General features: G+C 32.7%; 7 protein-coding genes across 10 annotated transcripts; 3 read left to right on the forward strand and 4 right to left on the reverse strand.

Annotated features, from left to right (window-relative positions):
- Nucleotides 1–12,147: 12,147 nt before the first annotated feature.
- Nucleotides 12,148–16,896, reverse strand: LOC105171885 (high mobility group B protein 15). The gene is made up of 6 exons (XM_011093140.3): nt 16,161–16,896; nt 14,314–14,392; nt 14,020–14,182; nt 13,811–13,942; nt 12,967–13,355; nt 12,148–12,877 (listed from the first exon to the last, which is right to left on the reverse strand). The coding sequence occupies exons 1-6, from the start codon at nt 16,364–16,366 to the stop codon at nt 12,344–12,346; spliced, it is 1,503 nt and encodes a 500-aa protein (XP_011091442.2). The 5' UTR covers nt 16,367–16,896; the 3' UTR covers nt 12,148–12,343.
- A 4,149-nt stretch (nt 16,897–21,045) lies between these two features.
- On the reverse strand, nt 21,046–23,095 carry LOC105171884 (uncharacterized). Its single transcript, XM_011093139.3, has 3 exons — nt 23,011–23,095; nt 22,757–22,831; nt 21,046–21,559 (listed from the first exon to the last, which is right to left on the reverse strand). The coding sequence occupies exons 1-3, from the start codon at nt 23,065–23,067 to the stop codon at nt 21,197–21,199; spliced, it is 495 nt and encodes a 164-aa protein (XP_011091441.2). The 5' UTR covers nt 23,068–23,095; the 3' UTR covers nt 21,046–21,196.
- A 1,148-nt stretch (nt 23,096–24,243) lies between these two features.
- Nucleotides 24,244–29,786, forward strand: LOC105171883 (phosphoinositide binding protein). The gene is made up of 3 exons (XM_011093138.3): nt 24,244–24,628; nt 26,084–26,252; nt 26,487–29,786. Exons 1-3 carry the CDS (start codon nt 24,515–24,517, stop codon nt 29,369–29,371), a joined length of 3,168 nt encoding a protein of 1,055 aa, XP_011091440.2. The 5' UTR covers nt 24,244–24,514; the 3' UTR covers nt 29,372–29,786.
- A 1,542-nt stretch (nt 29,787–31,328) lies between these two features.
- On the reverse strand, nt 31,329–35,818 carry LOC105171882 (Pentatricopeptide repeat (PPR) superfamily protein). Of its 2 annotated transcripts, XM_088885569.1 has the most exons (3): nt 32,592–35,818; nt 31,942–32,045; nt 31,329–31,815 (listed from the first exon to the last, which is right to left on the reverse strand). In XM_088885569.1, the coding sequence occupies exon 1, from the start codon at nt 35,438–35,440 to the stop codon at nt 33,149–33,151; it is 2,292 nt and encodes a 763-aa protein (XP_088741695.1). In that variant the 5' UTR covers nt 35,441–35,818; the 3' UTR covers nt 31,329–31,815; nt 31,942–32,045; nt 32,592–33,148. The 2 variants fall into 2 exon arrangements, with proteins under 2 accessions (XP_088741695.1, XP_011091438.2); XM_011093136.3 differs by having other exon boundaries at nt 31,329–32,045.
- A 6,923-nt stretch (nt 35,819–42,741) lies between these two features.
- LOC105172057 (uncharacterized) lies at nt 42,742–48,168 on the forward strand. Of its 2 annotated transcripts, none has more exons than XM_088886037.1 (8): nt 42,742–43,417; nt 43,490–43,639; nt 44,065–44,226; nt 44,327–44,395; nt 44,819–44,944; nt 45,640–45,915; nt 46,605–46,945; nt 47,328–48,168. In XM_088886037.1, the coding sequence occupies exons 1-8, from the start codon at nt 42,820–42,822 to the stop codon at nt 47,937–47,939; spliced, it is 2,334 nt and encodes a 777-aa protein (XP_088742163.1). In that variant the 5' UTR covers nt 42,742–42,819; the 3' UTR covers nt 47,940–48,168. The 2 variants fall into 2 exon arrangements, with proteins under 2 accessions (XP_088742163.1, XP_088742164.1); XM_088886038.1 differs by having other exon boundaries at nt 44,831–44,944.
- A 300-nt stretch (nt 48,169–48,468) lies between these two features.
- LOC105171881 (zein-binding protein (Protein of unknown function, DUF593)) lies at nt 48,469–54,059 on the reverse strand. 2 transcript variants are annotated; one of them, XM_088886032.1, is made up of 4 exons: nt 52,906–54,059; nt 49,405–50,918; nt 48,855–48,915; nt 48,469–48,775 (listed from the first exon to the last, which is right to left on the reverse strand). In XM_088886032.1, the coding sequence occupies exons 1-4, from the start codon at nt 53,579–53,581 to the stop codon at nt 48,771–48,773; spliced, it is 2,256 nt and encodes a 751-aa protein (XP_088742158.1). In that variant the 5' UTR covers nt 53,582–54,059; the 3' UTR covers nt 48,469–48,770. The 2 variants fall into 2 exon arrangements, with proteins under 2 accessions (XP_088742158.1, XP_011091435.2); XM_011093133.3 differs by having other exon boundaries at nt 48,469–48,915.
- A 13,830-nt stretch (nt 54,060–67,889) lies between these two features.
- AP4.3A (protein kinase family protein) lies at nt 67,890–71,082 on the forward strand. Its single transcript, XM_011093131.3, has one exon. It carries the CDS (start codon nt 68,429–68,431, stop codon nt 70,898–70,900), a length of 2,472 nt encoding a protein of 823 aa, XP_011091433.2. The 5' UTR covers nt 67,890–68,428; the 3' UTR covers nt 70,901–71,082.
- The last annotated feature ends 627 nt before the right edge of the window (nt 71,083–71,709 follow it).

Genomic DNA, 71,709 nt, shown 5'->3' on the forward strand with positions numbered 1-71,709 from the left:
CAATGCTTCGAGAAATGGTGTGAAATTCATGTTAATTTATAACTACGACAAAAACTGAACCCTTTTTTGTGTCGTTGGTCTGTCATTTTTCTTCTTTTTTGCTTTGTCTGTTTTGTTTAACTTACTGAATTTGAGTATTTAAAAATTGGTACGATAGAAATTTTTATTTATCATAGGATAGATAACATCTCCAAAAATATAGAATACAAATACATATTCTTCTTGATACCTGACAATGTTTTGCACCAATTATTGTGCTGTAGAAGCGCTACCCTCCACGACCAATTGGTTTCGATTCTGCCAGAGGCCCCAACAAATTACCACAAATTACCACCGCAACGAACAAAAATAGATAAGGGGACAACGGATCTCCTTGATGGATCCTCTTTCCCAACAAAAATAACCAAATTGAGAACCACTTAGCATTTAGATGCACTGGGGAGTAGCAGAGTTAGGCCTTAACCGTAGTTTTAGTGTAGGATGGGGAAGCCCGTTTGTTGCGAGGCTAAGGATGCCATTAAGTTATTCATCGTTTATCTCCAAAAAAAAAAAAAAAAAGTATAGAATACAAAATCATATAGGTTAAATTATAATAAATTTTTCTGAAATTTGGTATAATTACATACCCTTTGGTGTTTGTAAAATTATGAATAACTCCCTAATCACAACAATTAAATAAAAATTAGTGACAAGAGTTTTGTTTTTGTCACAATAATGAATTTAAAAATTAAAAATATAATTAGTAAGAATTAGTGATAAATTAAATTGTCATTAGAAACAGTTAGTTTTATATTGACAATCTAGTGAAAATAAAGATCACTTATTGTCACTATATTTTTTTTTATCATTATAGATGTGTCACAAAATATATGTAGTGACAACATTAACTACAGTTCTTATAATTAATAATTATATAGTGACATGATCAAAATTATTGTCATTTAATATATACTTTTCGTGAAACTTTTAAAACTGTTACGCGATATCTGTCACTAATATTATATTAATCTGTTAGTTTTTGTTAGGTGCGAATCCATTTTTCATTATGAACTATAGCCAAATATTATTATAAATTATGAATTATAGTTTTATGTATTTAATTTTTTTTTAAAAAAAAGGACTAAGTGGACAGTTTGTTTTTTTTTTACAAACTTATAATTTTTTTTCATCCACCTTTTAGGTTTTTTTTTTTACAAATTTTATTTTTTTTAAAAAAAGCTACCGTATGAGCAAAGTTGATAATTACAAACCTCCATCTAAGGATTACATAATTAAAAATGTAATATGAGATTGAAAATGTTATTTTCTCTAAACCTCTTGAATATATATAAATAATAAGGGAAATATTATTTAGACAACTAAAAGAAGCATGTGAAATCTGAAAGATAAATGTAATAAAGATGACAAAAAATAGAGTTTGGGAGATGGATTTTATTCCCTAATTATTTATTGGGAATTCTTATTCTAAATAAAAACAATTGAAGTACAATGGCGATCAATTACATTAAAATCTTAATCCCATGATTTCACTTGATCCATATCAGATCCTGGTTTCTCTTCATAGCCAAGATAAAAACCCTCATCGTTTACTAAATAAGTATATGTGTGATGATATTCATCTGCATCCCAGACGGCCTTGTAGACAACAAAAGCCTTTGTTTTTTTACTCTTCCAAAAGCGACAAAAGTAAAGAGTAGTACCCATAAAATTGGTACGAAAATTCCAACTGAAATTTTGACCAGAAGAAAGAGTATGGTTTCCAAAATCATCATCGTCAGACGCGCAATGCGCAATTAGTCTTGTAGAATTTTTCGGAAAGCCATTATATATCTGAACCGTGTGTTTTCCCATGAGACGGGTGGAAGCCCCAATACCAAAGTTAAATGACAACAAAATTAAAATGAAAATACTAATAATGCTTGTAGAAGCCATCACCGAATTAGGCAATTGTTAATTCTACAAGTGATTAAACTTTGTTCTTCCCATTATATATATAATCATGCATATTTATATAAGAAACAATGCCATGCTAAACATGAAATATATTTAGGAAAGTCACAAAACATATTGCAAAATTACAAGATCTACATATCATATATGTAAGATTTCTAAATAAAATTTGATGATTACAAAGTACTTACGAAATGACAAATTAAACTAAGGATTTTGATTATATTATGTGACATATTATTTAAAAAAATAACATGAAAGTTGCAAATATTATGATTCTTCATCATATATTTATAATTGAGTTTAGAAATTTATATAATTTCCAATTCTGCATAGCAAGATTACGAAATCTAGATTTAGGAAGACACATTATTTAGTAATTTAAGGAATTTAGAAATATGTCATCATGATGTAATAAGGAACATTATAAATTTGGATTCTAGTTTATAATCTTTTCATTTTTTGTTTTACCAATAATAACTTTAAAAAATTCACTAGTTAGTTGCAAAACTACATCATCCAAATTTACAAATTTCATACATTGAGTTTCGGTTTAATGTAATTTACCTCCTGTAATATTATAAATGAGAAAATTACATATTTATTAAAAAAATAGCAATTTACTCCATGTGCTTTTTAAAATGAAGTAATTTTACCTCTGAGGTTTTAAAAAAAATACAGGAAGATAAATTGGTATTATTTTTTCATAGAAAAATAATTTATTCATTTATAATATTCCACGGGGGCTGCTTGTATTTTTTTTTTTTCAATAAATTTAGGACTCGAGTTGATAATATGAATCTGAGACACCTAATTGAATTTTTGAAATTGAAAGTATTGGTCTAGCCAATTTGGAAATAGCAATACATAAAAGGCATTAGCGTATATCTACTGTAATATTATGAAAATATCACTATTTTGTCTGGGTAATAATATATTGTATTTTCTCATAAAAAAATAAATAATTGCAACGATTCGAGAAATGGTGTGAAATTCCTATTAATTTATAACTACGAAATTAAACCCTTTTTGGTGTCATTGGTCTGTCATTTTTCTTTCTTTTTTCTTTATCGTTTTTGTTTCACCTACTAGCTTTTTATCTTCAAGTGGCAAAATTACATTTTTAAATAATTATCTATTTCAAAATTATTCAGTAAAAGAAATGTAACTATTTATATTTCTAAACATTTTGGCACACATATCGACTGTGCCACATACTTCTAATATACTCAATATCAAAAAATGCTAGAATTGGTTCCTATAAATTTAGTTTTCTGTATTTACATAATTTACGTTTTTTCTTTGTTCTTAAGGAAAATTTTTGAAATTGATATTTGAAAACTTCCCAAAACTTTATTGTATCCTAAAAGTAAATTTTCATATAATAAACCCGTTAGCAAATTCAAAATGGATACAATTCTCGCTTTAAGGAAAGTGACATCCATATCAATTTCTACTTCTAAAATTGCTCAAAGGAACACTTTTAATCGAAAGTTAGAAGTACCCCATGGTGCTTCCAGCTACTTTGACTTTTTTATAGGTAAATTCAATTTTATTTTGAATTAATTTATCCCATTATAATAATTTTAATTCAAATTCACCTTTTTAAATATTATTTTTAAAATTGCACATCTAAAGTTGATACAAGAGTTTTCAAATAATTCAGATACTTTTAACATTAATAAAATTTACATTTCACATATTCAATATTTTAAAATTATTATCTTTAATTGCTATATTATCTTATATTACTCTTATATATTATATTCAAAAATATAAATTAAATTTTAGTGCTTAACTAATAAATAATTTTTTTTTGGGGGGGAAGGTAAATTTCATAAATAAGAAAATGAGGTATAATACAACAGTGCTCGTATGATATGTTATCCCTTTACAGGCCAAAAGATACGCCATAATCTATAAAGTGCACTAGAGCTAACAAAGTTAGGAAGATTTTTGCTAAGAATCCGTAGTCTGACGTCCTCTATGATTAAGCTAGCTAACGTAGCCAGCGACCTCGAAGTGTGCTTGAACCGTCTCATGTTGCGTTCCCTCCAAATGTGGTAAACGCATGCCCCAAGTAGCGCACGGTATGCCATATTAATAATGTGTTTGCCCCTCCACTTCCTAGAAGCCCATTCAATATCCATCCACCACTGTCTGTTAGGCCGGAGAAATTGAATAGTTCGTCTGATAATAGTCAAACAACGTCTACTATACTGACAATAAAAGAACAAATGCATGTGTGTCTCCAAGTTGTCCTCATTACATAGGACGCATCCTCCTAAATATGATAACCATTGCTTGTTCGTCGTAGCAAGCTTTTCCTGAATAGCGAGCCAGAGAATTAACATGTGCCGAGAAATGTTTAGAGGTTCAGAAAGCAGTGAAGACCAACCTACTTTTGAACCCGGGGGATCAAATAAGCAATAGAGGGCTTGTGTGGTTACAATATTGCCTGAGAACCGCCACAAAATTCGGTCATTACCTCCGTGAATGACAGGTAGAACCTACAAGATCTCCAGATATTCAAAGTCAGTGATAGAAGGCCATTGCCACTGACCCTCGTGAATGACAGCCCACAACCTGCTGGGTTCCTGCAATCCCGTAACACTAGGTCCATGGGGAATTCTCTGAATGAGAGGGCCTAGATGGTGCCAAGGGTCCCTCCATAAATAAAAATTCCGCCCATCACCAATGCGGTAAACAACCTCCAATCGCAGCCATGCCCTTAACTGTATAAATAAATAAAATTGTCATGCAAGATTATGTATGTTGTATGAATGAACAATTATATTTCTTATTAGTATGAGCATTATTGAATTAAACATTCAATTTATGATCAATATTTAATATTGTAATAATTTTTTGAGACTAAATAATTATTATTGACAAAACATAAGTGCAAATATTTAGCAGATATAGCTTTTCAATTAACACGTGAGGACCAAATGGTCTTTAATCGTTAAATTTTTTTTAGAAGTTTTTTCCCCCAAACCATCCAATTTAGCTTTTATTGTGCCATAACTTTTAAGTTATTTTACAAAAATCACTTTAACTCCTATAAAGTCTCTTAAGCCCCAAATTCATATGCCACATACATTACTACACCCATCTTCACACATTTCAAATTAACCCAAAATTCCTTAGACGAACTTCTAAACATATATTAACTCAACTACAAAAATATTGTTACTAATTGTTGGTCAAAAAATCTTAACCATGTGAATATTAAATATTAATTGCATTCTCTTATTGGAAGCAACTCAACTTAAAAACGTTTTAGGATTTGCTCGTGAATTTTTTGAAATAAAATACATGCAAACTCGACATGTACTAATTAAGATAACCATAAGTGATTGATTTCGTCGGCGGTATATCGTGAAAGAAGACCCTGAATTATGTATTAATGGGAACAACTGAAATTAAGACATTTCACGGAAAAAATATAGTGAAGAGTAAAATCTCAGACTGTCACGGTTATATTATAAATAAATTTTTAGACAAGCCCTTTGTAATGTTGGAATACTTTGCAAAGTTTCGAAAGAAAGTTCCATAATTTGCTCTTGCATTTCTACCATATTAGATAGGTAAAGGACTTAACTTGGAAATTTCATCTTTTTAAGTTGAAAATGGATAAATAAGTACGTCTTAGAGTTCATACGATAGATTATATGAGAAAATAAACTCATTATTTCATTGAGCATTCTTATTTTTGATCAAATAACCCAAGTACAATGGTAAAGGTACATCAATCCTCGTCGTCCCATGTCGCTACTTCTATCAAGTCAGTTGTTGGGTTGTCGACATAGCCGAGATAGAATCCCTCATCATTCACTATATAACTATATGTGTGATGATAGTCATCTACATCCCAATCTGCCCTGAATACAATAAAAGCTCTTGTCTTTCTACCCCACCAAAAACGACAAAAGTACAGAGTAGTACTCATGAAATTGGTTCGAAAATTCCAACTAAAAGTTTGGCCAGAATAAAGAGTATGGTTCCCAAAATCATCATCTTTAGATGCACAATGCGCAACCAATCGTCTAGATTTTTTTGGGAGACGATTATATATGTGAACCGTATGTTTTGCCATGAAACGAGAAGAACCTTCAATCTGATGTAAAAAGTCTAATGATAGCAAAATTAAAAAGAAAATACTATAAACGCTTGTAGAAGCCATCACTGAACTAGGCAAATTTTAATTTTTTATGTGAATAAAATTCCCTCTTCCCATTATATAATAATGCATATGTATATGGAAGAAATAATGCATAAAAAATATTTAGGAAACCCTACAAACTAGATTGGAATATCACAAGATCTACATGTTATGAAAATTCCTAATAGCTTTGAAGATTACAAACTACTTAAAAATTACAACCTAATTACCTTCCTCTATATCATGAAATCAAAGTGCACTAAGAATTTTTGAGTTAATTATATGAATTAGATGTGTCGTTTAAAAATAATAATGTGAATTTCACGTATTTTTTATTTTTTTTATTCAAATTGACTATTTAAAAAACAAAACACACACACACAAGTTTGATAGTAAAACAACAAAATTTGAAATTTGGGAAATCACATTAAGTTTAGTAATTTTATTGATGATATGAATCTTAGCTACATATTTCAGAAATATGGCATGTGATGTTAATTAACAGTTAAGTCTCATAATTATTAGATGCATGCAATTAAGTTTCAAATGCTGATATTAGAAAAGTTGTAATTTTTCCAATAACTTATGGGTTAGCATTTTTGGTTCGGTGCGAATTAATTTTCATAATTTGCTTTTGTAACTTTAAAATTTCAGTAAGTTTAGTCAATTGCACAACAAATTACATATGACTTGCACATGACCCAATTCAATTGCAATTTAGTCCTATAAATCAATTCACACATGCGTGCAGGACTAAAAATGCCAACTCTCATATGTTATAGGACTAAAATTACAATTGAACTGGTCATGTGCAAGTCATGTGAAATTTTCGATCAAATTGGCCGAAAAATGACTAAAATTACCAAAATTTTAAAGTTATGATACTAAATTGTGAAAATCAATTCGTGCAAGACCAAAAATGCCTCCTGACTAAGTTACGTACCGGACTAAATTGCATTTTTTCCATAATATTATACTATTCACTTTGATATTTTAATCAATGTTTTTATTTAAAATTAACTCAGAAAACCAATAGTCGTAAAAACTACAAAATTCAAATTTATACATAAGTTCAGGACTTGAGTTGATATGATTTTGAGGTTACTTATTTGCGTAGAGCCTCCCATAAGGTTTCATACTTTGCAAATACCACCCCTGAAGTTTGACGCTTTGGCATAGGAGCCCTTTTGGTATGTAGTTACTGTTAGTAAACGGTTAAATTTATAATTTATTAAATATAAAATAGTTCTGTTCTAGCCAATATGAAAATAGCAATCCATAAAAGGCAATACTATCACTATTTTGTTCGTGTAATAATACATCGTATTTCTCATAAAAAAATTAAATAATTGCATTGCTTCGAGAAACGATATGAAATTCCTATTAATTTACAACTACGAAATTAAACCCTTTTTTGTGTCGTTGGTCTATCAATTTTTCTTCATTTTGTTTCTGCTTTTTATCTTTGTTTCCACTATCTTTAAGTGGCAAAACTACATTTTCAAATAATTATTTCTTTCATAATTATTCAGTAACAGAAATGTATTAATTATTTATCGTTTTAACATTTTGGCACACATATTGAGTGTCACATACTTTTAGTATATATACTCAACGTTAAAAATGCCGAATTAATTCCTGTAAATTTAGTTTTTTATATTCACGTAATTTAAATTCAACGGAACTGGTAGAAAAAGCATTTTTAAATCAAAAGTTAGAAGTACCACATAGTGCTTCAGTTGCTTCGACTTTTTTTATAAATAAATTCAACTTTATTTTGGATTACTTTATCTTCGTTATAGTAATTTTAATTCAAAATTATATTTTAAAATTATTTTCAAAATTGTACATCTAAAGTTGATATTAGAGTTTTCAAATAATTTGAATAATTTAACATTAATAAATTTACACTTTCACATGTTCAAAATATTTTAGAATTTTTTATATTTTAATTGCTATATTATCTTACATATAATATAAATAAAAATTCTATAGTTAATTAATAAATAAAAATATTGACAACCATGCAAGTTTATGTATTGTGTATAAATGAACAATTATATTACTTAGTCCGAGCATTCTTGAAATAAATATTCAATTTATCATTATTATTTAATATTTCAATACAAATGACAAATATTTATTAAAAATATAAATAGGAAACATACTAAATTGAAATAAAATTTATAATTTTTTTTAGAGTAAATAATCATTATTGACAAAATACAATTGCAAATATTAGATAGGTAAAGGACTTAATTTTGCAATTTCATCTAATTTAAGTTGAAAATGGATAATTAAGTACATTTTGGAGTTCAAATAATAGATAATATAAGAAAACAAGCCCATTATTCGTTGTCCATTCTTATTTTATATCAAATAACCAAAGTTCAACGGTAATGGTACATCAATCCTCTTCGTCCCATGTATCTACTTTTTTCAAGTCTGTTGTTGGGTTGTCGACATAGCCGAGATAGAATCCCTCACTTTTTACTAAATAACTATATGTGTGATGATACTCATCTGAATCCCAATCCGCCCTGAACACAACAAAAGCGTTGGTCTTTCTACCCCACCAAAAGCGACAAAAGTAAAGAGTAGTACTCATAATATTGGTACGAAAATTCCAACTAAAACTCCGACCAGAATAAAGAGTATGGTTCCCAAAATCATCATCTTTAGATGCACAATGCGCAATTACTTCTCTAGATTTCTGGGGGAGACGATTATATATGTGAACCGTATGTTTTGACAAGAAACTAGACGAACTTTCAACCTGATGGACAAAGTTCAATGATAGTAAAATTAAAAAGAAAATACTATAAATGCTCGTAGAAGCCATCACTCAACTCAACAATTTTTAAATTTGTATGTGAATAAAGTTCCCTCTTCCCATTATATAATAATGCATATGTATAGAAGAAATAATGCATGAAAAATATTTGCGAAACCCTACAAACTAGATTGAAATATCACAAAATCTAGTGATGAAAATCCCTAATAGTTTTCAAGATTACAAACTACTTAAAAATGACAACTTAATTACCTTGCTCTAAATCATGAAATCAGAGTGACATTACGATTTTAAATTGATTATATGAATTGTAGATGTATTGTTTAAAAATAATAAATGAAATTCACAAATATTACGCATCTTCAGCAAATATATCACAATTGAATTTAGAAACTTAGATTATTCAATCTCGTACTTTTTAATAATTTTATTCAAATTGACTATAAGAAACACAAGTTGGTAGTAAACAACAAAATTTAAAATTTGGGAAATCATATTAAGTTTAGTAATTGTATTGATGATATGGATCTTAGCTACATATTTCAGAAATATATTATGTGATGTTAATTAACAGTTACATCTCATAATTATTTGATGCATGCGATTAAATTTCAAATGATGAAATTAGGAAACATTATAATTTTAATCATATAACTTACAGGGTAACATTTTTGGTCCGGTACGAATTAGTTTTCGTAATTTGCTTATGTAACATTAAAATTTTGGTAAGTTTAGTCAATTAGCTAGTTTGAAAATTACATATGACTTGCACATGACCAAATTCAATTGCAATTTAGTCCTATAAATAAATTCACATAGGACTAAAAATGTCAACTCCCATATATTACGGGATTAAAATTACAATTGAATTGGACTGTGTACAAGCCATATGAAATTCTCTGACCAAATTGGCCGGAAAACGACTAAAATTGTCTAAATTTTAAAGTTATCTATTACATTGCAAAAATCAATTCGTATAGGACAAAAAATGCCTCCTCGCCTAAATTAGCGGACTAAATTGTATTTTTTTCATAATATTATACTATTCACTTTGATATTCTAATCAATGTTTTCATTCAAAACTAACTCAGAAAACCAATAGTTGTAAAAACTACAAAATCTAAATTTATACATAAGTTCAGGACTTTAGTTGATAAGATTTTGAGGTTACTTATTTGCATAGAACCTCCCCTAACGTTTCGTACTATGCAAATACCATCCCTGAAATTTGATGCTTTGGCATAGGGGCCCTTCTGGTATGTCGTTACTGTTAGTAATTTCATATAAAATAGTAAAAAAAAGATACGATAAATCTTTTCTCAAGGTAGTCGAACACATGATGTCGTAATATTTTTTTTAAGAACTTGAATTAATCATTTTCTAGAGAATCACGATCAAGCGTGAAGTCCCCCTATTGAATCCAATGCATGCGCCAGAATCTTATTTGCAACCGTCTCCATATAGTGCAAATCATAATATGGAATATATTCTATAGAAAATCAAGAAAAAGAATTTCAAACATAATTAAGACGGATATCACCCTCATTCAAATTAAATATCGATCACATATTATAGATCTCTCGCTTAACAACTCTTATATAAAGCTAGAAAAACCCGAAAAATTCATACTAATCCGAAACATATCAAGTCTTGAAAATGAGTGTTGAAAACATTGTCGGAGAAGAAACCCCTACTTCATACACGTACACACTCGTAATTCCTGATATTCAAAGAGAGCTGGTCGGGAAACGATCCGTTAAGGTAATCGCATTGGATAATAATAGTTTGCATATAACTTTGACTCAAACTTTGCGCAATTCAGATGGAAGATCTACCAAAGCCGTGATCGATAGAATTTGCCCTTTGTTCGACAGTTGCAACAAGGAAAGGATGTTAGTTGAGTCGAGTAAGAATAAAATAAAGGTCATTTTTCCGAAATAGATTTGATGTCGGAATTACTACGTTAGTAGATATGTTTCGAGAATTATTACAAGAATGTTTATAGATTTGTGGTAATATTTAGTATTATTATAAAATTGAGAAATCTAGCAGGTGTGAAGTAAATGTATTTATTAATAAAAGTTTGTGAAATTAATTTTATTGACTTATGCTTCGCGTGAATTGAATATTGATAAAAGTAATTGTTTCACGACTAAAGTTACCTATATAGGATCATTTTATTGCATTTTTTTTGTTCATATAGAAGAGAAACTACACGAATTAATTAAGGATAAATTATATATCATTTAGAATTAAAAACTATTGACAACTTTATAAATATTAAAATCACTAATAAATTAACTATGACGAAAAAATAATTGTGGGATCTGAACTCGAAGTATCATCGTTTTGAGATTTCAATTTTATCACTTGAATTATAGGTACTATTAATTTTTAATTCAACTATTCAGTATCTTCAATATATATATAGCTTACATTTATAATGTAAGGGTGTATGTGTAAATTAACATTTGTTTTAGCTGTGGAATCAAGTCATGATTATTTATATACATATGACTAGTTATCGGGTGATATTTCTTTTGTAGTATAATTACTTAATAGTATTTCTAAAATAATTTCATTCAACAAAAAAAATTAACCTTTTATTTAATACATATGTTTGCAAAAATATGTTATACTTTTAATACGATAAAATGTATAGGTACTTATAATTAATAATTTTGATTTTTATTAAACATACTTATTAATAAAAAATTTAATTAATTTTGTTGATCGAGTCCAACATGTCTGGAGTCATGTTAACGCCGAAGTTGAGATGAAGGCGGGTGGGTTTCGACTTCATGGAGCCGTTTACAAGGCCTAAGATAGGTGGATGGAGCCTCCTTTCCAACCCTATCGACGCAACAAGAAATGGCAACCCGTTAGTAATACATCAAGCCCGGAATAAGACTTGACAACTTATCCCACCTTCAGGATGTGATAGTATAATCGAACCCTAATACCACAGTTTCTTCAACCAATCACCAAAAAAGATTATTAATTTATCATATTCCACGTTATATCCGACCAAGCCTATCGACCATTTATCCCACATACAAAAATAAACAACCCTTATAAGTGCTTGATAGTAATTGAAGATCATTACGCTTCGACTTCATCTGACATGATCAGTAGAGGATCTTCGTCCCGCCACAGCAACCCTTGTCGATCAGTTTTCACGATGCTGACAGAAACCAGTTTTTTCTACTTGCACATGTCTGTGCCAAAGAATATGATAAACAGCAGCAGAACAAATGCATGAACTTCATAAACGAGAGATAAACCAGAAGATGGTGAGATTGTTCATATTTAATAGCATCAGAAGATTGTCAAGGAACTAAGACAGACATCCTAGACCAAGTCCAATCCCAGGTTTGTTAACTCTACTGACAAGAGTACCATAATCTTGGGATCTCTTCTGCTACAGAAAATCTTCAGAGGCTTGGAACTGATTCATCAGCATTACTAGGTGGCTGTTCCCTCTCTTCAATGGGAACCGATATTCCATCTTCACCAAGAACCATATTGTTATCGGTAGACGACAACATTTTATCGTCGTCCGCTGCGCCATGTTCGGGATATTTGTCGTCTTGTCCGATCCTGTCTGGTCTTGTCTGCAGATCAAATGCTTCATCAGCCATGACCTCAATATTCACAGTTTTCAGCTCCATATCTGCTTGCGGAAATTCACCAAAGTCCGAGTCCTTGTCTGCACTTTCATACTCTTCCAAGTTGCTTTTATCACTTTTTTCGGAGCTCATTTCATTCTCCTCCGTGTAGGCTGAGGGGGTGGCACCTCCAAATTGAAGATTGCTGTTGAGGTCTGTGGAGTTGGCTTCTGGCACTGGAGGCTGCTGCTGTATCGGCATTGCGCTTCTGATTATTTGGCCTGTCCTCAATCTTTCACGGTAGTCCTCCATTTCTATCTTGTACCGTTCCTTGTCTTTAAGAGCTTTCTCCTGATAAACCTGAACAGAACAAGTTTTCCCATGCTAAAACTATTAAGCAGAAATTTCATGGAAACTAGACATAACAAATAGCATCTATTGGTCCTTACCGCTCTTTCAGGTTCTTGTAGTTTATTCCAAGATTCACCTATGATCCGACTGATCTCTCGATCCTTCCCATGATAATGTGGTTTCAGCCTGGCATGCTGCTCGGCAAAGAAAAAGTTGTAGCCGCTTCGGTTAGGCTTCGGATGAGCAGGATCCCGCTTTCGGATTTCAGATTTCTTCCTACGTTTGCGACGAGGTACCCCTGGTTTTGCTGATGAATGGTTCAGTTTGGCAGATTCTCTTTGTGTATGATCAGGGAACATTTGCACTTCATTGTTCGGAACCTGATAAAGAACGCCTTTGAACTCCTCCAGCCCGATTTTGACAGTTACAAGATATCCACTATCAAATTTTCCATCAATCACACCACAAACTGGAGAACCAGCTGATACTGCAAGGGTCAAGAAATCATTTTGTAAAGGTAAGAAACTATAGCTTGAAACATAAAACTGAACTGCAAAGAATCAATCTCGAGAAAGAGTAGAAGTTCAGCAGCACTGGAAAAAGGGAATACTCAGAAAGCAACACAAATACGAAGCAAAAGAAAATATACAGTTGTTACTTTCCGAAACAATGCATGGTTTGTTGAGTATAACATCACAAAGAAAAAGGCGTTTCTATATTTTCCTAAAATGCATTCGGCGTATTTGAATAGTTGAAATTGTTTGCAACTCGACATCATATATCTTCACCAACCGAAGCATGTTTCACTTTTACTACGTTTATCACCAAATGCAGGTGCTATTGACCGACTACTACGAAAATGATCGAGCACACAAAATTTGAGAAGGTCGGAGAAGCAAAATGCCTGAGAATTTGTAAAAGAAGAGAGGGTAGAGAGGGAACCTTCAGACACTGATGTTGCCGTATTTGACTGCTGTTGTGGAGAAACCATTTGGGTCCGTTGTGTCACTGAGGGCACATAATCAGGCAAGCAGGGAGGCGGAGCTGTGATTGTTGACAAATGTTGCATAGCATCTGCAGAAGACTTATGCTCCATAACATGTAAAAACATCTATGTAAGGAAGAGAATGTACTTAGGCATTTTAACTCACCAGCAGGCGTAGGAGCCCAACATTTGGCCTTAAAGAAGTAGATTTGCTCGTAGTGATAAAGCAGCGAAACGTAATACTTGCGAAGTATGAACGAGGCATTTGTTGCTGATGAGGGAAAGCTGAAAACTGCTGTAACTTCTTTCCATTTTCTATCCTTCACAACCTGTTGGAACGGTTGAAACATTGTTTAAGCTTGATACCAGGCCAGATCAAAAGCAAATAAATAACCTATTCACTCATAGAAACATATATTGCAAATCAAATTGAATTGACGAAAAGAAAGATCAAACTAACCTTTGCAATGCCACCACGAGATGTAACTTCCTCAAAGAGACGGTGTAAGTCCAAGTCCCGGCCCCCCACAATCGGGATCCTGAACGAAGCATCAAGAAGTAAATTTAAACTATAGATCACAGATCTGGCAAGTTGAAAACAAACACAGAGACTCATTGCAAAACACCCTCAACAATGTAAAAATATTCGAGAAACCACATACCAATAGCAAAACAACCTTCTATAAACATCACCTTGTCTCGAACATAAAATGTAACTCGAAAAAGAGGAATTAAATAATAAAACTCTTATTTCATATTCAAATACAGTTGAGATTTCAACTGATTATCGAAGTTCAAGATTCAAATTGGACACTGGACTAATATTTCAGGAACTTTAAACAAAAAAATACTTCCGTAGAACACTTTTACAAAGAAAAATTAATCTTCATTGTGGTCAAATGGTTGATCATCCTAACCATTGTGTTTCACATGTGCAATTGAATGCTGGATGTGCTTTTCACATACAATCTTATCCATGAACACTTAAGCTTCCTAGAGGTTCCAAACAGTCATTATCATGCCCAATTGCAAGGAAGATGACAACACAAACATTATCGGACACAATGTAAAGTCATAAACAAGAAAATGGGCTTGCTTCCAGTGAAAATTCATCTGCAAAACCATTTGCTTATAGCTAACTAATGAAGCTGCCTATGAGTCACAGAGATATCAGTTTGGCATGCTGAAATTATAGTTGCACTTATGCAGATCCAACTGGAAGTAATGATTTCTCTTTAGACAGAATACTGCTATATGATTGCTCAAGACAATACTTGGACATCAACTATTATGTTGGAACCATAAACAAGTCACAAACAAAATAGATCACATTCCTGAAGGAAATTCTTTTAGTCCCAACCCTTCAAGTCTGAGGGGAGATCGAAGATCCCAGATGAGTCCAATTAAAACGGGAAGGTACAATCTTCGGGCTGAGACTCCTGAGTGGAACCAAGAATGCCTTATTCTAGGAGGTCCACATTATCATTCAAATACAAGAATTATGACTTAATCATTTTTAGGACAAAGCACATTTTTTCATCAAAAGTGAGCATCATCACCAGAATACCAGAACATAAGACCTGACCTGCCTCTACATTCTGTATCAGGTGGTAATTGGCTAATATCAAATTCAAGTAGACACACAGAAGTATTAGCAAAGATGCCTCATTGGTGCATCAGAGACATGCAGGCCAGACAAACTTTCAGCAGGTTTTCTGTATAGGATATGGCCATATAGAAAGACTTCTCTAGTGATGTTCACGAATTGTATTATTCTCGGCATGTGTGTCTATAAACATAAACATAAAATAACATTCATAAAATTTCTAGGCTATTCATGGGAATCCTTTTGCCAGATTTTCCATAAAGCACCAAATCATAATTGATGTTAATTCCCATTTATTGCTGCTCTTTGGGCTCCTTACAAACATCTATCCCATAAGAACATCTTTCCTCAAATTCTGTAAGAAAAACCTTAATCGTTACTGTTTATACACACAGACATACATATATGAATAATTCAATTATTACATCTTTTTACATATGCATTTATCTATGTTTAAAACGTTACATCAATGAATAAATCATTAAAAGATACATGATACTGCTGATCAACAAAAAACATTTTTCAAAAACAACCCAAAAGACAAATCATACGTAACACATTCCTCAAAACTTTTCACACAACACCCTTTTCGAAGAAACTCCCAAATGGAAACACTTCAACAAGTAATCCAAATCAGATCCTTCCACTAACCAATAGCACCAAATATATGTCAAAAAACAAAGGCAAAGAAAGCATCTTACATGAATTTAGTTCCCATTGAAGCGTGGAGCTTTTTCAAAGTATTCAAAAATAGCTCACAAGAGCCCAACACATCTTCATATGTTGCCAAAGGAGGCGGATATGGATGATAACTAGGAGCTGGTTGGCAGGCATTCACAGCAAAAGATGATTGCACTTGAAACTTTTCACCTTCACCTCCTCCTGACATTCCTTGTTCAACCATCATCTTTTTTGCCTTACTTCCTCAACTGAATTTTCTGAATAAGATTAGCCAATACCAGTCATCAACAAAGAAAAGGCACAAATCCCATCACCATCTTTGAAATTTCCGTTTGGGGTTTTGTAAGAACTAAGACAAAAACTAAAACAAGAATGGTATAAAGCTTTTCAAGTAGAAAGAAGACTGAGAAGGGGAGAAAGCCCAATAGACATAAAAGCAGAGGGTTAAGACAAGTTTGAACACATAATAGCCAGTGAGAGCATCACTGTAACAACAGAAAGGACAAAGGGCAACACCAGACTTGTAAATGCAGTTGTGAATGGTAACTACCCTCCTTGAATGATGAAGTAACTCCCTGTAGCAAATTCCGAAGCCCAAGAGAAGCATCTAAGTAAATTAATTATGACATGGTAACCAACTTTTTTAAAAAAAATTAAATTAGTGGTTAGAAGATCAAGAAAACAACAATTACACTTTTTCATAACAGTGATATCATATTCTAAAATTTCATATACTTCACTATAAAAATCATTAAATAACATCATTTTTTCTTAGCTAATACAACTACAAACACTAATCATTAAAAAGAGTAATATATTTTCTCATATCCATGAAAAGAAAGAACTTAACAGGAAAGCTTTAAGGCCTAATGATGAAAAGCTTGTCCTTTTTTCTTTATCTCAGACATAAATGTGTGTCAGGTCAATGCCACAATTAATCTCCAAAAACAATTAATAAGAGAGCTACTAAAACACTAATTTTTGAAATATTTGAAAATAATTATCAGGCCTAATGTTTGTATACAATTTCATAAAAGAAACAACCCTAAAACTATGATATTTTCAATGCATAGATGGTGAGAAAAAGACCCTTTTAGGCTCTGGCAATCAAGAACCTAAACGTAGAATCTTGTCCTCTCTCTCCCTATCTCTCTCTCTCCCTCTCTGTCTCAATATATGTGCGCATGCAAAAGCCTATAAATGAACTGGATATACTGCAGGTCTACATGGGCTATACAATCTTTTGGCTGACATCCGAAGATATGACATGCGATTACTGCATAAAAACACAGTGATGATAGGAAAATACTAAGTACTATTGCTTGCATTAACAAGAGATCCAGAGGTCTATTCTATTCCATCCAGCCCTTTTCTGCTGACACCCTTTCAGATTCCAGAACTGAGATTTCTTGGGTCAGTTTCCAAGATTCCTCAATAGTTTACATTTTCACCAGAAAACATTTTACATGCATCCATCTATTTCGATGATTTCAGCACGAGATTGACGGTTCCAAAACATCACCATCATTCATCGTAGGTGTGATCAACTGCTAATACACATCAAACATTCAAACCCATTTTTGAGAAACCCGTGTCGCGATTCCGACGACAGCCTTCTCATCTGTAAACAAAAGATCTGGGACTTTCACCATCTTTATACAAAGCAAACATACAAGATAAAAGACTCTATTTTTGTGGGCTGAAATAATAAAAACACAATGAAAAAGAACCCGTATTAAAGAAAAGAAATCCAGAGAAATCAAGTAATAATATATAGTTTATTGGCTTATCACTGCAGAAGAATGAAAAAAGAAAAAAATAATAATAAAAGAAAATGTCCCAGATCAAGAACTTTGCATGTGGGGTGGATTTTATAGAAATGACATGAAAGAGTGGCTGAATGTTTCACCTTTTTGCCTTCTTTTGCAATGTATATTTTGTTGGTTTCTGAGGGGATCTATTCTTTTTAATATTTCACCTAAGATGGAATATATATATATATATATATAATAATGATGAGGAGGAGGATCGATGATGAACGAAATCAATATCTTATACAACCCTAATTCTATATTTATCTATACTATTATATGCGTACCGGAGTGATCTTTGATTGTAATTAAATAGATTTGGGCAGGGATTAATTTATATGATTTTTGGTGTTCTTGAAATTCTTTTTTTAATTTATTTATTTTCTTGAAAAAACTTTGTAATTATGGGGTATAAATCTTATCCACAAGCTTATATATTAGATTCTAAAAGTTCATAAATTAATTTAGTTCCACGAAATATCAAAAGTCTCAACTAATATAGATCAACCAACATAAATTTAGGAGCTGATGAAAATATTTAATAATCACACCAAGAGATTAGCTCATGGTCATTACTCTCTTAATTTGCATTTTAATGAAGCAATTAGTTCAAACACGCAATTAAAGTCCAATTATTTAAAAGTTGAAAATCTTAAAATTTTAGGGGAAATTACCTCAAAATTTGTGAGGTTGTTTTTAAGAGAAAATTGCACCACCTCCCCTGAAATTTAGTGTAATTATATATAGACGTTCTGTGTTCAAAAAATTAAGTCTAGTATTTTGAACATTTATTTTCATTCAAATAATAGACAATATGTTAGTTAAAACTTACAAAATTTATTGATATTAGACCATCTGTTAGTTAAGTCAAACTATCTTTATACATTTTTACATGCGCTGATGCATGTGGGAAGATACATCTTCGCTCTTATAATGTTAGTTTGGTAAAAGTATATATATATATATATATATATATATTTAACCTGTAAAAAGTTAGTAATAAATTAATTTAAGGTAAATATGAATATTCATTCAATATTTGTGTCAATATCAATAAATTCTTTAAATTTTGACTAATTAACGATAGATCTATTTGTTAGATGGAAATAAATATCAAGGGTACTAAATATAATTTTTCAAATTATAGAGAATTCACGTGTAATCATATCTAACCTTAGGACTATGTAATTATCCCTATTTTTAATTACAAAAGTATTTTTGTGCTTTTTGTAAAACTACAAATCAGGGGTGTTGTTGCAATTTACTTTCAGATGTACTTGTAAACTTCTTAAATATAGGGAATGTTGAGGTAAATTATAATTTTAACTTAAGAAATGTAATTATAATTTTATTAAAAATAGGGGGTGTTTGTGTAATTAAATATATTTTTAAATAGTGTTGATGTAATATACTAAAAATTTATAGATCTGGTATCCAAGTTTACTAGATGTATGAATACTTTTTTATATTTGTAATAATAATTATTGATAATTGGTATCCGTAAATAATGTGGTTATTATTAGTGATTTTTTTTATTGATATATAATAGATTGATGTATATTAATTGTTCACACAAAATTTTGTGCCTGGCAAAATAATTATAGGACAAAAAAAATATAAATAAATAAATTTTATTGATTTAAAAGAAAAGAGAATACAATTTCTAATTCAAAGATAATCCACTAATTTAAAATGAGAACAATTAGTCAACTATTGTTCAATTATTCTTGTAATCTTCTATAACTATAAAATCGATAAATACAAGAGTTAAATTGATGATATCATCATATTGTTACCGTAATGATTCTCATTTTATTTTATGAATAATTTCTTCTTAATATTTATTATGTATTATTACAATCAATTTTTTTATATGATTTAATACAACATAAGAATTTTCTGCACAATCTTAAAGTTATTAATTTTTGCAAGGTACTTATAATCCTTATTCTTCTTTAATTAAATGTATGTATAAGTAATTAATACAATAATCAATGTTTTCTACATCTTTCCTAATTATATTCCTAAATAGTAGCCGATATTAGATCTATAATAAAAAGGTACAAAATTATATATCATTTAATCAAAATTAATGCACGTATATTTTCTACGGGATAATTTCATTTTTCGTATCCAAATTATATCATTTTTCAGTTTTAATACCCCAAATTTCAATACTATTAGATTTAGTAGCCAGAATTTTCAATTTGCATCCGCCTGAGTACCCTCTGTTAGGTTGATCATTAAAACAAACGGCGTACCCTGCATTTTGATTGGCCCCATCGTGACTGGACTACTGACGTTCTGTGGGCAGCAAAAATGTGACGAGGAAGGCATTGTATCTCGGCTTCTTATCATGCACTATTGGGCTCTCTTGTATACTACATATGACACAAGCGCAATTTTCGATAAAAATATTTGAGTTTTTATTTTTTTGTTAAGTAAAGAAAGGTTATTTTTGCAATTATTTACTTAGTTAAATCATAAATGCCTCTTATATTAACTTCAACATACCCCCTTATATAAACATGTCTAAAGGAGTAAATTGACTTAGTTAGTTTATTTGATTTATTTTTCTTTTAGAAATAAACAATTAAATCGTCAATTAATCTAAATAACTGAATTGAACTCATTTAAGATCCACCACCAATCCAGATAAGATTCATCATTGTCTGATATAAGATAAGATCCAATGAGGCCTATCTAAGTTGGAGAAGTTGAGGCCCCATAACCTTAGAGATTGATAGGTTCAAATCCCATCTTATGCATAGATGTTGTATCTATTGAATAGTAGGTGTTGTGTCTACTAAATAGTATGTGTTGGTTATATTTAATTTATTTGATATTATTGATCAGATTATGATTGTTATAATGGTTTTTGTTAAATATTGACATCCGACAGAAATAATTATTATTAATTTATTCAAATTAATAATAGTACATCCCTCTTAATTTAAACAAAAAAAATTAATACATACAAAATTCATGATTTCCATCTATTCGAAATCCATTTTAAAATATCTTAAGTTGGGTGGGACACGTTCACGAAAAAAAAAAAGAAATAAAATATTATTAGAAGAAAATGGATGTGGTCATTTGAATGAAAAACCGGATATCATTACTTAGAAATTATTAAATAAATGGCCATTTTAACAGGGTCAGTCCAATTTAATTAGGACAATGCACAAATGACTGTAAAGGGGATAAATTGCACGAGAAAAATATGTATAGAATATTGAAGTATTTCAAGTCCTAGTATTATGAGGGTTGCTTGTATAATTTGTGGCGTTGGGGTAGGCTGAGCCTCCCATGTCGGCGGTTCTATCAGGATGATTCACGGTGGAGCCACCCGTGTTGGTGTTGCCGTCAGAATAATCCACGGTGGAACCACCCGTGCTGCTGGTGGTGGTGTCGGAAGAATTCATCCCTAGAGTATTCTTGACCGTATCGGTTGCCCCTTGGGCCATGGTAGTAGCCCCTTGAGCCGCCCCTTGGGCCATGGTAGCAGCCCCTTGAGCCGCCCCTTGGGCCATGTTAGCGGCGCCTACTGCAGCTCCCCACACTATATTCACCGCGCCTTGTGCGATGTTCTTCGCTTGTGTTCCAGTCTTCAATATTCAAAATATTGTTAAGATACATTTAAATTAGAGTATGTACGAATAAGGCTTAAAATTGTTGAAGAAAACTATGAAATATAATTTTTATTTTGAAATAATTATATTTTGTCATACGAATTATGACTGTTTTTACATTTTGATATCTATTTTTTTTGTGTCAACTTATCATCTCTTCTTTACGAAATTTTATACTTTGCCATTTATAACTGTTTTTCATCAAATGTTTTGTTGAAAAAACATCACATTTAGTGCACATGTGATATTTAAGGGTTATATGATGTGATATTTTTTTACATATGCACATCATGTGATTTTTTTCCGCAAAAAATCAACAAAAAATTTGATCATATATGGGGAAGTGCAAACTTTACAAAGTTGAGATGGTAAGTTGACATAAAAAAAAAAGTTTAGATGCTGAAATATAAAAATGGACATAATTTGAATGACAAAATGTAATTAACCTAAAACAAAAATTATATTTCATATGTTGTTTCATTCCAATCCCTCAATCAACCTTCCAGGAATTAAAAGGTCGTAACAAACATGTCATGTGATTGCACATACTATATTTTTCAGAGTTAATTATATCATTATATACTATTTCTAAAATAGAACTTTTTTTATTTTTATTTTTACATAAGATTAATATTTGAAAAGGTATCATATGATACATTGACTCCTCAAGACATAGCATGACCAAATTCTGGTGGCTAAATATAAATTTTTCATCGTTAGAAAGATAATAGACTAAAACAATTTTAAATACAAATTTAATGGCTATTTACAACATTCGCCCTATAATGGGCAAGGAATATATTTCAAGATTTGGAAAAAAAAAATGCAATTTTACTCCTGCGGTTTACGAGAGAGGGGCATTTTTGGTCCTACGCAAATTGATTTTCACAATATTGCAGTTTTATAACTTTAAAATTATCGCAAAATTGCATGTGACTCACACAAGACCAAATTAATTTGCAATTTCAGATATATAAATCAATTCGTGCAAGACCAAAATGCCACCCACCATAAGTTATAGGACTATCATTGCAATTTAATTGGGTATGACTAAAATTACCAAATTTTAAAATTACAGAACTAAATTATGAAAAATAATTGGTACGATATCCAAAATATGACCTCTTAAGTTATATTACTAAAATTATATTAGCCTTACAGAAATAGAGGTACCTCTTGAAGGAAGTTGGTGGCTTGACCTTGGTTCTGCATGTCTGATTGTTGGTTCATTTCTTCATCCCTTCTCATCTGCAATCAGTTATTTTTGTACACATTCAACCAATGTTATAAACAATAAAAGTAAAATCTTGGCAAACATTTCCAAAAGTCAAAAAAACCAAAGACTATGAAAATTAAAAACATATATTTTCCACGGAAAATGTTTTGTGTAAATCCTTGTTGCCAACGATTTGCAACAAAATTCTTACCTGACCCTGACTCATAGCTTGTTCTGCCTCGTTGTGGGGACGACTTTGGCTTTCCATTTCTTGTGGAATTATTAGGGAATTTTTTTGTGTAATATTAATAAAAGTAGATGAAATTAATATTTTGGTGATGTGGGAGATGAATTTATAGATTTGTAGACATGTTATTTACAGTAAACTCTTTTGCCTAAAGATATGCACTGGTTAACGCATCAGCCCCTTTCCCATAGGGTTTGGGCAAGAATGTTTCAAATTTATTAGTTGCATACATCAGCAAAAATTGTAAAGAAACATTAATGCATTAATCAATATATGAACTGGGAATATATTAAAAGAATTATTGAAAACCATCCAAAATTATGTTAAACGAGTTTAAAAATTTAAATTTATTAGAAAAATAATTGTTTAATATTAATATTTTAACATACATCCTCACGTAAAACATTTCTTTTAGGGTTAAATTGTAGTTTTTTTATTCAAACTATGTCCGTTTTTACATTTTGGCATCTATATATATTTTTTTGTTAACTTACCATATCAACTTTGTGAAATTTGCAATTTGCTATATATGATTCCCTTTTTTTTGTTGATCATTCTATCCGAAAATATCATATGCTGTATGTATGTACAAAATATCACATTACATAACCCTTAAGTAGCATACGTACACTGCATGTGATGGTTTTTTTTTTGACAAAAGGTTGGTGGGAAAATAGTTATAGATGACAAAGTGCAAAATTTCGTAAAGTTGAAATGGTAATTTGACACAAAAAAAATTTAGATGCTAAATTGTAAAAACGTTTATAGTTTGGATGACAAAAAGTAATTAATCCTTTCTTTTGTGTTGTTAAAGTAATTGAATATAATTAATTTATGAAAAACAAAACAAAAGGAAAAAGAAAAATAACTCAAAAAATAATTTTTTTTATATAATTTATATAAATTATATTTTTATAATTTTTTTATAAAGTTAATTTAATTCAAAAAAATTATTTGACCCGCAATAAGTTAATAATAAATCAATTAATGACAAATACTACTTTTTATTCAATTTTTTTATTATTATTACAAATTTAGTGAATCTTTACTTATGAAGAAACTTATTTAGCATACGAAAATAAAAATCGAGAATAACTAATATAATTTTCGAATTATATAAAATTTATATATAATTAGTAGGAGAGTGTAATTATCCCTTTAATCTATCTGCAAACCCCCTTGAAAAAAATTATGACTCAGGCCAACACGATTGACCTCATCCACAAGGACAAGTGCAACTCAGATTCATTGTTTGGGCGAACTTTTCCCCATTTTCGGTGAAAGTCAAGAGCCTGCGGTGCGGAGAAACCACCCCTTCTTTCTTTACTACTACTCTTGATTTTTTGTCCCATTTCAATTGTAATCCTATACTTATTACTGCGCAATACTTGGAGAAGAAGAACTCACTGAGGGGAAATTGATCTAGAGGAAAAATCAAGAAACAAAAGCGAAGGGGACAAGAAGGAAGATGCTGGAGAAAATTGGGTTGCCTCCAAAGCCATCGCTGAGGGGTAGTAGTTGGGTAGTTGATGCCTCGCATTGCCAGGGATGTTCCTCGCAGTTCACTTTCATCAATCGCAAGGTCTGTTGATTCTTACTAATTGACCTTGTTTTGCCCGCCGTTATGATCTCACCAGGTTTCTTGAATACCCATTTCTGCGATTGTTGTTGTTGTTGAGGTTTTTGCTAGTGGGTTATGATGCTTGATGTGGGTAGTCCTCGGTTGATTTCTTTTGATACCCGTGTATCGGAATTGATTGTTTCGGGGTTTCATGAGTGAAAGTTTTGATCTTGGGATGTAAAATCGATGATCGACGAGTTAATAGTTTGTGGGTTTGTTTGTGATATAGGTGTTGACGTTTTCTTTAGATCCCTGTGGGACTGAACTGTTTCTCCTGGATTATGTTGCACGATATTGTTTGGACAGAATATACAGTTTTTGTAACACTGATGTCATAGGATTTTCGGTTTTGTTCTGTGGTCTTGATGTTATACAATAAGAGTAGTATGATTTGTTCTTGTTGATGGATTTTTGTAGAGAGTGTTTTGTTTGAGGTTTATGCTGCAGTATATGTTTCTTTAGGTGTCAAGGGATTAGGCCGGTTTACTGGTTTCACTGTCTCAGTACCTCTGTGGCTGTGAAGTTTGTTCCTACTTTGAGGTTTTTATTTGATTGCAGCTTGTGTGCTCGGTGAGTTTTAGATATTGTGCACCTTATTAACTATTCCTCCAGTTAGATGAAAAACATGGCTTGTCCTTGGGGTAGATTCTATGCTTCTCTTTTGGTTTTTATGGCTATTTCTGGTCTATGTTATAGTTTTCGGTTTTTTTAACTCCTTTGGGGGGGTGGGGTTGGGTGTGTAGTAAAGTACATTAACCTAGATCAGATGAATGATAGGATGCTCCCACACTTACAAGACAAGATACAGAAAAGATATTCGCGGAATGCAAACTTGATAAGATCGGCTAGGATAATAACCAATGTTGGTCTAAGAATGGACAGTTTTTCTTAGTTGGTAGTCATAGTGGAATTTGCAGCACCTTGAGCCTTTGAAAGGCTTCTTACTTGTCATGTACAATCTCCAATATGACTATATGAGGATGAGGGCTGCAGGATTTCTATTCTTTGATTTATGGTGACATCTATTTCCGCTTATTTGGTACTTATTTCTCATTGATAGGCCTTTTATATTGTATGAGATATTATTAAAACTGTGAGAGCAATCAGTCTAGCTTCTCTGCAAATTCTGGTATATAATTGTGTTTTAGGGAAAAGGATGTCATGGGACTGGAAATTTTATGACCCATAATTCAATTTCTCACTCTTAGAGCAGAAATTCAGGAATAATTTATACTTCCGTTCTCGAACTTATAACAGTATTATCACCACATCTGTTCCTTCTGAATGCTGCCTTCCTCCCCATCTCACAGAAATGAAATGGTTTCCAGCAATAGTTGGTATTTGCAAATTTATGGAAGACATAACTCTATTGTTTGAACTCCTCTCACTATTCACTTCTGATGCCATGGATTCCAGCACCACTGCCGGAGGTGTGGGGGCATATTCTGTAACAGTTGTACCCAGCAAAGAATGGTCTTACGCGGACAAGGTGATTCACCGGTGCGTATTTGCGAACCCTGCAAAAAGTTAGAAGAGGCTGCTCGATTTGAAATGCGACATGGATATAAAAATAGAGCTGCAAAAGGTACACATTCAAGGATCTTATTACTGTCAGAGGTTTTAACTTCGCTCCATTGTCGTTTTAGAATCCATGTTTTCTTTGATTACGGTTTGCTCACCCCCATTTTGGTTCTTTGGTTTACTTTTTCTATCATTTCAATAAAAAGCTGAATGATAGTATCAAGATTCAACTTCAAGCTTAATGATGCTATGTTTTGCAGAGATATTTTCTTGTTTTTTAATATATAGCTCTGTGCAGGTGGCTCCAGAAAGAAAGAGGATGATATTCTAAATCAGATTCTGGGTAATGAGGATAAACTTTTCTCAACACAAAGAACAGGCAGCACATCATCTTCTAACAGTGAAAAAGGAGTCACTCAGGTTGAAGGAGGTGATATTGTCAGAAATCTGTCTCTTGATCAGCCAACTCGAATGTTGACAGAGGTAGAATCTGCTACCCCTGAGGAGTTGCGTGAACAAGCTCTGGTTGAAAAGCAGAAGTACAAAACTTTGAAAGCTGAAGGAAAGTCTGACGAAGCCTTAAAAGCCTTTAAAAGGGGGAAAGAGCTTGAGAGGCAGGCTGCAGCATTGGAGATATCTCTCAGAAAAAATCGTAGAAAAGCTTTATCTTCCAGTAACACAGATGATATTCAGCAAATTAAAGATCATTTTAGCGCATCTGCTGACAAAATTAAGCCCCCAGCTATGAAGGGTAAAGAAAAGGATGATCTTTCAGCTGAACTCAAAGAATTGGGGTGGTCGGATGTAGATCTTCGTGATGCTGAGAAAAAACCTGCAACTTTGACCTTGGAGGGTGAGCTGTCTTCACTTCTCAGAGAAATCTCTCAGAAGCCCGGTAAAGAGAAGCAAGCTAGCGGCACCGACAGGTCTCAGGTTATTGTTCATAAGAAAAAGGCTCTTGATCTGAAGCGTGCAGGGAACCTTATTGAGGCCAAGGAAGAATTAAAGAGAGCTAAAATTCTTGAGAGGAAAATAGAGGAAGAAGAACTTTTGGGTGGGGCTGATGATTCTGATGATGAACTTTCATCACTGATGCGGGGTATAGATTCTGATGGGCATGATGATTTGTTATCTGGATATAAAACTGATATGAATTTTGATTTCAATAGCTTGCTTGGTATTGCTGATGATCTTGGTGTGGATGGAAATTTTGAAGTGACAGATGAGGACATGGAAGATCCAGAAATGGCATCTGCACTGAAATCATTGGGTTGGGCTGAAGATGATGCCTATTCTGATGATATTCATGGTCCTGTTTCATCGTCTAGCAGTGAATCATTACTAACTGAGATTCAATCTTTGAAACGAGAGGCTCTAAATCAGAAAAGGGCAGGCAATACTGCAGAAGCAATGGCACTGCTAAAGAAGGCAAAAGTACTTGAAAGAGACCTTCAGAAAAATTCAGACTCCCAATCTGTGGAAGAACCATTCTTTTCCACCGCGGAAAGTGCTGAAAATGTTGGTCGTAGGAATGATAAAGGCCCAAAACCGGCTCCAAAGAGTAAATTGACAATCCAGAAAGAGCTTATCGCTCTGAAAAAGAAGGCTCTAACTCTCAGGAGGGAGGGTAGACTGGATGAGTCAGAAGAAGAACTGAAAAAGGCTAAGGTTCTTGAAGAACAACTTGAAGAGATGAATAAATCTCCTGTTGTTGCACAGCCAAGTACTGGCAGTAGGCAGGCTTACACTATGACACAGACTGCTGTGGGTGATGGAGACGAAGCGGAAGTAACAGATCAAGATTTGCATGATCCAACTTACCTTTCTCTGTTGAAGAACTTGGGGTGGGAGGATGAAGATAATGTGAAAGTTCCATCCACCACCATAATGGAAGCAAATGACAAAGTTTCATCTGTCTTATCGAAAGAAAACATAGTGGCCCCAAATTATGCAAGTAGTTCCTCTATTACACAATCTGTTGTCAATGTAGAAACTGGGACATCTAGAAAAAGTAAGAGTGAAATCCAGAGAGAACTATTATCATTGAAAAGAAAAGCACTTACTCTGAGACGCCAAGGAGATACTGAGGCAGCTGATGAAGTGCTCGAAAATGCGAAATCATTGGAGGCACAGTTGCAAGAGTATGAAAAACCAACACAAAGAGAAGTTTCATCTACAAATGATGGAGGAGATGCATCCTTTGGTGCTCTGCAAAATACCAAATCTTCTACTCAGGTGGATCTGCATGAAAACAGAATGGGAGATTCGCGAAACCAAGACAAGGTTAAACTTGAGAAACCTGAAGAGATATTTCCTGAGAAAGAGAAGTTGTATATTCACGACCTCAGCTCTTCTCAGTCAACAGGTTCCCAACTGCATTCTAGTTCCGTCCAACAAGAAATCTCAGCTCTGAAGAAGTCTCACATTGATGAATTGAACTCTTCTCGAGCAACAGATTCTCAAACACATTCTAGTTCGGTCAAACAAGAAATCTTGGCTCACAAGAGGAAGGCAGTCGCTTTGAAGAGAGAAGGAAAGTTGGCAGAAGCCAAAGAGGAGCTCCGGTTGGCAAAGCTCTTGGAAAAGCAAATGGAGGGCGATACATCTCAAAGTAGCATCAAATCTACTGATGCGCCAGTCTCTGATGTTTCTTCTATGGACAGAAAGGAAGCAAGTCCTAGTTCAGCTCCCAAACCGTTATCCAGCCGTGAGAGGTTCAAACTGCAGCAGGAGTCCCTTAGTCACAAGCGCCAATCTCTTAAGCTAAGACGAGAAGGTAAAATAGCTGAAGCTGATGCTGAATTCGAACTGGCAAAAGCTCTAGAAACCCAGTTGCAAGAATTGGATTCTCATGATTCTGCAGTGTCTTCCAAAAGTGCCGAACCAGATGATGTTAGCATTGAGGATTTCCTCGATCCTCAGCTTTTATCTGCTTTGCAATCAATTGGACTAGAAGATGCACGAACTGCATCTCAGGGCACACAAAGACCAGAGTCAACCAAATCAAACATAGATAATACTGAAAATGTTAACATAGAGAGAGAGCAATTGCTACAAAGAATCAAGGCAGAGAAGGTTAAGGCAGTGAACTTAAAACGTTCTGGAAAGCAAGCTGAGGCTATGGATGCCCTGAGGCGTGCCAAGCTTTATGAAAAGAAGTTGGAGTCCTTAACTCCAAACTGACTCGTTCTTGGCATGTCTTCCAAGATTGTGGATCTTCTCAGTTCATGTCCTGAGCTCTAAACTCCTCTCTCAGAGATGAGGGAACAAAATTTTTTGAACATAATTTAGATGAAAACTTGGGCTTAAGTGCAGTTTGAGGTCAGCCCAGATGAATGTGCTCTGCTGCATGTTGGAATGAAAGGTTAAACATTAAATGGTTGTCCTCAAGCAACTTATCCCGTGCAACACATACCAATAACCCTTTAGACATTGTTGAGATAATATTTTGTAATTATGTTCCCAAGTTTTAGAGTTGCTGCTCAAGATAGAAATTTGGAATTGGTCCTTAGGTTGTTCCATTTTTCTTGTCAAGAATGTACCATTTGAGTGCCGAATATAATTGATATCATATGTCTTCCCCTTGTGTTTGAATGAAGAGATTATGGTTGCGCAGCAATGAGGAATGCTACAAAAGCATCGTTACTGATTGAAAATAAGAATAAGATGAAAATCAAGTTTTAATGATACAATATCTGGACCTTTTTTTGGGGTTTTGGATACCGTACAATGGCTAAAACGAGAAAGTCCCTATGGCTTCCCATAGCATTATAGAAAATAAAGACAAATACAAGTTGCCATCATTGACAGTGTAATTCAGAATTTTTCTTCCTTTTATCATTTTTTTAAAAGTAATAATTTAGAATTATTAATTCAACTGAAAAACAAACGCTTCCTGATATCAATTCACAAGAAGAAGAATGTATGTGGCCGTGAAAGTTAGAAAACATACTGTTAATTCTATGCTTAAATAAAAATATATATAAATTGTCAAAACTATATATTCCCTGTACAATATAAATTCTTCTTTTAGTTCATTAATATTTCTTACGCTTTGAAATTTGATAATGTGTAAGGATATCATTTCTCCTTAGTTAATTGTTCTTTAATTTTCTCCATGGATTTGAAGATCATACCGAGTTCAGTTTGCTCATACCTCATTTTATTGCATATGTATTTTATATAGACTATTTTGATTATCGACTATAACTGTGAATCGTTTTTATGCTGCAGCTGCAAAGAATCACCATTGCATTTTTGTTTTTTACATCTTTAAGTTGATTTTCATAAAACATTAATGATAAAAGCATTGTTTTAGATAAATATATAAGACCATTTTGTCGCCTAAAATGTACGACACCCCATTTTCTCACCTAAAATATGCCTCGATCATTAATTTTAAAGATCAATAATATTAATAAAATAAAAAATTCTTCTGTTCAAGTTTAATCAAGTTTAGATAAATATATAAAACAATAGTTTTAATTCCTCTCAAATTATGAATTTATATGATCATTCGTACTTTGTCTTGGTACTTACACTAACATTTCTTTAACTTCTTTATAGGAATGTTTACAAACTTCTACAGTGTTTTGATTCCTCATTGCAATTAACAAAAAAGAATAAGTGATCAATGACGGATTCAACGTCATAGCAGAGATATTCAAAAGACACAACACCAACTAGGAAATCAGAAAAAAGTAATACATCAACTAAACCAATACAGGATGATGGGCCAAAAATAATACTCATTAGTAAGAACTAAGAAGGCAAGACATTATGAAATTGATGACAAAGATGAGGAGATCTTGACTGGAATAAGGCAGAAAAAGACTGTATTAATTTGAGATAGAAAACCTTGAGTGATGATGAAGAAACTCTTAACAATTTGAAAAGAAAGTATGTAACAAAATTCATCAAGGGAAGCAAAAAAGAAAACATTACTAGGGATCAAAATCAAAAGAGAAAAGCTAATGAAGATTACAATATATTCATATTATATTGTTATTTAAATTTGGTATTTTTAACTTGTTTAAGTTTTCCTATATATTAAAACAATCGTTCAAGTTGACAGACATTTTGAGAATTCATTTCTTAAATTACATTTAATTATTAACTTTTTTTATAATTACAATATTAATTTAATAAAAACATAAGACACGTATTCATTATTAGTAACAGGGAAAAATGGAAAAGCATACGTAACAGCCAGAAGAATCAAGAGTTGGCAATGAAAGTAGCTAAGTGCAGAACTCTCAAGTACAGAAACGGAGACATACTGGAGCAGAGAAGATCAGCTCCAGTGGTAGTTCCACAAACAACATTTTTCCCGACAACCATTATGTCTACAATGGCACGATGTTATCCATCCATCTAATTTCAGATCATTCTTTATTCCTCATTCATGTGGACTAGGGAGAGAAGGAAGGAAACTTTTCAAATCTTCAAATGGTCAGGTCGACAACTGCAGGTCTTCCAATGTGTCAGCAAAATGAAACATAAGGACAAGGGGCAATGGATATGTCCACAAAAATGCCCCAAGACCTGTATGTAGTTGTCTTGTCAGTGACACAAGAAACCTGATTTGTTCTGCATGATCTTGCATTGCCCAGCTTCAGAGATTTAACCTGATTTATAGTAAGGAAGATGTTTTTGAGCAAGGGAACATTTGTAGGAGCAATAGTTTACTAAGTGATATAAATTTGGCCACATGGTAGAAAAGGAAGTGACAAGTCAAGGAAACAACAAGATACGAGATCTATTATCGCTTTTTGCATGTGCTCAAATCCTTCATCTCATCTCCATAGGAGACGCACTATCCGATCTCGGCCATTCATCTTTCATTCAACTGTCCAGCCTACAGAGATAGAACAAGAATCCCACAAAAATTAGTCAACAAATTTTGTAGCCTTAAGAACTACTATAGAATGTGAATGATTGGATCATTTGGGATAAAAGATGTGATGAAACCCTAATTCTCTGTATACATTTAAATGCTTGATGAATGCATGGTCAAACAGTGAAGGTGACAAGCCAAAAGCTTACACAATATCTCACCCTAACATTCAAACATAACAAATATTTTGTATAGTTCAGAACTACAGCAGAGCATATGCAGAGACACATGACAATATGGCAAAATTTAAGCCCATCCAGCAGACAAATCATATATGGAGGACGGAATGAAGTAAAACATAAGCCTTCCTACCAAACTTTCATCGATTACACCAATGTATACATCTTGGCTTTCATGCTCACGTAGTAGAAGAAAGAATATAAATAGAAAGATTTTATGATTTCACAAAGCTCCTTGAGATAAGGATGTTGAACTACTACATAAATGGTAACACTGACATGACACCAGGGAGATAGTAAGCAATCAACTAAAAAAAGCTGAACATACCTCATCAAAGAAAAGTACTCATGGAGAACATAAAATGGACGACTGGGTATCTTTTAGTACTGAATGTTCACTTTCACCAGAAAATCAACTCAGAAGTTCAGAACCCTTGACATACAATTGAAGAAACCAGTGATTAAATATTCACCGCTAGACTATGGAAAAGGAAATGAGTTAAGAAACCTCATTACGAATTAGATATGCTCCTGCTTCATTAGCACTATCCTTCCCCATGAATTACTGCATTGCTCAGAGGACCAATAAGACAATTCCCTCTACAAGTTTTCCATCTTAACTTGATTCTAAATGTCAAATACCAAAACTTGTAGCTCATTATGAAATATAATTGATTGCGCTCAAGTGTCTAATAATTCCAATAATAGATCATCCAGTCTCCCATAAGCAAGTGAACCTCATACACCACTCTTTTGCCCGACGTCACAACCGCACACCCAACCCACAGAAAGATGGGTACAGGATCGAAAGAATATTGGTTTCCGTTCTTTTAGCCTTCCCAGTATGATTGATCTGTTTATGCTGGAGCCTCCCGTCTCTTATGATCAAATGTTAACAGAGTCTGCCCTTCTTCTTTTCATTTCTGATCCCAGCAATTCAGCCATCAGATAGATTTCCTTAGACAGGGGATGAGACTTGTCCCCTGACGAAAATCCATGCAAATATACGGAGTTATCAACATCTGCCCAGCTAAATCCCACTTCTTTTGTCACTTTCCTGTCTTTCATCATAGTCCTCATTTTTGCAACCTTTTCCCACTTTCCCGTCTCAGCAAACAAGTTAGACATCAAAACGTAAGAACCTGATTCATTAGGTTCCATAGCAATCAAAGCATCAGATACCCTAATTGCTATCTCTACGTTTCCATAAACTCTACAAGCTCCAAGCAGGCTTTGTAGCACAGATATCCCAGGTCCTCCAGGAATCTGATACAGAAGTTCTTCAGCCTCCTTCAACCTCCCAGCCCTACCCAACATATCAACAATACAAGAATAATGCTCCGCAGATGGTTCAACAGAATGGTCATTAACCATTGAATTGAAAATTTCGAATCCTTTATCAACCATTCCGTTGCGACCACATGATGTCAACACAGAGAGGAAAGTGATTGAGTCAGGCTTCACGTCTTCCGTCACCATCTCCTTGAAATACTTCATGACCGATTCATAGTCCCCATGCCTCGAGTGGGCAGATATTATAGCTGTCCAAGCAACTTGGCTTTTCTGAGTCAACTCATTGAAAATCTTCTGAGATTCACATATGCTCCCACGCTTTGCGTACATATCAAGAAGTGCACCTGACACAACTGGATCGGTATTCAATCCAAGTTTTCTTATATAACCATGACATCGTTGCCCTTGCCTCAGAGAAATTGATTCAGATGAGGCAATTGCATGCAAAACACTACCAAATGTATAAGGGTTTGGTTGTAATTCTTTTGAAGCAGTCAAGAAAACCTGCAAAGCTTCTTGGTACATCCCATTTAGAGAATATGCAGATATCAGAGCATTCCATGATATAATCTCTCTGTGGTCAAGCTCCTCAAAAACATTAAAGCAGTCTTTCACTAGCTTAAACTTACCATACATGGTAATGAAACTATTTGCCACATTAATTTCAGAAAGAAAGTTCGATTTTATACAAAACCCATGGACCATTAGGCCTTCTTGCATCATACTGTGTTTTGTTATTGCATGAATCAGTCCAACGAACGTAACATCATTTGGGTATATTTCATGTCTCATCATCTCCTTGAATAAATTCACAGCATCCTCTTCATTTATGGACAGCATCGTCGTCCAAGACACTACATTATGATCAATAATATTCTCAAAGACCAATTCTGCATCTTCAACAATCTCACACTTTGAATACATTGACATCAAAACATTACAAACTGAAACATGAGTGCCATAGCCACTTTTCATTGACAGAGCATGCACCTGCTTCCCAAAATCCAAGTTCCTCTCCTGACCACAAGCTGAAATTACGCTAGTCATTGAGACGTGATCAAGATTCATGCCTCCTTTTACCATCTCAATAAATCCCAAAATGACTACCAATCCATAACTACCCTCCTGGGCATAGCCTGAGAGAATTGCATTCCAAGAAACCAAATCTTTGTGGGGCATCTCTCTGAATACTTTGTCAGCATCTGCGATCTTTCCACATTTCGAATACAAGGTCACAAGTGCATTTCCAATAAAAATCTCCATCTTCAAACCAAACTTCAAAACAAGGCAGTGCATTTGAAAACCAAAATCAAACTCCTGCCCGTCCGCACAATGCGCAAGCACACTTGTATATGTTACTGCATCAAAAACGACCCCTACTGAATGCATTTCACGAGCAAAAAGGAGTGCGCATTTACTGTCTTCAAACCCAGTAAGCACTGTATTGTAAGAAATAGTATCAGGGGTCTTGATATTCTCAAAAATGCATAAAGCCCTACTCAACTCCCGCGATTTACAGTACATGTTCATCAAAGAATTACACACAGAAACATAAGACATAAAACCCGAAACTATCGCGAAACCATGAATTTGAGACCCAAGTCTTGGACGCCCAAGACAAGCCTTAGAAGCAATTGCAATCGCCACTTCATCGACTCCGGAAGGGCCAACTTCTAGATGTTTCTTGAAAACATCAAGTGCTTCACCCTGGCGATTTTGGTGTAGAAGATTGAGCATGAAACGGTGAACAGAGACAAGTGGTGGCTTAGGTGTTTCATCGAGCACGTGGTATCCACGAGAAAATGAGCATGAGTTCTTCAAATGCTTCGATTGTTGTACGAGTATTTTGTGAAAGATTTCGAGCTTCAGCCGCCGGGTTATCATTAGCAGCTAAATCCAGAGACCCAAGAAATCGCCGGATACCGAAGAACATACTCTACACTTGTATAAACCTCGACGACCGTTATAGCTTACTATGCAAGAATAACAGTTCATATATCTCTGCATTACATTTTATCCCATCTCTATTTTATTTTCTCGGAGAATTCCACCAACTGTGAGAAATTGAAAAATGAAAAAGTGAGACAAATGTAAATATAACCCCATTGCTTGTTGCATATATATTTTAGAGAGTTGTAGCAGACTATCATTGTTTAGTGTTTTGGTCTGAGAGACCATAGCTCACCTAAAACAAAGTGTGCGACAAAGAACTGGTATATATAAATGTTACACATGAATTCACATTCACACACAATCTCACATATTTACACACACTCGCAGCCACAAGAACAGGTAAGAAATTTTAAATTTATATTAATTTATATAATTATATTATTTTAATCAGTCCATGAATTAAAATATAGTTTATATTGCCCGATATAATATTTAACTGAAAAATTTATAAGTTTGACTATTTAAATTAGTGTTGAATTAACTATTCATTTGATTTAAAAATATTATAGTTGGTTAATTAAATTATTAGTGGATTTAATTATTACTATTAATGTGTATGCCCAAAACAGATTGATCTAAGAAGAAGTATTAGATCCAAATAAAGGCCCATTAGGCCCGACCCAAGAGAGTACCCCTACATCAAAATCTAGTCAAGGAAGAGAGCCTACTTTCTCAAATATGGCCCAAGGAGGAAGTTCAGTCCTAAAGCCTCCAAAGCTAGCTTATAGGAAGAAAGATGTCCTCAAGAGGTTGGACTCTTCAGTTTGATAGGACTCCTCACCGGGTAGAAGTTTGCACGAAAAAGGGTCCTCCTTCCCTCAAAGACTTACGGATAAGGAGGAACCTTATTCACGAAATCTTGCCTTTCTCGCTGGCCATGCAGATTCCCTTTAACAGGACTCTTATTATAGGGGAACTCCTCCTCTATAAATCTCGACATGCACTCCTTTCCAAACTCTAGAACTTTTGTTGCTGCTACTATATTACTTTAATTTCGTACTCTTACATACGGAATTATCACTTTTACCATAATTTCTCATCATAATTAGATTTAGTACCACAGGGGATGCTACAATTATATTTAGAGTTTAAATTTAGTTATTTATTGAAATATTGTCTATGTTATTCTTCAACGTCTAACTTCAATTATTTCAGTCACATTTATTGTTATTTTGACCTCTGCCATATCGTGCAAAAATACTTTCATATTTTTTTTCCCTATTAATCCTTTAGTTCTCTATATAATTTATTTTAAAAATTAGTAAATATTGAATTAAAAAAAAAATAATTCATGTTGAGTTTGGCCTTATTATGCTTATTATATATATATCTTGAAATACTTTATAAAATTTATATTTTGTGGTTCTATTTTTTTCTATCATATAATATTATTTGTCTTATTTTATAGCGTAAAACTTAATAAAATTACTTATATTATATTAATCTCTTAGGAAAAAATTGAATTTATATATGTGTAAGAAAATGTAATTAACCAAACCTTTAGAATTAATAGCAAACCCCAAAAGTTCATAAGTTAAATTAAAAACATACAAAAATAATAATGACATAAAAATCATGAAAAATACTATCAACTCTTGTCTATAAATATAACTTATGGGACAAATAGAGTAAAAGTACAATATTAAATAAATTATTTAATATTAATATAATAAAATCAATTAGTCATAAGTTACTCATTTCAAAATTTTCAACCGGACTTCTAATTTAATAAAATCTGAGGATTTTTATTTGAAAATTTTTAATACTTATTCTTTATGATTTTTTTGAAGTTTGGAGTAGTATTTAGATCTTTCTCATATGCTATTAATTTTAAATTTTGACAGCGCTAGGTAAATTAGTTTTTAAAAAATAAATATATAAATCATCGCTAAAAAATTAATCATGTTAATTAATATTGTTTGTCTAATTATCTTTTAAAATATATTATTCATTCTATAAAAAAAATAGAGAAATTAGGACCAAATAATTTTCTTCTTTGATAAAATTTTGTTCTTATAACTAATTATTTATTATTGAAAAGAATATTCTAGTAAGGGTATGAACGTCTTCTTAAATTAGAAATAAATACCCAAGAGATTTTCAAAAAATTATGCAATTAATCAGAAGTTGCATTTATTAGTATTATTTTATATACAATATATTACGATAAAAAATATATATATATACGTGAAAGTACAATCTCAAAATAATTTTCTATGATTAACGTTAAAATAAAGTTAATTAGTTAGAAGTCACTCATTTAAATTTTTTCAAAAGCATTTTCAATTCAATAAGATTGATAATATTTATTTAAGATTTCATTATATTATTATTTCATATATATATATTAAATTTTTGCAGTTTATATTAATATTTTATTTTTCTGATGCTATTCATTTTAAATGTTATTGTGCCCTAATAAATTAATATTTTTAATCTTCTAACAAATTAATAAAGTAGAAATATTATTTGCTTATTTATTTATTTAAGTTTGATATGCTTATCATTATATAAGTAATTAGAGGTATTACACTCTTAAATAGTTTTCTTTTAATACAATATTATTTTTTTATAATTAATTTTAATTTATTATTAATACATAGATTAGAGAGATTAATGGGCATTGCTCCTTTCTCCACTCTGCTAAATTTGGCAAACCATCTAGCCAAAGCTCTCTGAGTTGAGGAAATCCAGTTGCTCCACAAACCATCTCTTTGCCCGCATCTCTTTGCTCCACAAATCATCCAGTTGGTGTTCCATTGTGCGTTATATTGTTTGTTTTAGTTTGGTATGAGGCTCACGATTTTATCCTAAAAGAAAATCTCACAAGGAAAGATGTCTTAGCCCAGATAATCCCGTAGCATAGTATTATCTGTTTTGACTTCAGTTCCATAAGGAGAAGCTGCACTATTTTATCTTATTAACTCACTAGAGAGAAGAGTTCAGACTTTTAAGTCGTTTAAACTCCTAATCTATAACCAATATGAAACGCACGTCTATCTTAAGTTATGTGTTGAATTTGGCAAAAAGAAGAAACAATATATGTATGTAAAGAATAAAGTTTTACTTAGGTTGCACTCGTGACTATCTTAATGCTTTATATATATATCATAATCGTACCAATATATGCAATTTTGAATTGTCCAAATTAAAATAAAAATTTTGGGTAATGATACTAATGTAGGCACGTATCTCACATTAATTATGAATGAAAAATTTGAATGACTTATAAGTCCTAATATCTTTTTTTTTAAAAAAATATCTTTTTATAATAAAAAAATTACGAGTATCGTATAAAACTAGAACAAATTACGTTTGCCAAAACTAGACACCATCAAAAGCTACATACATACCTTTGCTTGGGATTGATGTATTGTCTATTCTCAATTGCATAAACTGAAAAGGCATATATTTAATAGGATAGTGTACTTTCATTGCAGGAGAAGGAGAAAAGGATAAAAAAATGTAAAAGAAACAGCAAAAGAGTCTTAATTTCCATGCTTTGGTGGCAATTTGTTCCTTGTTCCCTGGTTTAAGGTAAAGGGTAAAATATTATTCATAAAAGAAAAAGAAAAGGGTAATATATACTCCATTCATACTCTTTAATTTAATTTAATTATTACTTTTTTAATAAATATAAAATTATTAATTAACTCTGTTAAGACGTGTTTGTAATCACTTGCGTTTTTGTAGAAAAGATAAGGGGTTAGATAATAGTGTAAGTTTAACTTTAGTAGAAGCTAAGGGTGTATTGGATTGATGGATTTGGATTTGAAAGGATTTCGAGAAATAATTCCAAACGACTCCATTTAAAAAGAATTTAAAATCCATTCATATTCATCAGAATATAGTTCAAAATTAGAATGGAAAAATTTGAAATTTTTTAAATTTTGAATTATCCAAACAATATTCAAAGGATTTTTATTATTAAGAATTTGAAATCCATAATTTCAAATCGTCCAATCCAAATGCAATCTAAGAGTGTTTTGACAACATCAGGGAAAGCATAAAGAAGTTGAAGTTAAAGTTGGAGTATTTTTAAAAAAAAATTAAGAAAAAATTATTTGGTTAGTCCTTTAAGTTTGTTTACTATTAATTTTAGTCCTTTAAATTTACCCATTTTCGTTTTAGTCTGATAACTTGCAAAATTACTTACTTTTAGTCTTTTGACTCAATTTCGCATAATTTTACCCCTACATAATTTTTACATAGCCATTTTAGTCCATATATATCCATTTATTTTGCGTTTCATAGTTAATACTCGCTTAAAATAGTATAAGAGTTTAGATTTATTGAAAAAATATTTATTTATATTACACTTAGAGCATTAGGATGGATTATTAGCCTTTATTATCAAAAAGGAAAAATAGTCATAAATTAGGTTAAATGACCAAATCTACGCAAAATTGATAGATAAAGGATTAAATCTAATATTGCCAAACATAAAGGACCAAAATAAATCCAAAACAATATTTATAGGACTGCAATTTTCTTTTTTCCAAAATTTAATACGTCATAATTATCTATAAGTTGCAAAAATGAGTGAAGCGAAATTTATAACTTTTAACATAAATAAATTTTAATTTAATAGTTGGAAAGTAGCATAAGTTGTAAATAATAAAAAAAAAACTACTTTTAATAAAGATAATTAATAAATATTTAACTTAAATTATTGCAATCCAAAGGGGCAAAGCTGGTCCAGTAATAGTGGAACATAGAATAACTTGGTAGAGGAGAAATGTAAGATAATTTTAGTCCTATAATATAAGTATGTTGATATTTTTAGGTTTTATATTAATTAATTTTTGTAATTTAGTCATGTAATTTTATAATTTTGGCAATTTTAACTTTGCATGTGACGAGCACATGATCCAATTAAATTGCAATCTTAATCCCATAATCAAATCGTACAGGATTAAAAATGTCGACTCCCTTAAGTTACATGACTAAAATTATAATTTAGTAATTGGATCATGTGCAGGTCACATGCAATTTTTCGAACCAAAATTGTCAAAAGTTATAGGACTAAATTATGAAAATCAATTTATGCAGGACCAGAAATGGCACCCTCTATAAATTATATGACTAAAATTATTTTTTTTACTTAACTTATTAGTACATTTACACTCCTTTATCTATGATTTTTCTATATAAATCACTTTGTCTTTTACGTAATTACATAAATTATCCCTGACTATAATAATATTGACGTTCTTGAAAGTGTGTGTTATTTTTTAGAAAATAGGGTTAATTTATGTAAATGATATTAATATTTATGATGACTGTATATGTAATTTTTTAAAAAATAAGATAATTTGCATAAATCAATCATAGAAGATGGAATGCAATTATTCCTACTATTGAATCCAAAATTATTTCAGTTGGCGACGTAATTGTATGTGCAGTCTTTTTCTCTTGGAATCAATGCAGGAGTTTGTACATACCAACATACTATGCATAATTATATGTATGTATATATATATATATAGGCAAAATTGTAAAATTAGTCCTGTAAGTATAGGGGGGTGGCAAAATTAATCCTGCAACTACTGAACTGGCAATTTTAGTCCTATATGTTTTCATTTAGTGGCAATTTTGGTCCTTCCGGCCAAAATTACCCAAAAATTAGCCGGAAAAATTGGGGCTTAGGGTTTCGGTTGCCAACTGGTCTCTACTTAAACACGTGACATCTTACATGGCTGCTGACTGGTAATTCTGGTCGGAAGGACCAAAATTGCTACTAAATTAAAACATATAGGACTAAAATTGCCACTAAAATAAAACATTAAGGAGAAGTCGTGAATGTAACGTTGACGGAAACTGATCGGAGGGATGTGTGCGCCATGGGGAGCGAACACAAAGGTGTTGGTCCACCAACCAGATAATCGCTAGTGACGGAGATATGACGGAAAAATCAATGGTGGGCGCGGAGAAAAAGTGACGAAAATAAAAATGAAGAGAACCGACCGAATAGTTGATGAAAATGGATGGGCTTGGGTGCAATCAACTCGCCGGAGGATGGGGAGTTGATTGGTGGTGGTCTTGAACAGTGGGTAGGTCAGACGACGGTGAATCGAGAAGAGAAAGAAAATAAATCTAGGTTTTAGGATAAGACTATAATTAACAATTGGGGACATGTTTGAACTCTGATTGAAACACATGCTATAGGGTTGGAATCAGCGTAGGATGGCGAGTTTAGTGGTGGTACGCGTGGCTGGAGACGCGCCGGAAAAAAAATTCCGGCGACCGGCTTGGTGGTGGTGGGTGATGGTTAACCTTTTTTTTATCACGTCAGCATCCACGTAGGATGCTACCTGTGTAGTAATGTCCATTTGTCGCTGAAACCCTAATCCCCAATTTTATTTGTCAATTTCCGATCACTTTTGGCCAGAAGGACCAAAATTGCTACAAATTTTAAACATAAAGGAATAAAATTGCCAGTCTCATAGCTAGGGGACCAATTTTGCCACCCCCCTAATATACAGGACTAATTTTGCAATTTTGCCATATATATATATATATATATATATTTGAAAAAGGAAGATCACATATTTAGATTAACTAGGTTAATTACTAAAATGCCCATTATAATAAAATTGATAATCATATGTTAGAGAATAAAATTGTATTTTCGCCCCGCGCATAATAAAAATACTGCCCATTGTATAATTAAATACCCCCACCCTATAGAGAATAAACTAATAAGTTGAAGAATGGACTCTATCGTAGTTTTTTAATTTGTATTTATCTTAATTTGTTTGGAAAAAGAAGAATACAGATGATCATATGCGGTGCTGATCTTTTATCACACTTTGATTCATAATGATCACCTTGTGCTATTTAATGAGCATCTCTTTTGAAAATTGACAAATATGGTTGAATCAAATTAAAATTTAAAAATGAGATCGCATATAATACATGAGTGGATGGAATACTAATGTAAAATTGGATTAATGTATTTTTTATTAAAAATTCTACTGTATCTTCTATTTTGTTTAACATATATATACGCCATGTTTATAAAAGTTTTTTCTATATAAAATATATAATGTCATCTACGTACACGTGATGTGTGTATATTAAATGAAATAGAAGATGCAATATTGTTTGAGATAAAAAATCCAATCTCAATGGAATAGAAAATTCACCTCCGATTTCTGAAATAAGAACTCCAACATTATATATATGTATATATTTATAGCTAAGTATCATAAATCAATCCCACAATGAGAGTGCATTAGAAGGAATTTTGACAAGTTCTGTGATATCTGCAGATCAGCAAAGACCACTCACATTCTACGTTTTCCGACATGATCAGCTCTAACAAATCAGGTCCAGAAATGGCAGTGGAAACATCCAAAAATCAAGAATTCTCTGAGGACGATCTGTTCGAACTCACCATGGAGAAAAAATGGCAAGAAGTTGCCGAAATCTACCAAAAACATCCCATTGCTCACGCAACCAAGCTCACCAAATCTGAGGAGACAGCTCTGCACATAGCCGTCTCTAGTTACCACCCCAGCTGGCCCAGCCACGCCTCCTACATCCAGCAAATGATCGCCTTCATAGAGAAAAACGTCGGCCACGTCTCATTACCCGACGTCCTGTCAATGCAAAACGTTAACGGAGACACCCCTCTCCATCTCGCAGCAGCAGTAGGGTGGGTGGAAATTTGTGAGTGCATAGCCTCAAAGCATCGGGACCTGATCAGCATACGCAACATGAAGGGCGAGACACCTTTGTTCATTGCAGCTCATCACGGGAAGCTGCAAGCCTTTCTCTGCCTGCACGAACTCTACAACGACAAGAAAGATCAACAGACGGCTGAGGCCGAGCCTGATGAGTCTCTCTGTAGGAGGAGAGACGGGAACACGATTTTACATTCGGCGATCAATGGACAATACTTTAGTAAGTGTAATATCATCTTGTTTTTGCATCAATTGAGAAGAAATTGTTGAGTTCTTTGGTTTTTTGCTGCAGAATTAGCTTACCAGATAATCAGCTACTACCCGAAGCTGGTTGATTTTGTGAATGTTGAGGGAGAATCACCCCTCCATGTCTTAGCCAGAAAGCCTAATGTGTTCAAAAGCAGCAGCCACCTGGGGTTCTATGAATCAATTATCTACCACTGTAAGAATCCCTTTTACAAAGTATCTACTTCATGTTTTTTCTTTTTCTGGTAGTGTTCTTCGACCAAAGTGTTTGTTGAGATAGTAATCTTTCTTGACAAGCTAAATTATCGCTGTAACGTTCGTTTTCTCCTCAATTACACAATACACATGCAGATCTGGTCCGCAGGGACGGAGTGAGAACTCTTTCCGACTGGACGACACAACAAATATTATGATGATCCACATGCATCGGAAATTTCATGTAGAACTTGATATATTAAGAAAACACGAGGGAATTTTCAAAATTTGAATAAAATTCTATGTAATGACTAATTAAGAAAATACGAGGAGGGCTACTTACCGCCTTGTCCAGCCTCTGACCGGCTCCATCTCCACCAAATAGATATGATCATGCTAATAAAAGTTGTGATTTTTGTGGGCAAGGTATGTTTGTTGATGAGCTGAGGCTGCAGAAGTATGATCCAGGTGCCAGACAAAAAGGTTATTACCCGGCCAGTAGTGATCGGATCAAGCTCCCGGAGAACTACAGAACATGCGTGGCCATCTTCCTATTGATATGGACTCCAATTTCAAAGAGCATTTTAGGTAAATTACATGAATAAACTTAAACTTATCAGCCTATCAGTCTTTGATTTCGATATGTTATAACAAAGCTGACACGGTACGTTCTTGGAATTCTTTCCAGCTGGTTTTCCATTCCGCATGAAACAGAATGTCTGTCGAGATGATGATGAAGAAAATCAGGAGTCTCAAAGTATGGATTATTTCTTTTTACAGTTTTCCAAAAGTTTATTTTGATGTCTTTGGACTTAATTCTTGGCCAAGTTATTGTTTAGAAGGTTCGCCGTTTTTATAGCGGACTGCATTTCCTACGAGGAAATTGCATTTTTCGTTTCATAACTTGAGCCCTAGTACATTTTGCCTCCATTGATTACGAGTCGTTATCTTTTCAAAAAGGAGGGAAACGGCCATGTGATTTGCATATGGGTTTTCCTGTCGACTTCCTAATAGAAGTTAGTCGGAGGATTGAAAAATAAAATTTTTTTACATATTATTTTCGAGAACTCCGTAAACAATTTTCGAGAATTTCCCCCTATGCAAATTTAATATCCTGATCACAATCAAATATTCGATTTATGTCGGCATATATTTGTGAATTTGAGATTGTGTTGATCAGTGCTTGTTTCAGTCAAAGATGCAAAGGGAAAGAGCAAAGATGATGCTATCTTTCCTGCCAATTATGCTACTTGTATACTGCTTTTCAGATTTGCAATGAAGGTCATCCTCATTGTTCTTGGAGTTGGTAAGTGTAGTCTTCCTCTACTTGGCTGATATGTAAGTTTACCTTTTTCGACCTCAATTTCTAAGTAAAGTATCTCCAGGTAATATGTATCAACATTGCACACGGGAAAAAAATAATAAAAAAAGTAACATATTCTTTAATGAGCCGTTGTGTCCGGACTGAAATTAAATTCTTATCAAAACTAGATCTGGTCAAAATAAATCAATTTTAGAACAATTGAACTTTTTTTAAACTGTACACTAATCACATAGTAAGGGTATTACATTTATTATATAATTGATTCACGTCATATCAAACTCGGTTTGGATTAAAATATTTCGTATTTGAAAGCAATTTCAGAGGCCAAAAGAGAAGGGTTTCACATCACGTACTTGAGTTGACACTAATCCATTTGTCAAATATAAAATTGACATTGATTTACATGATTTAACGATTCACAATAGTACATTTGCGTAATATCACATGAAACCTCCGAATGATTTCATGCTACCTACTTGTATAAACGTCAAAGTGAACTCTTCATTGTCCTAATTAAAATATAAAAATGTCATGAAGTAAAATATGAACATGGTCATGTAAGAACTTTACGCCCCACTTACACCCACAATTGGTTAACTGAACATATATTTTGTCGTCCGCGGACCATTATGACTGAAATTTTATGATCTACAAAAATGTCTTACTGTTATTTGCAGGGTATTGGAGGATAAGAGAGATTCAAGAGAAGAAAGAACGTCACTCTCATGCCTTTGAGATTATGACTAAAATGATCGAGCACTACGCTGTATCCAAATACAAGTACGATAGCAACGGCCAGCGCCCTGTCCTGAAACCACAACAAGAATTCTTGGAAGGCATCGAAATTCCAGACACTCCGCCTCCTGCTGATGATCATGAAACCGGCAGTCGGACAACTTCCTCGACTAAAGCTCAACACAAGAATGGCAATGAGATGGATCAAAATAAACCAGGTAAAAGAACACATGGATTTGCATTAGAAATATATATATATATATATCTAAAGCTCAATACCACTTTTTGTTTTTTCGTTACAGGAAAAAACATACTGAATGTTCGCTTTACGTGCAGTATAATGCGTTTTAACTTATTTATTTATTTATCTTACACTAATATAAAATATAAAACCAAACATAATAAAACTCTTAAAAAGACATGAATCTATATATTTCTTTGTATTTCGAAACAAAAAAACAAACAAGTTAAAGTTGAAACCAAACAAAACATCTTGGTTTGAAGAGTCTTGAGGGTACTTCTTCCTCCAAGCAGTACCGGTCGAGCGAGTTTGAATGGTTTGATATTTTACATGTATTTTTTTGTTTCTTTTAATTTAGACATTTATGTCGAGTTTTAATCAAGGTTCGTATCTTATCAAACAGATATAAAGTTTTAAGCATGGATTGTTATGCTTAACAAATCAGGCTCAGACCGGCTCTTAACAATTTTGAGTCAAAATATTGCATAAATAATTTCAGTGTTAATCTTTCCATTTCAAATTTCCAATCCTAAATTCCTAATGCTAAAATACACTCCTAAATCTTGTATTTGGATTCATGTCATGGAAGAGTTTGTCAGAAATATAACCATTACTTGGGATGGAATTTTGGGACATTTTACTAGAAATTGGATTTGTCTGATGCAGTGGAAAAGGCCCCAAATGTCTTAGTGAAGAAGGACACTCCACTACTAGTAGCAGGAAAGATGGGAATCCTTGAAATGGTGAAGAAAATAATCAGCACATGCCTGGTGGCAATCCAGGACCAGGACGCCAATGGGAAGAATGTGCTGCTGCTTGCTGCCGAAAATAGGCAAACCAGCGTGTTTGATTATCTGCTGAAGACAAATCTCCCAGAATACATGTTTCATCAACTGGACGATGAGGGCAACAGCATTCTGCACCTGGCAGCAAAGCTGGGAGAATTCCAGCCTTGGCGCATCCCGGGGGCTGCTCTGCAGATGCAGTGGGAGATCAAATGGTACAAGGTATGGTATCTCTTCGTCTTTCGTTTTGGTTCAAAATTTCGTAGGAATTGATATGATGAGGTTAGATTTGTTCCCAAGAACGGGACCATAGTTGGTAGTTCTTGGAGAGAGGGATGAGATACATGTTTTTGGTTCATGAGAATGCAATATTGATGTTAGAAGGGAGTAAAATTTTGAATTAGGATGTCGTTTACGTATATAACTTGTGATGAAAGACGGAATGAGGAGGCAACAGTTGATCTGTCTTATCGTTCTCTTTTGGAGTACGGAACCTAGGCAACGTTCTACAGGCGCTTCTTATGTATAAAGATGACAAGAGGCCGTTTATTGTAGTTATATGATGATTTTATCCTAGTTAACCAAGATGTTTATTGTAATGCAGCATGTGAAAAGGTCAGTTCCAGACCTATTCTTTGCTCACCACAACATGAACCGTGAGACCCCAAGGGAGATCTTCACAAGAACACACCAAAAGCTAGTGAAGGAAGGCAACGGATGGCTGATAAAGACGTCCGAGTCCTGCTCAGTCGTGGCTGCCCTCATAGCCACTGTTGCCTTCGCTACATCAGCCACCGTTCCGGGTGGCCTAGACCAGAAAACAGGACATCCAATCCTTGCAGACGAAACAGCATTCGATGTTTTCTCAATCGCTTCCCTCGTGGCTCTCTGCCTGTCGGTGACGGCCCTTGTTTTCTTCCTTGCAATCATCACTTCACGGTGTGAAGAGAACGATTTTCAAGTGAACTTGCCGAGGAAGCTGTTAATGGGGCTAACCTGCCTGTTCGCCTCGATAGCTGGAATGCTGTTGTCTTTTTGTGCAAGCCATACTTTTATCTTGAGGGACAAGCTAAGGATTACTGCAGTGCCCATATATGCCGTTGCCGGCATACCAGTAACGTTGTTTGCCATTGCGCAGCTCCCATTGTACTTTGATCTTGTGTGGGCTGCATGCAGAACAGTGCCACAGCGCAGTTACAAGGTGTTCTCTGAATAGGTTTATTCAAATCAAATTTGCCCAAAATCGAACCAATTACACGGACTGATCACTCTCTTGAAAATGTATTACACTTTCTGTATAATTAACTTAATTCTGACAAAATCCAGTCCGAGCTAGAATTTTCCATACTTCTACTTGATTTTTGTCTTAAGTGTGGACCATACATCTGTAAATAAAATGCTCGTCGAGAACTTCCCTCTGACGGTATTATAAATAATTATTATTATTATCGGAAAAACCCTGTACTAACGTCGTCGTTATGATCTGAAACTATACTCGATCTTTAGTGGTACTATGCAAATAGAACCAATGCTCTCATTATCTTTTAATTTTTCTAATATATTCATGAACAATCATAAATCCATACATAATATAACAGGGTGGTGAAGCTGCCGCTACTGATCCATCTTCATTGATCAACAAAGAAAACCTGGAGGCAAATGCTTCATAATATTAAAGAGAGATTCTACTCCTGGATCACTAGAGTAAGCTCAGAGTGCAAGAATGAATAAATGAAACAAAGAGATACAGGAACAAACAAAATGTTTATGAACAAAAGCTTACTTTGTACATAAAGACAGCAATGACAAAGTTGATGTGGCTGTACAAAACTCTAAAGAGAAAGAAACTGGTATTACATAGCTAGAACTGTTCTTCGGTTTTCCTACCATTGCTACCAGCATTCGAGCTAAAACTTATCATATTATTTGCAACCGGAGAAATACTATCTTCAGCTTACTGCTGCTGTTCTGAGCTACTAGCAACTTCACGTAGCGTCTTGGATGGTTCTGGATTTTGGACGTTGTATGCAATTAAAATAGCAGCGCATCATCCTGGAAATGCAAAATGATTACAATTATAGAATATGACGGCATGCAAAGTCGTTGGCTGTCTCCTAGGCACTGATCATACCTTCGGACCTTCTCTGGAATGCTGAAGAAACACTTCTGCTCCTCCTTTTCTTGGACGAAGCCTATGTCAGGATACGGTTAAACTATAAGGCTTGATACAATGTGAAGCAAATCAAGAGCATAGTCAGCAAGAAAAGATATAAACAGAGGTAGTAGGCATGGATAGCAACAATATCCTTCGTAAAAATGGCAGCACCAACCCCGTCGCAACACAATGTAGATAAGAATTATAGAGTTGAACAACGAGAGTATTAAGGCACAATATAAGGCTGCAATAAATTGCAGTCGGAAAAATAAGACAAATCAGCCTTGTTTTGTATACATGTGATTAACTACTAATGTCAATCGCTTTCACGTTAAGTTGCTCTACGAAGAGAATGATTCTACATACATGAAAAAGATTGACAAAGTTTCTAGATCAAGATTTGGCATTTCTTACAACTAAATCAAGAAAATATACTGTGCATGAAAGAAGCAAATAGTTTTCTGAGGGATCACCACAATTTAGCATATAAACAGACTAAGAAATATTGAACAGAATAATGAAGAACCTTAGAGTTTGGAATTGGCAAAGACGCCTGCCGTGCAGCTTTTCTAGGTTCTGTTAGTTGTCGAATCTCCCGAACCTGGCGTGCAATATCCTCCAGAAGTTTCAACTGTGTACTTTCCTTTTCTTGTTTTTCCACAGAAAGGCCAAGTTTCTCTCTTCCTTCCTGAACACGCTTCAGTCTTTCCCGAAGACGTGCAATTTCACTGTCAATTTTTAGCATTTCACTGTCCATTGCAGACATGGAACTCCGTCGGAGTTCAGAAATCAGAGATGAACCCTTTGGCCCGACTGGAGGAAGCCCACTAGTTATCTCGGAACTGCTTCTCTTGACATCAACATCAGTATCCAGGCCACTACTACTACTTTGACGATCTGTTGTAACATTGACGCTCTTTGTTACAGAAGCTTCCGATGGGGCAGAATTTCTCTCACTTCTATCAACACTGGTGTCGCTACAGATGTTGCTTTTATCACCAATAATGTGAACGTCGTAAAGACAAGAGTCTTTATCTAACACTAACCCAAGCTGTGCATCTTTTGGATGCTGTTTTAAACTCGGATCACGACATGGATCACCTGTTCTGGTTCCATAACAAGTTACAATAATCTTTTCCTCCAGTTCATGGCCCAAGTTCATTCTCTGTATTTGCTCAAGTTCTTTCGCATCCAGGGGGATACTTTTCTCAAATTCTTGGGGGCCTGATGATGTCAATTGTAAGTTCTTATATACTGATATCATCTCCTTCTCCTGAAGGTCCATGTTCTCAACACTATCAGAGACTGACAATTGTACAGATTGCTTGTCAGAGTCCCCTTGTTTCTTGAAGCTAGATGTTTCATCCTGGCATTCAACCAGAGTTCCATTCCCAAAGGCATGTTCAGAATTTGGTTTATCCTCCGAGCATTTATTTTCCAACGTCCTCTTGTCAGTAGATGCAGCGAGTTGCCGAAGAATCAAAACTGGATCATCATTTGGATCAAGCGGAAGATCAAAAAGTTGTCGAGCATAACTCTTATCAGAACCATCACCTGCTAATTGTTCATCCCCCACAGAAACTATCATCCTGTATGCTTCAACTTCCTTTTCTAAAAAGTGTTTCTCCTTCTCCCTTCTCAAAAGGATTTCTTTGAGAATATCCATTTCTTCAGCATCATAAACAGACTTTTCTTCTATCATCCGCTGGTATTGCCGAGCTTCCATTTCTATGGAAGCCTTCTCTTCCTGCAGGCGAAGAATCATAGCCATAGCCTCGTCTGCAGCAGTAGCAGCAGCACTTCTCTCCTTCTCAAGCTCAACATAAAGGGCAGCACGAGCATTACGTTCTTCTTCTAGTGTTTGTTCCAAGAGTCTTATTGTACTTTTCTCATCTCCGCTAAAACTTTGCAACCCTTGTGGATTACTTTGTAGCTCTTCAATAGATAGTACGTTTTTCTTTATGGGCATATCTTCATCAAGAGAATGATTCATTTCACAACTGGTGACTGCTCGTGGCCCCACTTCTGCTTCTGTGGTAGCTTTATCATCATTTACATTCAAGTACCAGACAAAACAGGATTAGCATACATGTGCAAGATAATCCGTGACAATGCTCTATAAACAAATATTTTCAGTGCATTTGCATTCAGTAACATAGTATTCATATGTTCATCTCAAGTTGCAGATATTATCGGATGAGAATACAAGCCGAACTGTAAGAACAAAAATAGTAAGAGAAAAAAAAGACTCCTAGAGAACAAAAATAGTAAGAGAAAAAACAAACTCCTAGTACACCAATAATTTTTTTGACAAGTATGCAAAGCTGAAATTTTTTAATGCCGAGCATGGATTATCTGTATTTAAGGTCTGAGACAAAAGGCACAAGACAACTTACAAAAATGAGAAGAAATTTCATAAATGATCCAAGTGTTAATACCAATTATCCAAAGAATGCAACATGACAGGTCACTTTGTTGTAGATGTTTCTTGTTCAAACTATAGAAGAGAGTTCGTGGCCTCACAACAAAGTAATGGAAGAACTATCCTCCAGAAAAGATTATATATCTTTTACCGCATATCCATCACTATCCTCTGTATTTCACCCTTCAGCTACTATTCAATCTTAAATAAGAAACATATTTATGATCTTTAGTATTTCAAGAATGTTCAATTTACATCACTTTGCACAATATAGGAACTGTTATTAATTATAACTACAACTGTGGAAAAGCCTATACCCCAGTTTATATTTGGATCCTCGAAGATTATTTCTTTTTCTACCGAAGATGTACCCTGTTATGTGTTCCCAAAAGTCATTTTCAGCATTAGAAAACAAAATGAGAATCCTACAAACAAAAACCAGAATGCAACTTAAAGATTTCTCCATGTTTTCTTCTTTCATTTGGAGCATCAAACTTGAACCAAGATCATGGTTCATATCCAGACAATTTTAGCTCATGGGCCCTTGCCACACCTTTTCATGGAGTAATTGACGGAAGATCTCACAATCTGAGTAAAAATAGCACAATAGAACTAGAAATCAAATCACATTTAACATAGTTTTCAACTAAATGAAAATGAATCGACTCGAGACAAAGCTAAGAATTAGAACTTGGACTAGCAAGCCAAATCCATCCAACACCTGAAGTCACTCTTCACTATCTGATATGATATAGTTACTTATTTCCCTTCACTTAAGTTCTCCACATTGATTCAAGAAACAATGTTGCTCCAAGAAACCACAAGAGACAGAGACCTGGATACTTGCTACTACACTCACTCATAGAAAATATCCATTAAATACATCAGTTATTACAAGTAGCTATTTAATAAATCAGTTATCAATTATCACTTTCACAGCTTTACTTGAAATAGAAATGCATTCTCATACTCCTACTGGATAAAATTGGTTCAAGTTTTTTTAGTTCTAACGAAATGATGATAACATAGAATTTATAGAATTGTTACTATATCATCTCAAGACTAGTGATCTTTTCAAGGGATGGTGAAATAACTTACAACAGATTCATAGAATTCAATGAAAATTGTCAAGACTCCTGTTGTTAGATATAAATATACTGCTAAATTCGGCCTTTAAGAAGAGACAGAATACAAAGTAATAGTTCCAAAAGATGCAAGCTAGAAAGCTAAATCATGTTAAGAAATCGAATCCTAGGAAGAGGTTACTTTAAGTCTACAAAAGCTAATTCTAGAAAGCATGTGTTTGGTGACTAGATCTGATACAGTATATAAGCCCTCTTCATTCAAGTCGAAATTAAATGGTTTTAGCAATATGTATATGTATTAAATGTTCTTATATACAAATACAAACAATGGTTAGACACATAGGTATGCAATTACTGGACTTGTAAATTGTTGTGTCCACCATAACCGACTAACATCTCAAACCACCATCAATAGGCGCTTACAACAAATGCAACACAAGACGTGCAGACAATATTTTAGATACTCAGATTAAAAAGAAAGGAAACTTAAAATAGGATGTCACAGATAATCATAACTTACATTCAAGATTATGAACTTCAGCATCATTTTCAACAGGGAGTGAGCTATCTCCAACCAATCCATTTCCCTCCTTGTTGGTGCTACAATGAGAATAAGGTTCCACAACTAGGCCTCCTTCAAGTAGAGGAGGATCAGAAGATGCAACTGACGAATATTTTCCAAGGCCACCACCCCCCTTTCGACGCTGACGCAACCGACTCTTTGGCCTATGATTAATTACCCCCTTTCCCTTCATATCATACTTCTCAGCCCTTGAACCTAACTCCTTCCTAGCAACATCTGCTGGCTTCCTTGCATCTGATACAGAGCTACATGATGCCTCACCTTCTATTTCAAGAATCCCATTACCATAATTATCACCAACAAGATCAGAAACACGATTCTTCCCACTAATGCAATCACTGAAAGGGAATTTCTCCTTAACAGAGAGTTGAACATCCAACACCCTTTGAGTTGGGAAATCAACCAACAGCCTGTTCAGGCAGAAACTTTTGCTGTGGATATTGAAAACGATTCCATCACAAGGGCATGGCAAGTTCAAACCAAAGAAACCCATAAATTTTGACGCCAAGTAAGCGACAGCTGATGCACACAGCAACAAGTACGCTATCACAAGATCAAGAAACGCAGCCACCAAACCACTCAAACTCCACATTTGCACGGCCTGGCACGGCATTTTTCATAGAAAATTTAACTAATTTCTCCCAAGATTCAACTTTTAGAACAAACTCACAAAAGGCTGTCTCTATTTCTCAAGAAAAAGGACAGGGAAGAAAAATCTGAACTTGATCGAAAGGGACTATGTATTTGTTTGTTTCCCCTTGATTAGAACAGGTAACAGAAAAGCTGTCAGAAGAGGAAAATTCAAGAAAACCATAAATCTGTATCAATTACCAGCACGAAAACTATTTACAGAGAGAAAAATCGAAGTGACTTCACCTCTGAATAACCATCATAAAGAAAATCAAAAGAAGACCGAATCTTGGCAATAAATGGGGCAACTTCACCAGAAAAAAGTACATACATACACGGGTTCATTTCATAATAGCAACTACACATCAATCTGTGTAATAAATGAAATAAAATAAAAATAAAAATAAAAGGGGTTGGATTGATAAAAAAGTGTGTGTGTGCGTGGCTTGATGATTCGGCTTGGGAACTCCCAGGTTGGTGCTTTCCTGACAGTAATAATTTTGTTCAAACGACAGCGTACTGACTGACTCAGGTTTGTGGAAGCAGATTGAATCTTCATCATGACCACGTGCTGCCACCTGTGAATGCTTATTATATTATACTATTTAAAGGGATAATAACTATCCCTATTTTTACATTTTGACATTAAAATTTTTTGTGTCAATTTACCATTTCAATTTTGTGAAATTTGACTTTTTCTTATATGACCGTCTTTTTTTTGCCGAAAAAATATTACATGTTGTGTATATATAATCCCATTACCTCATCCTTAAATATCACATGTGTACTGTATGTAATGTTTTTATTTTATAAAAAAATTGGATAAAAAATTGTTATAAATGATAGAGTATAAAATTTTATAAAATTGAAATGATAAATAAATACAAAAAAAAAGTTACTTTTTTATTTTTAAATCTTCACAGTTTCTTTTAGATTTTACATTAATTATTTTTTATAATTTAAGTAATTCTAATAAAAACCTTTCACATTTTTTAAAACCAAAATTTGTTCGATATCAATTAATAGGTACCCTATAATATTTTTATTTACCTTCTTGAGAAATTTTTTTTAATAAAAAAATATAATTATTTTCTTTCTATCCTTTGAGTTATTTTTTTATCCTTTTTTATTTTATTATATTTATAACTATTTTGTCATATTTATTTATTTATTATATACGTATGAACTTATTATTCATTTTATTTAAGAGGCCCTATAGTAAAAATTATAGTGTTTTATATCAATGATAAGTAACATATTACTCTTAAATTAATGAATTTATAAATTTTTTAAATTATAAAATTTATATTTATATATTCAAATGTTGTTGACTCAATTAGACGTTGGATTCATTTAAATTAATAATTTTTATGAGTGAAGTGATAATCATATAAATATGATTAAGTTAGTATTTATAATTTAATATAATTGACAATAATTTATGCAATATTTCTGCTATATATATGTTTTTGTCCAGTTTATTTATCTTTAGAGATTTTATTATCTTATTTACTTATTATATAAGTTTTATTCTTAATGTTTTAAATTGCATATTTATAATTAATGTATTCAAAACTATTTGCAAGTCTGCTTTTTAGTGAATAACTTTTAAATTTAGAAAAAAAATTATATCCAACTTGAAATTCATGTTGATATAATTTGCAATACCATCTTAATTTATTTTTTTTAATGTAAATTGGATAAATAGATTTTTTTATTTTAATACATTTATCAAAAAATATAAAAAATAATTTTTCTGATAATATAAATTAAAATTAATAAATATGACTCCTTAAAATAATGATAACAAATGATACCAAATTAAGTTCAAATAATTTTAATAGGTTCAAATTTTTATAGAAATAGAGAGAAATATATCTCATTTTAAAATTAAAGTTGACATTTATAATATCTGTTAAATTTATGTTTCTGGTGTCATTTGAATAGGAATTTTTTTTTAATTTCAAGTTTTCTCAAAAAAAAAAATAAAGAAATATATTTTTTAATGATATAAAATAAAATTAATAATATGTTTTAAATTAATTTTATGTAAAAATTTATCATCGTCCACCACACGAGGCAAATACTATTTATGTGGAAACATTTCCCATCTCTAGCAATAAATGCTCTCCCCCATCCTCATCTCCAAATTTTGATTTAGGGTCCATTTCAGACCATCCTCCCAAATACAAATCTTCAAAGAAAATTCTCTGCATATATATATATATATGTAAACTGTATTTTTCAAAAAGTTTTTTAGAATTTGTTGGGTAAATTACATTTTTAATCCCTATACTTTGGGTCAAATCATTTTTGGTCCCTAAATTTTTTGAGCTACGAATTTGGTGCATTATCTTTATATATTGTTAGGATTTGGTCCAATCGTTAAAATTGAATTTAAAGACGTAACCAAGAAGGGAACCAGATGGACCAAAATTTTAATTGATGCTTACCGAATTTCAGTCGGACAACAAGGATCGAAGTATTTTTAAATCCTAAAATTAACAGGGACTAACCTACAAAATAAAGATTAGCAATTCAATGCTTAAGTTAGTATAGTTTACTAATAAAAATGAAGAAAAAATTTGAACCAACATAAGAGTAATTGTGAATATAATGATAGGGTGGTATAATTCATGTGAAGTGCAAAGTACAAGCTAAAAAATAGTTGCAAAATTAAGAGAGAAATAAGAGTTTGAGTGTGAGGGTAGATGTTACCAAATGATTGCATAGAACCTCTATTTATAGGCCTTCGTGGAGCGGAATCCAGGGAGTTGTTGGGTAAATTTGGTGCCAATGAAAACCTACATGAGTTAGCTACATAACATAAAAAGGATCTCAAAGTTTGGAATTATCTTGAAAAAGTTATAGTCTTTTGGCTAAGTCTTGCTAGTCTACCCTAATCTTTTGGGATTCGGTTACTTGTTGGTTATCAACAAGTTTGCCGCCAAACGACTAGGAGTTCAATGGAGATATTTTTAGAATAATGTGTCCCAATTTATTGTCAATCTATGTGACATGTCTGCCTATCTATGATGATGTGGAGAGCTGACAACGGGCCTGCCAATTTAGTACAAATGAAAGAAAGGGCCTTGCGAGCCTTTGCTACCTGCTCATGGCCAGTTCGTTTGATACCAGCTGGACTGGTGTTTAAGCGTTAGGCAGGTACAAATAATGTAGAGGGGGTATCATTAATAATTTATAAAAATTAGGGACCAAAATTGTGTTTTCAAAAGTTTGGGGATCAAAAATCATAACAATTTGTGAAAATTAAGGACCAAAACCATGCATCAAAAATTTTGGGATCAAATTCGACTTTGAGTCTTTAACCCAAAGTATAACGACCAAAAGTATAATAATAATAATAATAATAATAATAATAATAATTAAAATAATAGTAATATGAGTATATAAAAAAAAATAATAGTAATTAAAATGTCTGTTAGAAGAAAGACACAAGAAGTGAGTTGAAAGAGAAAAGAAACTGTAATTGTGAGTTTATTAAAAATGTAGAAGTTTGGGAGGAAATAGAACATGGATAAGTAAGATAAAAGAGAAATATTGAGTAGTGGGTGAGAGAGAAAAATATATAATTGTGAGGTTATTAAGAAAAATTAAAATGACTATTCTGACCATTATTTTTTTAGTGATAAAAAATTATTTTATGACAATAATGAATTTCATAATTTTACCAGGGGTAAATTACATTTACCTCCCATGAGGTTTGACATAATTACAAAAGCCCCCTCAAATAGAAATAATTATGCAGCCCCTAGATGGTGAAGTAGACATTACTATTTTATTCTTGTTGATTTTTTTTTAAATGTTAGGGTGCGTAAAACAAATATTCTATACGGAATATTAATTCATAAAAATATTGTAATTTTTTTTAAAAATATATAAAATTTTAATTTATAATGTAAAAGGGCATTTAAGTCAGTTCAATATAAAAAATAGATGAAAACCTAATAGAAGCTAATGGAATGGGCTTGTTATTAGACGAACGTTAAAATTAGCGGGGTATTTATAATTTCTAAAATGATGAAGAATTTGTAATTATGTAAATTCCGAAGAGATGGTTGTAATTTACCCTTTTAATAATGATTACTAGTTTATAATAGTTGTTATTAGTATAAAAATTTCTGCATAAATTTAATTGTCGCTATAGACAGTTAGTGATGGCAAATAATTTCTGTTATTATATTATTACTAAATTATATATTTTTAGTAAAATAATTATATAATAATAAGATTAAAATTATTATCACTCAACATATATTTTCGATTACGGCTTTAAAGTTATTATCTTATATCTCGAAGTAATTTTATATTTTGTCGTGGTAAGGATAAAAAGGATAATATTAAATAATATATATTACAGGATAAATATACGTTCTAGGCAAATATGAAAAGGGTCGTACAAATCTCAGAGGTTAGCAGATTTCGAGGAATCTGCATAATAAACTCCCAAACTTGTGTTCTCCAATATTAATTTCTACGACACTCTCTATATACTATTTTAGACATTCTTATCCTTCTCCAACGTCTTTGTCTCGTATTGGACATTCTTATCCTTCTCCAATTTTGTGTCTCATTAACATCTTTATTTAAAATGAAAAAACAAAAATATGTTTTCATATTTTTGTTGGATTGAATGAGTTTAGTTACCTGATTGATTTATTTGAACAACTATTTATAAGAGCAGATAGTAAGAGATTTAGATATCGGTTAAAGAGATTTAATTCTTGAAATGTCTAATTTTAGTGATAGTATTGATTCTTCTGTTGACTTCGTCTGGGCCTTATGCCAATAGGAAGAATTCAACCAAATCAATTAGAAAATTAGTTACATATATTTTTATCCAGTCGAACTTAGTTGATATATACGTCCTTGCTGGCGCCTTTTTAGGGGGATGTAGCATTTGGGTGTGTATGCTGCTATTGGACATGTCTGAGAGCTGCACCATCAACAGGGCGACAGAAACTAGGTTGGCGGACCTTCAGCCTACGGATAGTAAGGGTGTTGAGTGGATTAGGCTTGACTCCGTAGCTCAAGTCGAGAGCCTTTACACTTACGAAATAATTGTCATTGCGATCATAATTATTAAAGGTTTCGTCTCTTTTCGACTAGTCCCATTTTTTTATATTTATAATTTTGCTTATCACATTTATAGTAATAAATCCGCAATCTCATTTTTGCCCTTTATTTAATTCTCTTATTTTGATTGAGGTGACGTAGGGCTCTATTTGATCATGCAACTCTCATGATATCTATTCGTATAGGGATTCCTTTCGTATTTTTGTACCAATTTTTACTCACCATAATAAAATTTTACAAGTTCAAAATTAAAATATTGTAACTTTGACTGTCAATTTATTAACTTTAAAAAAGCTTTTTGAATTATTTTAAGGGCAGTTTATAGGAGCTCTCGAGTTGACTTTTTCTAAACATCCAACTCGAGGCATTACATTTATCCACATCAAAAACTTTTAATTTCAAATAATCTATGGAAAGTTTTTATAAATTCTTGAGCTAAAAATATATTTACTTTCGAATTATCGTATTATACACTTCAAGAAAACTAATTAGGGACAATATGCTCATTTATGATTGGTGTCCCAAATGTGCCTCAAGATTTAAGTACTAGCTTATTTGCAATTCTAGCAAGGAAAACTTTAAGTTGGGAAATGTTTGAAAATTATTACATGGGCTTTAGGCCTTGTTTTATGACATGTATGTAATGAGCCCAATTACACGTAGCCCAATTTATTACATCCATCTAACATTTACACATGAAATTAAACTTCAATAAATGTTTAATTTCTCTAAAATATTTACATTTAATGTCATCATAGTTTCTAGAACTAATATCAATGTGGAAATAAGTTGACAATTAGCTTAATCCATAAAATTAAAATATTAATATTAAATAATTTTCCCTTCTAATAATTGAAATTTTTAAATAAGGTGTTGGTTTAACAGGAAGAATAGTGCAGCTTGGGAAGCATGATAGCTACATTTTTTCTTGCTAAAGCATTACTTCAATATCAGTAATTAGAGGCTGTATAATTAATCTTATTTTTTAATCCAAAACTTCAATTAAGATGTCTTTTTTGTGTTTGGTAACAATTTTGACATTTAATCTTCTAATTAAACTCTAAAAGTAATAAATTTGAAATTAAAATTTTCAAGTCCATCACAAGAATAAATCAAGAAATTACATTATTTAAAATACTATACAAAAACGGATTATTCCCTACATGATAAATAATCATGGTTTAAAAATTATAGCAGTTTGATCAATTTTTTTTTTTTTTTCACGAGCAAACAAAACCAATGCAGGAATTTAAGTATTGATAATGGTTAGTCAACATTTGCTATGATTTTAACTATGACGAAAAAACTTGCCGTAGTCCTTAATTATGACTAATATTTTGGTCCAGTTTACAGAAATAACATCTAATAACACATTGTAATTAATTAGTACTCGTTATGGTTTTTTTTTTAATTTTTAACTATGGTAATTAATCATAAAAAAATTTATATTTTTTAAATATGACGGCCCACGAGCTTTTATACTAATTATCTACAACTATTGAATTATAATTTTTCAACTTATTTTTGAGATTTTCTTAACCTAAATATTTTATTTTATAAGCTTCTATTACATAAATTCTTAGCTGAAGAATTATTATTAGTTTGATCAGAACTACCCCATGCCAAGATTTTAAACAAGTAGACAATCTAACACAACCAATAAGTCCACAATGCTTAGAAATTTTAGAGTACATTAATGGTCTTAAGTTGGTGGAAAACCCCTTCAGTGCAATAAAATATAATATTGGTAAAATATCATATTTAAATTTTAAAATTATCACTGAAAATATATACCGAATGAATTTAATTATTATTAATGAAAAACTTATACATAAAAAATTATTATTATATACAATTAAGTGATAAACACAATATAGTGACAATAATTTAGATCGTCGGTATGTGTGCGTCACTAATTGTCTTTAATCTTTAGTGACAACTCCAAATAAAATGTTTCGTCACTGATTTTGCTAATAAGTACTTTACAAAGTAATTATTAATGCTAAAACTATAAAGTTTATTATAGTAACAAAATAAAAACTCTTGTTACTAAACATATATAATTAGTGATCCCGCTTACTATGAAATTATATATGTTTTCACACTACACTCCCCTCCTATGAAGTTTAGTGTAATTACAGGAAAGGGGAGCAACAGACTACACTATTGTGGTAGTCGAAACGGCGATAATTTCTTGATCCCGCTTACTAGATTGATTTTACTAGATTTATATAGAGAATGTCAATTCTAATGAACGATTCATGAATATGAATAACGAATCAAAAAATTCTAGATAATTCTCAAAAATGGAGAGATCCATTTTTCCAGGATAACATCTTTCCTGGTCAAGTCAAAAGGGATGAAATATTTCGGTTTATTTTTCTATAAAATCAAATGGATTTACCAGGATCAATACATAATATTCTTTTAGTCCTTGTGGTTTTTTTCCAACTAAACTATCTTTATAACGGTGAAAATATATCTTTTCACATGCATTAATGCGTGAAAACATATAAGGATAATGTGATCATAAAAGATTTATTTGACCTACAGTAATAAATCAATAATAAGTCAATCGAGAGTAAATATATAATTTTTTTTCTGACTTTTTTGTTAATATCAGCAAATTCGATTAATTTTAACTAATGGAGAGACTTATTTGTTAGACGAAAGCAACTCTTATGTGTGCTTAATGTAATTTTTCAAATCATAGAGAGTTTATACGTAATTATACCAAATCTCAGAAGAAAGGAGTATAATTACCCCTATAATTTATTTACGTTTCTATAAAATCAAAAACAAGATTTGATATATGTGAGTGATTTTACGCCTAAACTACCGCCATTAATGGCTGCCCGCTGCCCATTATCCCAACCCCCATCTGAACTATTGACTTTTTCTTGCAACCTCATCCTTTTTTATCCTCAACACAAACTTTAAACATTTCAATCAATATATGTCTCTTTCTGCTTCAATTTTAGGTACAAAAACAAAATTCTGAGATAGGGACTTCTTCATCTTTCCATGTGTAAGCAATTTGTCATTTTCATTTCCCAACTTTCTTCCATTATTTGAAACTATATAATTTATGTGAAGAAATATTAGGAATTACGTATCGTGCAAAAATTTCATATCTTCCGAATGTAAAAAGTAACGAAAGTGTGAATCGGACATATTTCATTTAATGGACGTTTCGATTTTGAGGTGCTTTAGCATTCGTTGTTTTGGTAGTTTTACACTCAATGCATATAGAAGATGACTTGATCGAAAGATGGTTTTCGACGTCTCTTTTTTTTTTTCACCGCTAAATGATATTTTAGCTTAGTGATTAAGGTTGATATCTCATAACTTAGTTTGAGGTCATGAGTTTGATTCTGTCGGATGTATAGGTGTTTGTTTTACTTTTATTTGAGTTTATTTTTGGGTTAATCTCTTGAAATTTGATATAATTACACGTATAATTTTTTTATGATTTCAGAAATTACATTTAGCATATTTGTGGTTTGCTTTTGTTTAATAAATAAATTCATCCGTTAGTAAAAATAAACTGAATTTGCTGATATTAATAAAAAAATTGAATAAAAATTTATATTTACCACCAATTGACTTATTACTGATTTATAGCAAGTCAAGTAATTTTTTTCTGACTAAACTACCCTTATAACGGGGAAAATATTCATCTTCACATGCATTAACATATGAAGACGTATCATGATAATTCGATCATAAGAAAATTTATTTAATCTGCAATAATAAGTCAATAAGGGGTAAATATAAATTTTTATTTTATTTTACTTTATTTGTTAATATAAGCAAGTTCGGTAAAACTTGACTAACAAATGGACTTATTGTTAGATAGAAACAAGCCTAAAGGTACTAAATATAATTTCTCAAATCACAAGAAGTTTACGTGTAATCACACTAAACCTCAAGAAGGGGGAGTGTAATTATCCCTATATTTTTTGTCAAAACGCTTTACTAGATAAGAAAATTTTGGAACTCATAAGCTGCTCCAACCCCTCATCTACAGTTAGTACCCGATGCATGCCGGTATCATCAACTCTAGACGAGAAGCTTTGAAAGGACACCTGACTTCATTCTTACAAATGCTACTGAATAATGCAACATGTGAGACAACTAAGCCTGTGATCTACGATTTTTTCTAATATTTAATCTCACATTTTTAATATATATATATATATATTTTCTAAGATAATAAATACAAAATTATATTAATATTTTAAATAAATAGAGCAATATATCAATTAAAAAAATACTTTAATTTACTAAAAATAACAAAATAAATTAATATAAAATAAGACAAATACCTATTACATTGCGCGAAGTGTCAGATGACATGCGCCATTAGTGGCCTCAAATGGGGAGACATTAGCCAGACACCAAATGCAAAAAATTCTAAGCTTGCAACTTTACGAGACATATTGTCTCCCTTTAAATCAACTATACTATGAAATTATGACCAAGCTGCACAAATTGTTTTCCTTCTTATTTTATGCTAATGTGTTCATCTTAATTATTTAACAACTAACAGGGTATTTGGCTAAGATTATTTGAAATATTTTAAAATTTTAAAAATATTAAATTTTATTTTTAAAAGAAATTTTTTTAAAATATTTAAAAAAAATAGAATGTAAGAGTTTATAAAATGTTAGCTACGATGTTTGGCATAATAACTTGTTTATATTGTAATAATGAGAAAATGGATAACCAAAATTATTAGAACTTAGGATTGTGTGACAAATATTTCTATTGGGGGCAAAAATAAAATCAATTATATGAATAGTAAATGTTGATATCAAATAAATATGAGGGTGTTTTGGTCTTTTAAGATGTTAAAATTAAATAATTTTTAAAAAATCCTGTAAAAACAGATGGGTTGAGCTTATTACTTTTTCTAAGATCTTATAAAATAATAAAACATCTTATCTTGAAATTTTATATTTTTTTAAAAAAATTACTTGACAAATTGAGACAGCTTATAAACTTTCAATATTTTATAATATATTTTGAAAAACTTATAAGTTCAACCGAACACCTTTAAGAATCTCTTGTTCACTATATTTCATTACTCTTCTTTCGATACACGAAAATCATTCAATATATACGGGAAAAAAAAAATCAATGCTAAAATCAGTCTCAAAGCTTTTTATTAAGTAAAATTTTTGTTGTTAATCTATATTATTTAACATATATTTTATACAATTCGTTGCTAAATTCGTTAGCAAGTAAATTTTTATTGCTAAATTCGTTAGCAAATAAATTTATTGTATTAAAATAATAAGAATTAATACGAGAATTTTGCTTGCTAATTAGCTCAACGCAATTTTTTTTGTTGCTATCGATCAACCATTTTCTTATGGTGTTTATTTTTTCTAATATTTTGATATTTTACTAGTTGAATAAGACCTCGTTGTCGTCTTTTTTACACTGGATTTTAACTAACGAACTATCATAAAAAGCCTTTGATATAATTAATTAAATAAAAAATATATTTAATGTATAAATTAATATTCCTTTTGTGCAAGCAATAGGGTTTTATTGCAATAACAAATAATAAACTTTTTAAAGGACTAATTAAAAAAGTAACTGTAATAACAAATGTGAAGAACCCTCAAAATATTTGGCTTCACAACTTACAAATGGAGAATAAATCTTGGAACAAAGGGAATCAATTTCTTGGGGAAAATTGCAGTTTTTGGTCATATATGTTACGATCTTTTTCAATTCAGTTTTTTTTTTGGTAAATTCGATTTAATTTCAAAAGTTGAAAGTTTTCTCGCTGTTAGTTTCCGTGTGCATTTTTCATTCAATAATTAATAGAAATTTTACAAAAAAAAGGCTAATGACTCTATTAATTATTGGACAAAAAAATACATGTAAGAACTAAAATGAAGAAAAATGTCAAACTTATGAGATGAAATTAAAAAAAAAAAAAAAAACCTTCACAAATAAATCTAAATAATAATAATAAAAAAACGTACCATATGAAACAAAAATTTACAATTTTACCAATTTCTTACAATGTGTAAAACTAGGAACAATAATTTCGTGGATAAGCATTTGTTTTCAGTTATCCATAAGCATCATAAACTTAACTTTCTTCCACATATGAGTCTTAATAAGACAATTCTCTAACTAACTTATGAACACAATGCGGCTTACGATTTGATCGATATATCATTATATATTGTATTACGTGCTGTAATTTTATATAAGTATTACAGTCTTATTCTAAAAAAGACACGTCGCCAAGAAAAAAAAAACATTGGTGCTCAATCAAAATAATATAAGTATTTTTGCAAATAACTATTTGAGTTCCACTAATAAAGTTTTAATTTAGTGATTAAGTTTGAGGAACATGAATTAGTAGAAATTCATGATTCAGTCTCACCAAATATGTAGGTATTTATTTCACTTTATATAATTTCATCGTAATTTATTATTTCACTGTTCTCACTAGAAAAAATATGATTTTTCATCATGGTTAATTACTATGGCCAAAAAATAAAAAAATGGCAAATACAATCAATCATGGCTTAGCAACGGCCATTAGCCGTTGTTTCTGCAAGTGTGGCTAAAACATAACAAATGTTTTAGCTATAACTAGCAACCACGACGAATATTAATTAATTGTGGTAAAAATTTGAGTTTTTATTTTGATTTGTTTAAGTGTGGTTAATAATATTGATTTACCACGAACTTAACACCATAATCATTTATATTGTAGCAAAAATTAAATTTTTCGATAGTGTCTTTATAATTATCATTTTATTGATATTTTGTGACGTAATAATATAATTACCGCTTCTATATATATATATATATATATATATATAAATACTCCAAATTCAAATCTTAGAGTTAAATCTAAATCTTCCACAATAAATCAGTACTATATTTTTATTGTAATTTATTCATACAACCCACGTATATAATATTTAAAAAAAATTATGAAGAACATGAATCTATATTCGAAATATGCGTACATAAATTACAATATAAAACACAATATTATTTTATAATAAAAAAAAATTATACCTCGTAATATAATATGAAAAATCTTTGTACCTACTTCAAAGATTGTACACTAATATCTAAATAGATTGTAGACTAACATTCTCCCCCACAAGTACATGTTTTTCCGACTTCTACTTAACCAAATCCAAGAAATTTTGTACCAAACACCACATACCACATAATAATTCAATGATGACTACACCATAAATCTATTACAATCAAGAAAGAAAAAAACATATAGTGGAGCAAGTAACAGCTGAAATAAACAACATTTGAAGACTCCACATAGGTGATAGGACATCAACTTTAATTATTTTTCAGGGATAATTACATTTTTAGTCCTGATATATGGTCTATTTATGTAAATTATTCTTGATTTTTGCATAATTATTGAAATTATCTCTGACAATTGAAAAGTAAGGGTAGTTTGTGTAATAATATTGACTTTTAGGAGAGTATCGTATGTAACTTTTTTAAAAAATAGGAATAGTTTATATAAATGATGTCGACATTTCCAGCGAATATATATTAAGGAGTGCAAACGCAATTATCCCGTATTTTTAAATAATTTCGGGCCTAATAATGAGCTTTTCAACTTAATTCTATGTACATCAGATGATGCACACAAACTACCATGTGGTCATACTCAACACATTTATCAATATTTGCTTAGCTTATAATCAATGACACGTCAGTAATATTAAAATATGGGGGTAAATTGCGCTTTACCCCCTTTTATTTTGTTTATTATAAAAACTTACCTCCTATATTTCAAAAATTATCACTTGCACCCCTAAATTAATAGTCGATGCCATTGACTAACATTGTTATATTTAACGGTGCAATTATCATTTCACACCCACGAAATAAATAATTAATATTTTGATATTTGGAAAAATATCAAAGACTTTTATAAATTCAAATCATGTGGTTCATACCCTGGTTGAAGTCAATACTTGATTATTATTTTGGGCGTGGGTCTCGAAGACCTGCTCCAACCCATGGCGCACGAACTACAAACAATCCAAGGAGAAAATATGTTACGTGAAATTTATTCTTTTTGTTTTATCTAAAAAAAAAAGTCAAATAATTTAATCAATTCATATTTCATCTTGTTGTTCATGCCTCCATTCTTGAGTAATTTTCCAAAATTGAGTCTTGTATGTTGTGCCACTATGAATCACATGGATTATGATTAATCTAGGAGAAAATTTTGCTGGAATGTTTCACATGGGATATTTTTCCATATAAAAGATTATATTTTTGATTATGTAATTATTAGCCGTTAGTATTTTTGATTTTATAATTTACTTAATTTATATATTTAGTTATTTTTTGAAGAATTTAATTTGAATATCTCACATTTGATCATTTTTGATAAATTTAGTTTGTGCTGACAATTTTGATTTCTTTCACATTGGAGTAGCTCTCATTTTTTATTCTGTAATTATAGGTCGTTATATCAACATAAAATTAAATTTGTCAAAAAAAGAACTAAATGTGTAAATAAAATAAGTTATAAAGACCACAAATGCTAACAGTCTATAGTTGCAGGACTAAAAATATGAATTTGTCTTTCTTTATTTAAAAACTAGTTGTTGCTCCGTTCCTGTGTGCATATAATAAATAATTTTTACATTTTAAAATATATTATATATAAGAGCAAAATATACAAATCAATACATTACAATAAAAAAAGAAAAGAAAACTAGTTTATCTGTTAATGTATAATTTGAAAAGTGGAATGAGTTAATTCTCTTATTAGTCGACTGACATTTTTTACTTTACAAAAAATTGGTGGAATGGTATCATTAACCATCATTTGTGAGTACGAAATCTCTTTCTTTTTTATATTAGTATAGATTAGCAGCCGTTTGTCTTTGATATTGAAGACGATTGAAATAATCCGGTGGACAAAATGATAATTAAACCTTCAAACTTATCTCATTAATAGTCAACTGCATTGATGAATTTTAAACTTCAAGGGGTAAATATTACAATAAGCAAAATACAGGGGTCAATATATATTTTATCTAAAATACATCACACGGGTTGGATTAGTTCCCTGTTGACGCTTCTGAAACCAAATTGCCAATTATTTATATGTACAGAAAAAATAAAAAGAAAAGAAAAGAAAGTGAAAGAAATCGAATAGTCAAAAGGCACCTTTTTGTGAGTGTTCCGTGAGGCTTTCTTGGCTATTAGTATGAGAAGCAGTTGTTTCTTGACATTTCTTCCTTTGCTTGTATGATATTCAGCGTGTGTATCATTCAGCACTTTTAAGTTTAAACCAAGTTGTAATAAAAGAAACACCACTGCCCGCGTCTGAAACTTCCCATAAAAGCATGTGCAGACCATGAAAATTATAGCAAATGAGAAACAGACAACGGCAGCCCAGTGTGAACATCTTGGTGGAATGCTGGTTTTTTTGTTCTGAAATTATATATATGTATATGTAAGAACCTTCTTTTCCAGCTCAGAAAAAGGGTAGGTGTTTAGTTGGCCGGTTCATCTTCATGCCACATAATTCAAACCCTTCAACCTAATCCTGTTTGAATTGAAGCACACCAAGAATCTGGTTCATCACATTTAATACTCTCGTGTTCGTTTTCAGAACTTTCCTCAAAAGCTTCTCTTCTGTTGCCAATGATCAACTAAAGTTGTTCAAGCAGCTCGTAACACCGTAGTTCCCACCATGCATCTAAAGAGCTTTTGCTTCATTTTACCTGCAGAATTTGATGAACCCAAAGAGGTTCATGGAAAGAAAGTCGCCAAGCTGTCAGGCCAAGAGTCGTCTAGTTGGGGCTGTAGCGCTCCGGCTCTTGATATCCTTCGTCGGTCTTTGCAGCGGTTCTTTGGCTTGAAATGGGTCAGTTTCTGTCACCAAGAAGTGCCGATTTCCGGGGTGTTCTTTGATGCAGAAGGCGTGCAGATTAAAGAGAAGGTTGGTGGAGAAAATCCGAGGATATTCAGCTACTCTGAGCTGTATATAGGCTCTAATGCATTCAATGAGAGTGAAGTTCTTGGGAGCGGAGGATTTGGCAGAGTTTACAGAGCGATTCTTCCTAGTGATGGAACGGTGGTTGCTGTGAAGTGCTTGGCGGAAAGAGGGGAGAGCTTTGAGAAGACTTTCATGGCGGAGCTGGTGGCTGTGGCTCATCTCCGCCACCGGAATCTTGTAAGGCTGAGGGGATGGTGTATTCACAACGAGGAGCTACTACTTGTTTACGACTACATGCCCAACCGGAGTCTTGACAGAGTACTCTTCAGAAGGCCGGAGAATGTGGACTCTGCTCCTCTCACTTGGGAGAGAAGGAAGAAGATAGTCAATGGTTTAGCAGCTGCTCTAAATTATCTCCATGAACAGCTGGAAACTCAGATAATACACCGAGACGTGAAGACGAGCAACGTTATGCTCGATTCCCATTATAATGCACGACTAGGCGACTTTGGCCTGGCTAGGTGGCTGGAACACGATCTTCAGTACAAGCCCAAGACACCGCCAGTACTGAAGAATCGACGGTTTCGATTGGAGGAGACCACAAGAATTGGTGGCACAATAGGGTACTTGCCACCTGAAAGCTTTCAGAAAAGAAGTGTAGCCACAGCAAAATCAGACGTCTTCAGCTTTGGAATAGTTGTGCTGGAAGTAGTTTCCGGGAGACGAGCTGTTGATCTCACATACCCTGATGATCAGATCATTCTCCTGGACTGGATCAGACGCCTTTCCGATGAGGGAGCGCTTCTGCAGGCTGGGGATACTCGACTCCAAGATGGGTCGTACAAACTCTCGGAGATGGAACGACTCATACGAGTTGGCCTTATGTGCACATTTCATGATCCTCAATCACGGCCGAGTATGAAATGGGTTATGGAAGTTCTTTCTGGCAACATATATGGTAAATTACCTGATCTTCCATCATTTCAATCCCACCCTCTTTACATCTCCCTATCATCCTCAACCAACACCAGCACGAGCAATACGGCAGCCACAAAATCATCTAGAACAACCAGTGGTAGTACAACTGCATTCCATTCATCGGACTTTGTCTCAGCTAATGCAGAAACCATTTATGTTAGTGCCGAGTCTGACACAAGCAGTATCGTCCCATCAAGTAATAGATGTCAGCCCAAAAAGACTTTCCCTGTTGTTGAAACTCCAAGAGTCATAACCTATGAGGAGATCATTTCTGCCACGAATAATTTCTCTGACTCACATAGGGTGGCAGAGGTCGACTTTGGAACTGCCTACCATGGCTTTCTTGAGAACCGTTACCATGTTATAGTGAAACGGCTGGGCATGAAGACTTGCCCTGCGTTGCGGATGAGATTCGCAAATGAATTTCAAAACTTGGGAAGGCTCCGCCATCGTAACCTGGTACAACTCCGTGGATGGTGCACTGAACAGGGGGAGATGCTCGTTGTTTATGATTACTCGGCAAATCGCCTTCTCAGCCACATTCTCTTCCATCATGAACATAAAACTTGGCAATCAGAGTTACACTGGCACCACAGATACAACATAATCAAATCACTTGCTTCTGCCATTTGCTATCTCCATGAGGAATGGGATGAGCAAGTGATTCACAGAAGTATCACATCTTCTGCAGTTATACTAGATCCAGACATGAACCCGAGGCTCGGTTCTTTCGCTCTTGCAGAGTTCCTAACAAGAAACGAGCACGGTCATCACATAGTTGTTGATAAGAAAAAATCTGTTCGAGGGATTTTTGGTTACATGTCACCAGAATATGTCGACTCTGGGGAAGCAACTACGATGGCTGATGTTTATAGCTTTGGGGTAGTGCTGCTTGAGGTGGTCACTGGGCGGATGGCAGTTGACTTTCGGCACAAGGATGTGCTGTTAGTAAAAAGTGTACGTGAATTCGAGGCGAGGAAAAGGCCATATCAAGAATTGGTGGATTGGAGGTTGGCTGGAAGATATGATGATGGAGAACTTGTGAGGCTAATAAAATTGGGAATCGCATGCACACGGTCAAATCCTGAGTTAAGACCAAGCATGAGGCAGATAGTAAGCATACTGGATGGTAATGATCAATGGTTTGTGGAGGCCAGGCAAAAGAAGGAGAAACGAGAAGAATGGAGACAGAGAAATGCATCGGCTTTGAGTCTCATTAGACGAATTCAAGCGCTTGGAATACAGTGATATATGTAGATTGTATATTTATGTATGAGGTTTTGCAAACTAAAACTTATGTTGTTCTTGGTCTTTGTAGTTGAAGTGATTTTTGAAGTTCTTAGAAGATAAACTTGTATTGCTGACAGACGTTAGTGAGTAAACAAGCCATGTGTGAAATGATTTGAACATAATGCAAGCAGATTTGGGCACAGAGTTGTTTCCATCAAGTTCATTGAGAAATGGTGCAGAGGAGTGAAAATTGACTACAGAAGAAACAACCAATTGCTCAAAACAGTGCTCATGTACACTTCAGAATTAGATATATCAGATAGCAGTCTAACCTCATTTCAAATTGTTTCCCAGCTTCTCTCTTGTTCTTCACTTACATATAAATCTATTAAGCTGGACCGCCATCATTAGGCTCAATCCCAACCCAACTCGTGCTTTTCCATTTTTGTCCGAGCCTGTTTCTTCTGCATAGTTGAAGATGTGAGAAAGCCAGTATTGGATGGGCTAACATAAAGGTTAATACTATAGATCTAGTGCTATAGCAGGGAAGATAAGTCCGTTAAGAAAATTGAATTAGAATCCAACTTCTGTGGAATTCTAGCAGGGAAATCATTAGATGTCTAAATTTCAACATAAGAGTCGATAACTAAATTGCACCCTCATCATGTGCAAGGGATTTCTCCTAGCAAAAGCCTCACTTAATGCCTTAACCACTCTTTCCTTTGCATCTTTCCAAATGCCATTTTTATTGACAAATAGAAGAACTTCAGCTATTGAATGGCTTCGATCTGTTGCGACCACATAGTCAGTATCTGCAAAACAAACAG

Source organism: Sesamum indicum, linkage group LG10 (assembly GCF_026168435.1).
Source record: "Sesamum indicum cultivar Baizhima isolate 11 linkage group LG10, ASM2616843v1, whole genome shotgun sequence".
NCBI lineage: Eukaryota > Viridiplantae > Streptophyta > Magnoliopsida > Lamiales > Pedaliaceae > Sesamum > Sesamum indicum.

What these genes read in the sequence shown, in the direction of transcription:
- LOC105171885 (XM_011093140.3), bottom strand. Translation starts at nt 16,366, where the DNA reads ATGATGGTTGAACAAGGAATGTCAGGAGGAGGTGAAGGTGAAAAGTTT. An exon ending in TCAATGGGAACTAAATTCAT is followed by an intron (nt 14,393 to 16,160) that starts GTAAGATGCTTT and finishes TGCTTCGTTCAG; the next exon opens with GATCCCGATTGTGGGGGGCC. An exon ending in CTCGTGGTGGCATTGCAAAG is followed by an intron (nt 14,183 to 14,313) that starts GTTAGTTTGATC and finishes CCGTTCCAACAG; the next exon opens with GTTGTGAAGGATAGAAAATG.
- LOC105171884 (XM_011093139.3), bottom strand. Translation starts at nt 23,067, where the DNA reads ATGGAAAGCCAAAGTCGTCCCCACAACGAGGCAGAACAAGCTATGAGT. An exon ending in AAGCTATGAGTCAGGGTCAG is followed by an intron (nt 22,832 to 23,010) that starts GTAAGAATTTTG and finishes AACTGATTGCAG; the next exon opens with ATGAGAAGGGATGAAGAAAT. An exon ending in CCACCAACTTCCTTCAAGAG is followed by an intron (nt 21,560 to 22,756) that starts GTACCTCTATTT and finishes TGAATATTGAAG; the next exon opens with ACTGGAACACAAGCGAAGAA.
- LOC105171883 (XM_011093138.3), top strand. Translation starts at nt 24,515, where the DNA reads ATGCTGGAGAAAATTGGGTTGCCTCCAAAGCCATCGCTGAGGGGTAGT. An exon ending in TCACTTTCATCAATCGCAAG is followed by an intron (nt 24,629 to 26,083) that starts GTCTGTTGATTC and finishes CATGGATTCCAG; the next exon opens with CACCACTGCCGGAGGTGTGG. An exon ending in TAAAAATAGAGCTGCAAAAG is followed by an intron (nt 26,253 to 26,486) that starts GTACACATTCAA and finishes AGCTCTGTGCAG; the next exon opens with GTGGCTCCAGAAAGAAAGAG.
- LOC105171882 (XM_088885569.1), bottom strand. Translation starts at nt 35,440, where the DNA reads ATGATAACCCGGCGGCTGAAGCTCGAAATCTTTCACAAAATACTCGTA.
- LOC105172057 (XM_088886037.1), top strand. Translation starts at nt 42,820, where the DNA reads ATGATCAGCTCTAACAAATCAGGTCCAGAAATGGCAGTGGAAACATCC. An exon ending in GATCAATGGACAATACTTTA is followed by an intron (nt 43,418 to 43,489) that starts GTAAGTGTAATA and finishes TTTTTGCTGCAG; the next exon opens with AATTAGCTTACCAGATAATC. An exon ending in TGAATCAATTATCTACCACT is followed by an intron (nt 43,640 to 44,064) that starts GTAAGAATCCCT and finishes TTTGTGGGCAAG; the next exon opens with GTATGTTTGTTGATGAGCTG.
- LOC105171881 (XM_011093133.3), bottom strand. Translation starts at nt 53,581, where the DNA reads ATGCCGTGCCAGGCCGTGCAAATGTGGAGTTTGAGTGGTTTGGTGGCT. An exon ending in TGAAGTTCATAATCTTGAAT is followed by an intron (nt 50,919 to 52,905) that starts GTAAGTTATGAT and finishes ATGATGATAAAG; the next exon opens with CTACCACAGAAGCAGAAGTG. An exon ending in TGCCAATTCCAAACTCTAAG is followed by an intron (nt 48,916 to 49,404) that starts GTTCTTCATTAT and finishes ATCCTGACATAG; the next exon opens with GCTTCGTCCAAGAAAAGGAG.
- AP4.3A (XM_011093131.3), top strand. Translation starts at nt 68,429, where the DNA reads ATGCATCTAAAGAGCTTTTGCTTCATTTTACCTGCAGAATTTGATGAA.